The 71053-nt window shown below is 46.2% G+C and overlaps 4 protein-coding genes across 4 annotated transcripts in view; 1 reads left to right on the top strand and 3 right to left on the bottom strand.

Annotated features, from left to right (window-relative positions):
• The window catches only part of SLC8A2 (solute carrier family 8 member A2), a 135840-nt gene extending 133470 nt beyond the window's left edge, over positions 1-2370 (bottom strand). Inside the window, exon 1 of the mRNA XM_081200214.1 lies at positions 2065-2370. The gene's annotated coding sequence lies outside the window, so the exon portion shown is untranslated. The remainder of the gene's footprint in view (positions 1-2064) is intronic.
• A 12315-nt stretch (positions 2371-14685) lies between these two features.
• Positions 14686-34926, bottom strand: KPTN (kaptin, actin binding protein). Its single transcript, XM_081200441.1, has 12 exons — positions 34444-34926; positions 33174-33256; positions 32069-32153; positions 30787-30841; positions 30435-30510; positions 30274-30347; positions 29015-29124; positions 27173-27286; positions 25936-26008; positions 25274-25409; positions 18529-18726; positions 14686-15233 (listed from the first exon to the last, which is right to left on the bottom strand). Exons 1-12 carry the CDS (start codon positions 34841-34843, stop codon positions 15093-15095), a joined length of 1545 nt encoding a protein of 514 aa, XP_081056567.1. The 5' UTR covers positions 34844-34926; the 3' UTR covers positions 14686-15092.
• Positions 34927-40524: 5598 nt separating this feature from the next.
• Positions 40525-62635, bottom strand: NAPA (NSF attachment protein alpha). The gene is made up of 11 exons (XM_081200604.1): positions 62409-62635; positions 53537-53619; positions 52303-52419; positions 49229-49275; positions 48393-48470; positions 47974-48029; positions 47296-47380; positions 45653-45757; positions 44688-44756; positions 43328-43378; positions 40525-41839 (listed from the first exon to the last, which is right to left on the bottom strand). The coding sequence occupies exons 1-11, from the start codon at positions 62510-62512 to the stop codon at positions 41738-41740; spliced, it is 897 nt and encodes a 298-aa protein (XP_081056730.1). The 5' UTR covers positions 62513-62635; the 3' UTR covers positions 40525-41737.
• A 4176-nt stretch (positions 62636-66811) lies between these two features.
• LOC308590325 (E3 SUMO-protein ligase ZBED1-like) overlaps positions 66812-71053 on the top strand; it is a 14090-nt gene continuing 9848 nt past the window's right edge. The window contains exon 1 of the mRNA XM_081200277.1: positions 66812-66918. The gene's annotated coding sequence lies outside the window, so the exon portion shown is untranslated. The remainder of the gene's footprint in view (positions 66919-71053) is intronic.

The following is a 71053-nucleotide window of genomic DNA, read 5'->3' as shown; positions in this document are numbered from 1 at the left end:
CAGGGATGATGGGAGTTGTAGTCCAACAACATCTGGGGACCCACAGGTTGAGAACTGCTGTAAGTGCAAGCCACTCAGTCAGCCAACCCAGATCTTGCATCCGGCAACCGAAACCATGACACCACCAGACACAATAGTTACAAGCGCTATAATAAGAACAAGTTTGCGTCCAGGTCCTTTCAGCCCCCCCCCACCTCCCCCAGCGCTTGGTCTACCCTACAAGACAACTCATGAGGCTGGCAAAATGGCTGCGGGGCTGGAATTGGCATGCCAGGGCCATGAGACAAGCCAAGAGGTGCGCATTTTTGTTATTACTGTGTTATTATCATTATATATTATCCTCTCCATCTCAAACAAATATCTCCTAGGGAGACAGTCCTTGCCAGGGGACATCCCAGGGTGATGGACTCTGCCTCCAACAAGTTGCCTCCAAGTTGGGGATGGGAGACGGTGGGAAATGGAGCAGGCAAAAAAATTATGTCACATCTGGAGATGCACAGCACAGCACAGGAGAGCATCAAATCCATACCCGCTTTAAGGCACCTACACGTCTCACTTCTGTCATTTGGAAAGTGTCCCCCCCTTCTTAATGTGGGGAGGGAGTTGAGGAGGGAAAGTCCCCCTGATTTTGGGATCCGGGCAGTTGCGTATTTGATGTGAATTGTTTTCTGGGGAGGGGGAAATCTCCTCTCGTCTCCCAGGTTTGGAATCTGAAACATATAAACAACTGATGGTTTTTAGGGTGTGTTGAGACACTTATGGCTCAATATGGTTGCTGAACCAGAGGGGAAAGGGGCTTGCTCCCCTCGGAACTGCACTGACTACTTTTGGTCAGGCGAAAATTCAGTTTGTTTATGTGCAGGATCCAGCCTCCTCTCCCAACCCGGCGCTGGTTTCTCTTAGTCCAGGATGTGGCCATTGTGGAGTCCAAATAACTCAGACTGAACTAGACTGAACCGGGGAGTGGGGACGCACGCGCGCCTATTCCACTCTGTCAGAGTATATTGAACGGCAACCAGAAATAATTCTTATTTATCATAATTTTTTTTTTAATTAAAAAAAAGTTTGGGGGTGGAGGAGTGGGTAACGCAGGCATGTCTCTGCAAAAGCGAGGTGGTGGCAGCGGCGAATTATCTTCTGAGATCCTTCAAAACTGAAGGTGGTGTCTATAGCAACTGTCCTAGCTAGAAAGATATGTGAGATGGGGGACGTAAAGAAGGATGGAGGGAAAAAGTGTGGGATGGATATTTTTTTAAAAAATAATCATAATATTATTGAGAATTCAATTACAGAAAGGAATCTTGGTACAATATTTTTAATTGTTTTTTTAAAAAGGCGGGTAGGGACCTTGACACCATGGTACCAGGTTTTAATTTTTTTAAAGTGAGTAGGAATTTTGGAGCTGGATTTTCATTTCTTTTCATATATATTTTTCATAGCGGGTGGAGGAATTAATCACACCTCGACGCCGTATTTTAGCTAAGCACGGCTAAAACGGCACACGTTTCCAGGGCGAGGCAAAGAGGTCTCTCTCTCCATCTCTCTTTATCCCAATGGTGTCAGCACAACCGGATCTACAATTGGTAGGTGGTGGGGAATGCCCTCAGGAGGCCGGAGCCTCGCGGCCCCCACCCGCCCCCGAGGGTGCGATCATGTGGCGATCGCTGACCGGCACCAGGATGTGGCTCAAATTTGCAAGTGTCTGGCGCGCGGTGCCCGGAGAGGAAGGAACGCGAAGGGACCCGAGAGTCAGCGGCGATGAAGAACGACAGAGAGAGTAAGAAGTAAACGGGAGCAGGGAGGGAGGGAAGGCTCAAGACAGCCCGTGGTCCCGATCCTGATCGACAGCGGATCACCCAGAGACCCAGAAGCTCCCCAACACACACTACTCCCCCGCCATCGGATTAATCCAAGCAGGAAAAGGGGATTTGGGTAGGTGGGTGGCGGGGAGGAAATGAAGGAACAGGAACCCCTCTCTCTGTTACCCCGACACGCACACGCACGCACACACGATCCTCTGCCCCGCGAGCGGAAAAGGACCCCCCACGTCGCCCCAGCACCTACCTTCCTCTGCGCCTCCTCTCAGAGAGAACCCACAGCTGTGGCTGAGCCAAGCCGGTCACTTCCTCGCCATGGTCTTTCTCTCGCGCTCTCTGCCCGCCGCCCTCCTTCCCACGTTGTTCTTCAGCAGGGCTGGGCGCCGTGTGCGAGGGCTGGGAGCCGTGCCTAACACGAAGGGGGGCGGTGGAAGCCCGAGAGCCCCCAGATCCTGGTCGCTGCCCCCACCAGCCGGAGAGTGTCCCTTCCTCGGAGCCAGAGACAAGAGAGAGATGGAGAGCGAGCCCGCCTCTGGTGAAAGGAGGAGGAGGAGAGAAGGGGAGGGGCAGCGCTGGTGCGGGGTGGGGGGGGAGGTTGTGGGAAGAGAGAAATGAGCCCTCAGGACCCACAGAAAGAAGCTATGGGGCGGGAGGGGGGTGCAAGGAAACCCCCGCCGCCAGCGGGAAAGGGAAGCGATGCAACTCTGCCCAAGCTGGGTGGTGGTTAGCAGAGCCCACGTTGCCAGGGAGTGTGGCCGAGGCGTGAGAGCTGCGTGGAAGAACGCCAAGTCTGCTGCTTCGCCATGCCCGGATCGGGTCCAGGTTTCTGCTCAAGGCAGCCCCAGCCACCCACCCACTCGAGCAGCCGGGCAGCTCCCTTCGCCCCCAGCAAATCAGTACCACGGTGAGTCTGGACAGAGAATAGCCATTTCAGCACCAGGAAACGGTGGACAGCTCCCGCAGACCGGACAGCGCATCCAATGTATTTGGGGAAGGGGGCGTTGGAGAGAGAGGGCGCGACTCGCATTTTAACAGTGCAAAATTTGGTATCTCTGTATTATTGCTTCTAAAGTTGTGTTTAGAAAGGAAGGAACACGAGAGTCACATCCACTTCAAAATAAAAATAAAAAGATGGTTTGACGGTTGTGGGCAGCTGGGTATGAGGCTGAAAACCTTTGGTTTAAGCCCCAGCTCAGGCCCATGAACTAGCTAGCCTTGGGCAGCTATCTGCACAGGCACGAATACACAATTTTCTTATTCAGCCTCTGTTCTTCTATCTGTAAAATGGGAATAAGGTTCATTGGCCAAGGCCTTCGCAAAGGCAAGAATGAGCCTTGGGCAACAGAACCATCAGACAGAGTTTGTTGGTCCCTGGAGAAAAGGAAAAGTAAGGACTGAGGATTACTCTTACTAGCTCATTGTTTGTAAACGTGCAGTACCTTTTTTTATGAACTAGCTGCAATGTGTGACTTAAAGCCTTGCAAAGACAGTGCCTCTGTTTTATTTTTGCAGTTTATGTTAATGCACAGGTGGTTTTTTTTAATTGACTCGAGACGTCTTGTACTGAAAATCTGAAATCAATAAAAATTATTCAAAAATGGGGAGAACATGCAACTGGAGAAAATAATAATAATATTATAATAATTTATTATTTATACCCCGCCCATCTGGCTGGGTTTCCTCAGCCACTCTGGGTGGCTCCCAACAAAATATTAAAATACAGTAGTCCGTCAAACATTAAAAGCTTCCCTAAAAAGGTCTGCCTTCAGATGCCTTCTAAAAGTCTGGTAGTTGTTCTCTTTGACATCTGCTGGGAGGGCGTTCCACAGGGCGGGTGCCACCACCGAGAAGGCCCTCTGCCTGGTTCCCTGTAACTTGCCTTCTCGCAGTGAGGGAACAGCTAGAAGGCCCTCGGAGCTGGACCTCAGTGTCCGGGCTGAACAATGGGGGTGGAGACGCTCCTTCAGGTATACTGGACTGAGGCCGTTTAGGGCTTTCAAGGTCAGCACCAACACTTTGAATTGTGCTTGGAAACGTTCTTGGGGAGCCAATGTAGGTCTTTCAAGACCGGTGTTATTTGGTCTCGGCGGCCGCTCCCAGTCACCAGTCTAGCTGCCGAAAACAAGGCCATTTCCAGATAGCGTTGCTTCTTCTCTTAAAATACGTCCATCCATCCTGCAAGATCACAAGAAGGAGGCATTGCTCAGAGTTCCACATCTGTGCAGCTAGGGCCTGTTCTAGGGCCACCAAACACCTTAATCAGCTCTAGTCTCTGGCTTCTGGCTTGGGGCCAGGGGGCAGGTGGGGAGCAAAAATGAAGGAGGAGAGTAGTTGTCCCCATTTATTTAATTTGGGTGTTCCCGATGCTCAGAATCCACCTCCAAAGAACTGGTTTAACATTTTTATGCCTCCTCCCCAACAAGAAAACCGTGCAAACTGGCTAAGTCTGATGGGAACTGCTGTCCAAAACATATGGAGGTTGCCTTGTTAGGGAAGGGGCTGGCACATCTGAAAGTTACTTAAAAGACATTCCTAAAGATCTGCACCATTTCTTGGGTTGGAGAAAAAAGCATTTCATGTGTATCTTGTGCATGATATTTAACATGCTTTTGAATTCCGGTGCTGGAGGAGACTCTTGAGAGTCCCATGGACTGCAAGAAGATCAAACCTATCCATTCTGAAGGAAATCAGCCCTGAGTGCTCACTGGAAGGACAGATCCTGAAGCTGAGGCTCCAAGACTTTGGCCACCTCCTGAGAAGAGAAGACTCCCTGGAAAAGACCCTGATGTTGGGAAAGATGGAGGGCACAAGGAGAAGGGAACGACAGAGGACGAGATGGTGGGACAGTGTTCTTGAAGCTACCAGCATGAGTTTGACCAAACTGCGGGAGGCAGTGGAAGACAGGAGTGCCTGGCGTGCTCTGGTCCAGGGGGACATGAAGTGTCGGACACGACTAAATGACTAAACAACAACAATCAAGATTGTGAACACTCTCTGCTATATATCAATAATGGTATATATGTTTACACACGAACACACACTACATATATAGATATAGAACATGTAAATTGCCCAAGGCAATCACAATACGGTGCCCTGAAAAATAAGTTTTTGTTTCCTGGTATAGCTTATGCACATTGGAGCAAGTTTGCATAATTCATCTGCTTGCTCTCCTGAGATTTTATTCAACCATGCTCCCGGGCTTCTGAGCTGTCAGCCAGCTGTGTCCACATACATTCAGGCACAACTTCATTGGCATGTGGACTAGAAACTTGTTGGTTTTTTTAAAAAAGCAAAAGGCAAATAACAAAAAAAATGCATACACCAGCTTTTATTTCTTTTACCAAAATATCCTGCCATTTCCTCAAGACCTCTCTCCTCCTCCAGAGGGCTTACAATACAATTTTTGAAAAAATAGTGTTAAAAAACTAAAAATGGCCACAAGGGGAGGGGATTTAAGCAGCCAAAAGAAAATTCACAGCAGCAGCAAATAAAATTTAGTTGGGGGCCAAAAGATCTATTAGAAATCTATTATGTTGCTGAGCAACATAAGAAGCTGTAGGACCGCAGGTTTGGATTTTAGTTTAAATATTTAAATATATATTTTTGTATTGCTTCAGTAATTTAAAATTCTCATACTCTTACCTGTAAGTTTGAAACTGATACCTTGTTAGTCAGATGTAGAGGAGTATCTAACAGAACGGAAAAGGCATCATGTTTGATGACCCTATAGGACATATCTTGTATCATACAGTGGTTGACATTTAATTACTTTTCAGAATATGTTTTTAGGGTTTATTGTACTGCTACTCTCCCGACAGGAAGAAAAATCCCATCATAAAATGAGGGGTCTTTAGTGGCCATTTATATATAGTCTCTATTGGTTGAAAAAGTATGAAAATATATTTATCTTGGAAATTTCGTTCCATACTGCCTAAAGTATTTTTTGGTTCTCTATTTGTGGTGCAAATAAAAAACCAACCAACAGGGGTACCAAAACAAAAAACACAAAAAACCCCGCAACCCAGTTAAATCTGCAAGATTAAACTTTTATTAAAATGCCTGGATTATTTTTTTTTAAAAAAGTATTCAGAGTACAGTGGTACCTCGGGTTAAGTACTTAATTAGTCTGTTCTTAACCTGAAACTATTCTTAACCTGAAGCACCACTTTAGCTAATGGGGCCTCCCACTGCTGCCATGCTGCCAGAACACGATTTCTGTTCTCATCCTGAAGCAAAGTTCTTAACCCGAGGTACTATTTCTGGGTTAGCAGAGTCTGTAACCTGAAGCGTATGTAACCTGAAGCGTATGTAACCCGAGGTACCACTGTAATGTAACCCACTTAACAAGTTTAGTCTTAAGCTGCATATAAAGAGATGAAATAACTAAATAAGCAAATTTAACAAGGCTATAGCTGCACTGACAGAAATTGGTTCTAACATTGGTTGTTCAGAGGCATGCACTGTGGTATGAATTGACAGGAGGTTTTGCACAGCCATAGGGTGGGATAACCAGCCTCGTATAGCCAACATGCTTACGTGTCCAGAGGAGGGCAACCAAAATGGTCAAAGGCCTGGAAACGATGCCTTATGAGGAACGGCTAAGGGAGCTGGGCATGTTTAGCCTGGAGAAGAGGAGGTTAAGGGGTGATATGATAGCCATGTTCAAATATATAAAAGGATGTCACATAGAGGAGGGAGAAAAGTTGTTTTCTGCTGCTCCAGAGAAGCGGACACGGAGCAATGGATCCAAACTACAAGAAAGAAGATTCCACCTAAACATTAGGAAGAACTTCCTGACAGTAAGAGCTGTTCGACAGTGGAATTTGCTGCCAAGGAGTGTGGTGGAGTCTCCTACTTTGGAGGTCTTTAAGCAGAGGCTTGACAACCATATGTCAGGAGTGCTCTGATGGTGTTTCCTGCTTGGCAGGGGGTTGGACTCGATGGCCCTTGTGGTCTCTTCCAACTCTAGGATTCTATGATTCTATTCTAAGTCTAATTAAAGCATGAAAGGGTTAAGACCATAAAGTAAGCTGTCCTGCCTGGATTTGCTCAGCTTGGTAGGGACTAGATAATCAGTCCTATTGTTCTCCATCAGTCTATCTGAGAAGCTCAGCGTGTGAGGAGGTCTGAGCTGGTTGCTGCAGCTCAGACCACATGGCTCTTACAAGCCTCTCTTGAGTTTCTGTACACACAAAAAAGGGAACTTTCACCACTGCAACTAAGCCAAGTTTTACTGCCTGTGCAACTTTTTCTGAATGCTATATGGAAAAGTACATGAATCTGACCTTTGGGTAGTTTGTAAGTAAAGTATTTTTAACTTACCAAACGTGCGGTCTTTTTCTATGCTAGGGAAACTGGGAGGAACTTGGAAGAATCCTCTGAGAATCCTCCGGAAAAACAATCTCTCAAAGGACCTGTTGACGGCATTTTATCATTGCACTGTGGAGAGTGTATTAACTTATGGTCTGTGTGTGTGGTTTGGGAGCTGCACGGCCAGGGGGGAAAACGGTGCTATCCAGGGTTGTAAAAACTGCAGAGAGAATAATTGGGTGCACTCTTCCCACCTTAGATCAAATCTATGCTGTCAGGTGCCATAAAAAAGCGGCAGAGATAGTGCAGGATAGTATGCACCCCGGAAATGATCTCTTTCAACTTCTGCCTTCTGGAAGAAGGTATAGGGTTATAAAGACCAGGACTAGCCGCCTGAGAAACAGTTTCTACGCAAATGCAATTCTGGTTCTAAACGCAGCATAAGGGGTCTCTATAGTATAGTGTATGGGGTTTCAGAGTTTTTAGGGGTTTTTGAATGTTTTATGTAGTTTTTCAATTTCATTGTTCTGCATGGGACAATGACAATAAAGATATCGTATATCGAAGGGCATAATTCCTCCCAAACATCCTGTATTTCCCCGCTTTACTCTGCTGCATATTCTGTGATTATTAAATCTCTATTGGGGTTCTCTCACCTAAGAGTACCTGCCCCAAACTTGGGTCTTGGCATCCAAGAATTCATCTTTCTATATTATTATTATTATTATTATTATTATTATTATTATTATTATTATTATTATTATTATTATTTTCTTCTCCTGCATCACTTGATTCTCCCATATGCATGCAAAGAATTGGCCAGAAGGCACACTGATGATTGATTGATTGATTGATTGATTGATTGCATTTACATTCTGCCCTTTTCTCCAAGGAACTCATGGTTCGCCCCCTCCTCATTTAATCCCCACACAACAACCCTGTGAGGTAGGTTAGGCTGAAAGAGTGACTGGCTCAAGATTAAGGCTTCATGGCCTAGTGGGGATTCGAACCCTGGTCTCCCAGGTCCCCGTCCAACATTCTAACCATTATGCCACACTGGCTCTCACCATGGCTCAGCAGCCTTGCTGAAGCTAAGTAGGTGTGGGTCTGACCTGTTTCTGGATGGAAGGTTCTATGGAAGAAAGGAGGTGCATTTTTTATTTTAATTTTTTTAAGCAGCAGAAGGGAAAAGGGAAGCCATGCAAGGTAAATGGCCAGCTGAAGTAGGAGCTCCTGCCTTAAAAGGTTTCCCGTCCTGTTGAAACCATTAATACTTTAATAATTCTTTCAGTCCTCAGTCAGGAGTATATTCAGGCTGTCTGCTGGTGCCCAAACACTCCCTTAACTGCTTATTTTAAAGCAAAAAAAAAATTTCAGTCGTGCTGCAACCAAAGACAGCACAGGGATAAATCCTTAAAATGGCCACTAAGGCAGAAAAGGCAAAAAAGACTAAGGGGGGGAAGACCTGGTGTCCCATATTCAAAAGAGCAAACCACACACAACTTCTGGAAGAGAAAGGACTTGTCTGAGGAATGAGCACAGGCAGTGGCGTAGTGTGGGGGGTGCAGGGGGGGCCGGCCGCACCGGGCGCAACATCTGGGGGTTAGGGTTAGGGGGCGCAAATCCACGGGTTAGGGGGCGCAAATTACTTGCCTTGCCCCAGGTGCTGACAACCCACGCTACGCCACTGAGCACAGGGTCTACTTGTGTGGTTAGAATCTAAAATATATAAAAGGATGTCACATAGAGGAGGGAGAAAGGTTGTTTTCTGCTGCTCCAGAGAAGCGGACACGGAGCAATGGATCCAAACTACAAGAAAGAAGATTCCACCTAAACATTAGGAAGAACTTCCTGACAGTAAGAGCTGTTCGACAGTGGCATTTGCTGCCAAGGAGTGTGGTGGAGTCTCCTCCTTTGGAGGTCTTTAAGCAGAGGCTTGACAACCATATGTCAGGAGTGCTCTGATGGTGTTTCCTGCTTGGCAGGGGGTTGGACTCAATGGCCCTTGTGGTCTCTTCCAACTCTAGGATTCTATGATTCTAAAAGATGTGAAAACTACCATACAGTGGTACCTCGGGTTACATACGCTTCAGGTTACAGACTCCGCTAACCCAGAAATAATGCTTCAGGTTAAGAACTTTGCTTCAGGATGAGAACAGAAATCATGCTCCGGCGGCGCGGCAGCAGCAGGAGGCCCCATTAGCTAAAGTGGTGCTTCAGGTTAAGAACAGTTTCAGGTTAAGAACAGACCTCCGGAACGAATTAAGTACTTAACCCGAGGTACCACTGTACTTGAAAGCACTAGACCATGGGTAGGCATACTAAGGCCCGGGGACTGGATCCAACCCAATTGCCTTCTAAGTCTGGGCCACGGACGGTCCGGGAATCAGCGTGTTTTTACAGGAGCAGAATGTGTGCTTTTATTTAAAATGCATCTCTGGGTTATTTGTGGGCCATAGGAATTTGTTCATTCTTTTTTTTCAAAATATAGTCCGGCTCCCCACAAGGTCTGAGGAACAGTGGACCAGCCCCCTTCTGAAAAAGTTTGCTGACCCCTGGACTAGACTTAGGGATCCAGCAACCACTGTTGAAAATGTCCGCCCTTGATTTGCAAGACAAATAAATGGGCATGGAAGAAAGACCATGCCTGAGGAATCTCCACTTATGAGGGATCCTTGAACAATCAGAGAGGGGCAGCGCTCCGTGATGCTCTGATTCCCAGCCCCTGCCAAAACAATTGCTATAGTTGTATTGTTTCCAGTGCCCGAAGTAGACCCTGTGAAGTTTGTAGACACGCCTAATTGGGGCTCATGAATTTCAATGGACTACATCCAACATTTGAAGTCCACCCAGCAAGGGCTCTTGCATTAATGGACGGGCGAGCGTTAATGTTGCGCTTGCGGATGGAGCAATCGATTGCACAATGAAGTTACCAGCAGTCGGCTTACCTGTACTCTTGCACCATTCTGCTTGTGCAGAACATTTTACTGGGGGCTAAGTAACTTTAAGGGACGCTGGTGGCGCTGTGGGTCAAACCACAGAGCCTAGGACTTGCCAATCATAAGGTCGGCGGTTCGAATCCCCGCGGCAGGGTGAGCTCTCGTTGCTCTGTACCTGTTCTGCCAACCTAGCAATTCGAAAGCATGTCAAAGTGCAAGTAGATAAATAGGTACCACTCCGGCGGGAAGGTAAACGGTGTTTCCGTGCGCTGCTCTGGTTCGCCAGAAGCGGCTTAGTCATGCTGGCCACATGACCCAGAAGCTGTACACCGGCTCCCTCGGCCAATAAAGCGAGATGAGCACCGCAACCCCAGAGTCGGTCACGACTGGACCTGATGGTCAGGGGTTCCTTTACCTTTACCTTTAAGTAACTTTAACCTAGCACTACATTGGCTACAACACAGTGGGTCTACTCTGAATGAAATAATTATGTCCATGTATACCATGCACTTATCTCTTACAGTGGTGCCCCGCAAGACGAATGCCTCGCAAGACGGAAAACTCGCTAGACGAAAGAGTATTCCGTTTTGGAGGTGCTTCGCAAAACGAATCTCCTATGGGCTTGCTTCGCAAGACGACAATGTCTTGCGAGTTCCTGCTGGTTTTTTTTCCCTTCCCCCCCCTTTTTCTAAGCCGCTAAGTCGCTTATCAGCTGATCCGATCAGCAGATAAGCCGCTAAAAGCCGCTAAAAGCCGCTAATAGTGCTAATAGCGCTAATCCGCTAATCCTTCAATGGGCTTGCTTCGCAAGACGAAAAAACCGCTAGACGAAGAGAATCACAGAACGGATTCTTTTCGTCTTGCAAGGCACCACTGTATATATGTACGGACACAGGGATGAATTTTTTTTTTTTTTTAAGGTTATAGGAAAGATACAGGAGAAAAGAATACAGGGGCTTGCCCTACACAAGCCTTGCAGGCAGTCCCAGTTGAGAACAAATGGAACAAGCCCTCCCTCTTCTCTTCAAGAGGAACTCCAAAGAGAAACCCGTCTTTCTTCACTACAGAAAACCCAGCTAATATACCAGCAAATATCTGTTCCTCTTCTGGGAAATGAAAAAAAAAAACCAAAACAGTTCTCTTTTCTGAGCAATATGGCATCCTCTTGATTCCTGGATTCCGGCTTCCAAATGCCGGGTTTGGAAACACCTGAGAAAGCAGAATCTGAATGTCAGTTTATTTTTAAGCATGTGCTTCTCACTCAGCAGTAGACCTTGGAGAGTCAGAAAAAGAACTTAAAAGGAGATGGGAAATTAACCTTCTTTGGACAATGCTTTCCTCTTCCCTCCTTCTGAGTACTGAGCAGAACCGTCAGCAAGAGAACGAGTACCAACGAAATGATGAGCGCCGTCTACAAAAGACTCTTCTGAGCACATTTCAGAGGCTCTATATATATCTGCACAAAAGCAGTGCCAAAGAACCTCCTGTTGATTTGAGGAACTGGTGCCCAGAGCCTCTCTGCTTCAAGCTAGAAGGCTCTATATTTTACTAAACCACAGTTAGCAAGAAAATTGGGGTGGGGGAGGCAGCAGATCAAAGGCCCTTCAAAACAGCCTACCAAGCCCCCACCCCTTCTCTGTTGTCCTGGAGGAGCCCATGGGATACTTAGGATTGGAGCCAAGCAGTGGACATTCTCCTTGGATGGCCAGAGGATCATTCTGTTAGAATTCCTGCTCCATGACTGCAGTCATGGGATTGTTGTCTATCACATGACAGTGGATGTTTCGACTCCACAGAGTGGGAAGTGACGGAGACAGGATGTTTGTGTTCCTGTGTTCCGTGAAGTGGGACTATTGTCCTTTGTTCTTTTTCTCTTTGCTGTCCGATGCTAGAGAGGGAACCATGTTGCAGTGCTCCGTGTGTGTTTATATGTAAATAAAGTAGATTAGCCAAAATGCTGAGTTGCTGAGGTCTGTCACGCGAACTGCGAAGACTCTGCAGATCCCTAAGTGTGCCGGTGTCAGTTGGCATCGGTCGCTGTGATGTTCGGGCAGAAGAAAGCTTTTGAAGCTCCCGAACGATCGACCAGGAGGGAGAGAACATGCCAGTCGGGCATGTGTCTCTGCCAGGGTCCTACTCAAGTGTAGGCTGAGCTCCTGACACATTCCTGGCGGAGAGTGTGGTGTTGTTGTTTACCATGTCCAAATCTGTTTTTGTTTTGTTTTCTTCCACTGGAGGGAATTGTGTTTGGAGGAAGGTTGGCCATTTTTGAATTTGGCCATTGGGCCAACAAGAGCTTTCCCCATCCCTGTCGGACAAAACCCCACAGGGAAAGAGGCATGCCACGTCGCTTCCCGGACCGAGAGAAGCTGCTGTTTCTGCTTCCCCAGCTGTGCTAAGACTCTGCAAAAGACTTCCTAATTATTGCAATTCAAGCTTAATCCGGGCCTCTCTCCTGGGCCATCTGTTCGTCCTCACTAGCAGAACCTAGTCCCAGAAAAGATACAACACTCGACGTTTTTCTACATGACGAGAAGCACATTTCTCTGCTCAAGATGATGAGAAAGTTGCCGCAATGTATAGGACGCTTCTGCATACAGAACAGGGCCAGAGGATTAAGACATTTTAGAGGCCCCAAACACTGAGAAAATGGTTGTGCCCCCATATGCGATTCAAAGTTTTTTTAAAAAAAATACTAAACTGCAAAATAATTTTTTTAAATTAAAAAAAAACAACCTAGATTTATAGCAACAGATGACAGGATCCTATTTCCTCGAGTTATTTTGATACACATTAGTAGGGCGCCCCCCCCTTGGTTTCAGTAGGGGATTAAGTAATAGAGAACAGGGAAATGGGGAGTGTGCAGTAGCGTGTAACAAACTCCTGATTTTCCCCATGATAACTGATTTTTCCCAGAGAACCATAGAAGGAACGAGAGCCTTTTCCAAACTCCTGCAAAGCAGGAACCTTTTTGCTCAATGCAGGACTCGAACTCACAACCCTAGGATGAAGGGTTTCATACTGTACCAGCTGAACTCTCTCTCAGTGATGACTTACTTTTTGAAATATCAAATTCTTTTTTAACCAAACCTCGATTTCTTTGGGCTTTTGCTGAAGTCTGCCTACTGGGTAATCTGGCGGAGTCAGACCACTGGGTCCACCTCGTTCAGTCTTGTCAGCTCTGACTGGCACCAGCTTGCCAGGATTTTAAAAAGAGCTTGGACTACTGCAATGCGCTCTACGTGGAGCTACCTTTGAAGGTGACCTGGAAACTACAACTAATCCAGAATGCGGCAGCTAGACTGGTGACTGGGAGCGGCCGCCAAGACCATGTACCGTATTTTTTGCTCTATAGGACACACTTTTTCCCCTTCAAAAATGAAGGGGAAATGTGTGTGCGTCCTATGGAGCGAAGACGCCATAGCCCCGCGACCCTCTCCCGGCTGGAGAGGTGACACGCAGCTATGGCAGGAGCCTCTCCGCTGCGCTTTTCCGCTGCTCCCTGACCTGCTCTTTGGGGCTGGTGGTGGGCTTCCCCCCACCAGCCTCAAAGAGCAGGTCGAAAGGAACCTGAAGCCTGGAGAGCGAGAGGGGTCAGTGCACACCGACCCCTCTCGCTCTCCAGGCTTCCAAGGTAGCCGCCTGAACGGCACCTTGTTTTAGAGCGGGAAAACAAGAGGGGGAAAGTTCTCCCCCTCTCTGTGCAGCGCCTCCTGCCGCTTTACTGAAGGGGTGCTGGGCAGAGAGGGGGAGAATTTTTTTTTCTTGTTCTCCCCCCTCTAAAACAAAGAGCGTCCTATTGTCCGGTGCGTCCTATGGTGTGAAAAATACGATAACACCGGTCCTGAAATACCTACATTGGCTCCCATTATATTTCCAAGCACAATTCAAAGTGTTGGTGCTGACCTTGAAAGCCCTAAATGACCTCTGTCCTGTATACCTGAAGGAGCGTCTCCACTCCCATTGTTCAGTCCGGACGCTGAGGTCTAGCGCTGAGGGCTTTCTGGCAGTTCCCTCACTGTGAGAAGCCAAGTTACAGGGAACCAGGCAGAGGGCCTTCTCGGTGGTGGCTCCCGCCCTATGGACCTCCCACCAGATGTCAAAGAGAAGAACAACTACCAGACTTTTAGAAGACATCTGAAGGCAGCCCTCTTTAGGGAAGCTTTTAAGGTTTAACAGACTACTGTATTTTAATACTTTGCTGGAAGCTGCCCAGAGTGGCTGGGGAAACCCAGCCGGATGGGCGGGGTATAAATAATAAATCATGATCACTATTATTATTTCTAGCCATAACTGGAAATGCCAGAGGTGGAGACTGGAAACTTCTGCATGCAAAGCAGATGTTCTACCCCTTCCCGTCCACACAGCTTTCTCCTCCTCCAGTTTTGAACACCAGCTGAACTCTTCAGGCAGAACTCTTCAGGCAGTGTGGGCTAGTAGTTGGAATTCATAAGCAACGCAGCCTCTGGGATCCCAGCCCCAGCTCTAAGCCGCATTGCCAAGTCACAACCCAGAGATGTTGCGTTTGGAGTGCCAAAGACACAGGGCCCAAGCCAAATTACAAGAAAGGAGTTTCCGACCAAACTTTAGGAAGAACTTTCTGACAGCAAGAGCAGTTCAGCAGCGGAACAATTCTGTTATTCTTTGAATTAGGAACGCCCGCCTTCGCCACAAACACAGAGAGAAGATCCTGCTTAGTGTACAAAATTTATTCCCTATTTATAGAGTTCTTGGTCAGGCCAGCCTTTAAGAGAAGTGCCGGGGGAGAGAGATGGAATGACAACGAAGAGCCTCGTGCGAGAGGTTTCTTTCCTGGGGCCAAGACACAGCGAGAAACGTTGCTTGGGGGGTCGTGGGCGGACCCCGCATCTCTTTACTCCCGCGCACCATAACCAGTGATTTGGTCCTCGTTTCCTTCTGCGGTGCCATGGCAGAGCTCGGAAGGTCCTGTCCCCACGGGAGGCCACTAATCCCTGGTTTCTGGGCAAAACGAACAGGCAAGAGGGCGCAGCAGCTACACCCATCACTCCTTTGGTCCTCTCCCATCGCCATCCTCAGGCTTGGCATCTTGGTGATGCGCAGGAAGCGGCGGCTGGGCCGCCCGGCTGGCCACTTTCAACCGGAGCCGCTCTAAGAGGCACTCGGCCGTCTGCGTCAGGCTGTGCTGTTGGGGGCAAGGAAGATGGGGGTGGGGGGAGAAGCAAGAGGACAGGTTTTATTCTGAAGGAATTTGTTCCGTGCTCATCCCCAAGTTCATCAGGAGTTTCAAGAATGGTCCCTCGCAGCAAAGGCTCAGGACCGCAATACTTCAAGGACCGCCTCTTCCCATATGAACCTACCCAGACCCTGATATCAACAGTACGTTTCCAAGCACAATTCAAAGTGTTGGTGCTGACCTTTAAAGCCCTAAACGGCCTCAAAGGCCCAGGATACCTGAAGGAGTGTCTTCACCCCCATCGTTCTACCCGGACACTGAGGTCCAGCACCGAGGGCCTTCTGGCGGTTCCCTCGCTGCGAGAAGCCAAGCTACAGGGAACCAGACAGAGGGCCTTCTCGGTGGTGGCGCCCGCCCTATGCAACGCCCTCCCACCAGATGTCCAAGAGAAGAACAACTATCAGATTTTTAGAAGACATCTGAAGGCAGCCCTGTTTAGGGAAGCTTTTAATGTTTAATAGGTTATTGTATTTTAATATTCCGTTGGAAGCTGCCCAGAGTGGCTGGAGAAACCCAGCCAGATGGGTGGGGTATAAATAATAAATTATTATTATTATTATTCTGAGGCCCTCCTTTGTGTGACCCCTCATTGAGAGGTCCAGAGGGTGGCAACAGGAGAACGGGGCCTTCTCTGCAGTGGCTCCCCTCTGTGGAATGCTCTCCCCAGGGAAGTTCGCCAGGCGCCTTCATTATACACCTTTAGGCGCCAGGCAAAAACGTTCCTTTTTAACCAGGCCCTTGGTTGATCCGATTTACATCCTATGCCCTTTTAAAATGTGGGGTTTGGGGGGGCTATTGGGTTGTTGTTTGTATTTTTATTAGGTACTTGTGGTTTTATATCTTGATTTTATTCTGTGAACAGCCCTGAGACCGCTGTGTATAGGGCGGTATATAAATTCAATTAATAACAACAACAATAATAATAATAATTCCGTAACGTTTCAGGGGACACCAAAGGCAATAAATATGAATAGAGAAGGGAATCGTCGTTGCACAAGGCAATATGCGGGAAGGAGATGAGCAAAGCCTTGAAAGGGCTCCCCGCAATTTGCCAGCCACTCGGCAACAAAAAGGAGAAAGCTCCAAGAAGGAATCAGTGTGGTATAGTGCTTAGAGAGCTGGACTAGGAGCTGGGTTCGAATCTACACCCCAGCCATGAAGCTCAGTGGGTGGCCTTGGAGTCAGTCACTGAGCCTCTGAGCCTAACTTTCCACACAGGGGTGTTGTAAGAGTAAAACGAGGAGCAGGAGGAGAACTGTGTATATCCCCTTGAGCTCCTTGGAGGAGAAGTGGGATATAAATGTAAAAAATAAACAAGGATGGGCTGTGACACTTTGAGTCAGACCCAACCAGCATTTTAGGACTGGGAATTAAAAAAAATGGGTTTGTGATGTTAGGCTTTGCTGAATGGGGGGGGGGGGATATGTCAGTACATGAAGCTGAATTTTAAAATGGAAGGTTGGGGGGTGTCCCCCCCCAAAAAAAATGTGTCAGTAGCAAAAGTTGGCAGCTCTAAGCAGATTTGACACCTGTGGATCTGGGCTTCCTGCCAACTCATTGCATTTAAAGAATGCAAATCTGGCTGGAAGTTATTTGGGATAACTTCTCTTTAATTTATTAGGCACTTTCAGATGGTTGTTTATTCTCTCTGCTTAGTGGGCAAGGAAGAAGTCATTGCCAGGGGCAGGATGAGTCCTCAGGGATATGGCAGGCCTCTTCACTGAACGCTGCCCTTTAAAATATTTGAAGCACCCAACCCTCTGGCTTCTGGGAATACAAAGGGGGATACTGTGCAGTCCTTACTCTGCCACATGGGTAGCGAAAACCAGGCCTGGGTGCTTCTTGCAGCAATATGCGAAAACAGCAAAGTGTTTTGGAGAAAAAGGAAATGAAGTGAAGTCGAAAACGAGAAATGGATGTGGTACGGCAGCCTCTCTCGAACCTGGGTCTCCAGCCGTTGTTGGGACTACAATTCCCATCGTTCCTAGGTTCCTCCTGGGCAATGTTCAGAAAGTGGTGGGGGGGATGAGTGTTCAGACCCCTGGGCTCTCACTTATGGGGTGCCTCAGGGTTCCGTCCTCTCCCCCGTGCTTTTTAACATCTATATGAAGCCGCTGGGAGAGATCATCAGGGGGTTTGGACTGGGTGTCCATCAATATGCAGATGATACCCAGCTCTACCTCTCTTTCAAATCAGAACCAGTGAAGGCGGTGAAGGTCCTGTGTGAGTGTCTGGAGGCGGTTGGAGGATGGATGGTGGCTAATGGATTGAAGTTGAATCCTGACAAGACAGAAGTACTGTTTTTGGGGGACAGGGGGCGGGCTGGTGTGGAGGACTCCCTGGTCCTGAATAGGGTAACTGTGCCCCTGAAGGACCAGGTGCGCAGCCTGGGAGTCATTTTGTACTCACAGCTGTCCATGGAGGCGCAGGTCAATTCTGTGTCCAGGGCAGCTGTCTACCAACTCCACCTGGTACGCAGGCTGAGACCCTACCTGCCCGCGGACTGTCTCGCCAGAGTGGTACATGCTCTGGTTATCTCCCACTTGGACTACTGCAATGCGCTCTACGTGGGGCTACCTTTGAAGGTGACTCGGAAACTACAACTAATCCAGAATGCGGCAGCTAGACTGGTGACTGGGGGCGGCCGCCGAGACCACATAACACCGGTCTTGAAAAACCTACATTGGCTCCCAGTACGTTTCCGAGCACAATTCAAAGTGCTGGTATTGACCTTTAAAGCCCTAAATGGCCTCGGCCCAGTATACCTGAAGGAGCGTCTCCACCCCCCCATCGTTCTGCCCAGACGCTGAGGTCCAGCACCGAGGGCCTTCTGGCGGTTCCCTCATTGCGAGAAGCAAAGCTACAGGAAACCAGGCAGAGGGCCTTCTCGGTAGTGGCGCCCGCCCTGTGGAACGTCCTCCCACCAGATGTCAAAGCAATAAACAACTACCTGACATTCAGAAGACATCTTAAGGCAGCCCTGTTCAGGGAAGTTTTTAACGTGTGATATTTTAGTGTATATTTTTGGTTTCTATGGAAGCCGCCCAGAGTGGCTGGGGAAACGCAGCCAGATGGGTGGGGTACAAATAATAAATTATTATTTATTTATTATTATTATTATTATTATTATTATTATTATTATTATTATTATTATTACCAGGATCCACGGTCTGGGATGATGGGAGCTTTGGTTCTAGAACATCTGGGGACCCAAGATTGAGAAAGGCCGTGCCAATACACTCACCTGGAGGATATGCAGCCCTTTGAGACACACCACCGCCAGTTCGCAGAGGCCGTCACAGGTGAGGTCGACATACTCCATGCAGAGGAGGGGGCTGGGGAAAGTGCGCTGCCAGAGCAGGTGGAACTCCCCGTCGGACGGGCTGGAGGGCTGGACTCCTGCTGTAGCATCCGGGACCCGGTACTTGTAGCACAAAAGCTCCTAGAAGACCAAGGAACTCTAGTTATGTTGCCTGCAATCAACTGATGAGCATTGAAAGATACTGACAAACTGCTGCGTCCAGTTCTGGGTACCACAATTTAGGGAGGATGTTGATAAGCTGGAAGGTATGCAGAGGAGGGGGACCAAGATGATCAAGGGCAGGGGTAGGCAACATAAGGCCTGGGGGCCGGATCCGGCCCAATCGCCTTCTCAATCCAGCCCGCGGACGGTCCGGGAATCAGTGTGTTTGTACATGAGTAGAATGTGTCCTTTTATTTAAAATGCATCTCTGGGTTATTTGTGGGGCCTGCCTGGTGTTTTTACATGAGTAGAATGTGTAAAAGGTAAAGGGACCCCTGACCATTAGGTCCAGTCGTGGCCGACTCTGGGGTTGCAGCTGTTGATTTAAAGCAGAGTCCCGTGCCCAGCGGAAGGATGAGGTGTACGTGCTGCATACTCTATATTGCTTTTATTTACAGTTCAAAGCTGGTATATTACAGAAAGACATCTTGCCTCTGCCGGAGCAGAAAAATGCATCCTCTCTCCTCAACAGCTCGGAGAGAATCACACAGTGAAAAACAGGAAACCAGTGTACGTCACATCCAGCCTCCCTTTCCCGTGAGAAACTCCAACAGTACAGACTGTGGAATGTAAACACCTGTCTCGTGACAAGCCCTTTCGCTGCACAGTGAAGCAAAGCAGAAACCAACATCCTCCCCCTTTCTGTGAACATCACTGGGCAGCGTGTTCGTACAATATCAGTACAAACCCAACTTCTGCACATAGGTACAGTGTTGATCCCTTGATATAATCTTGGACAATACATCAGCAGGAATTTCATTACCTGGCATATAGGACACCGTTACGAGTCCCTTCTGAATACATTCCCTAGCATGCTGCAACTTTAATTGCAAGTGCTTTGTGCTTTGCTTACAACCTTCAGACTTCAGCAAAGCTAAACATGCTTTGTTGTCCTGGTAAACCTGGATTGGACATTTGACAGGAATTTTCATATCTTTGCACAATTGTACTAACCATTCACAATCCTTAAGTGAATAAGACAGTGCATTCAGTTCAGCTTCACAAGTACTTAAGCTAACTGTTGTTTGCTTCTTGCATGACCAATCAAACAGACCCTGATTGTACATGTAGCAAACTCCAGACGTACTTTTCCTGTCTGTAGTGTCACTTCCAAAACTTGCATCTGCAAATATCTCAAGACCACCAGACTTCTGATTGTTAAGTCTCAGTCTGTAATGCATAGTGCCTTTCAAATACCGCGCTATGCGTTTCAGAGCTTTCCAATCCTTGACACTAGGATTGTTGACTTGTCTGCTTAGCAAATTACAGCTAACAGCAATGTCTGGTCTTGAACATCTGGCAATGAAGTTTAGCTTGCCTAGCACACTTCTGTACAGTGTAGTGTCAGAAAATGCTTCTTCAGTGTCATCTACCTGAAAACCTGTTGTCATCGGTGTGTCTACAGGGTTAGCATCCATCAGGTTTAGTTTACTTAACACATCAGCAATTTTCCGTGACTGGTGTATTAGAATGTTACCATCTTGATCTTTCTCTATTTCCAGAGATAGGTAGTTGTTTACCTCACCAAGATCTTTCATGTCAAAGTGCTCTTTCAGTTGAGCTAGGGCGTTATTGTACATTGCGACATCTTTCCAAAAGAATAATAAATCATCAACATAAAACAAACAGTACAGTTTCTTTTGCCCCTCCTCTTTGACAAATACACATGGATCAGCTTTCCCTTGCTGAAAACCTAGAGAAAACAATACTTCAGTGAGTTTTGTGTGCCAACACCGTGCACTTTGTTTGAGACCATAAAGGGATTTCTTCAGAGCACAAACAAATCCCTGTTTTACCTGTACGCCATCAGGTGGAAGCATATAAAGTGATTCATCTAGAGATCCGTACAGAAAAGCTGTATTAATATCATGGTGACTAATGTGTAGATTTTCCTCTGCAGCTAGCTTGAGCATAAGCCTAATGCTCTCATATCTCACTGTGGGTGAGTAGGTCTCGTGATAGTCTTCACCTGGTACCTGTGCAAAACCTCTGGCTACCAATCTGGCTTTGTGTCTGACTATCTTGCCATTTTGATCTGTCTTCGCTTTGAAGACCCATTTGCTTCCAAGCAGTTTCATTCCTGGAACTACTGGAACTAGTTCCCATGTTTTGTTCCTTTCTAAGGAATCAAGCTCAGCCTTCATGGCATTTAACCATGGCTCAGCTTCCTTTGAATCCAAACCCTGGATTTCTTGGAAACTTGAAGGTTCAAATACCTTCTTGGAGCTTTTAACAGCTGTTACTGCTATCGTAGCAAACTCATCAGCAAATCTCTTTGGAGGTTTGCCTTTTGTGGCTCTCTGTGACCTACGAATTAGCCTTAAGTCTTCAACACTCTCCTCTTCCTTCTTAGGAGAAAAACGACCTATTGTGAACAATGGTTCCTCCAATTCTTGATCAGAGCTTTCAGAGGGTCGCATAGAGGCTTTCGCACTCTTGAAATCCTCTGAATCACCCGATTCAGTTTCAGATTCAGACTCAGAACCTTCATCAGTGGGTTGTTGTGGTTGCTTTTGACTATCCTCAGTCTCATCACCGTCATCAGGATAACATTGGAAAATTCCCACATTCTCCCCCCACTTTGCATTGTACTCAACACTTCTCGTGAGCTTAATTGTCTTAGAGTCAGTCATCATTATTCTGTAAGACCCTTTCTGATAACCTAGAAAGATACCATGCAATCCACGCTTGTCTAACTTGGAGTTTTGTGGTGAGCGAACCCACATGTCCGAACCAAAAATTTTCATGTGTTTGATGTATGGCTTCTTGCCAAACATCTTCTCATAGGGGGTACAACCAATCGCTGAAGATAACCTGCGATTGTAACTGTAAACAAAACACGAGAGAGATTCGGCCCAATAACTCTCTGGAAGATTGGCATCATGCAGCAAGGTTTTTAACCCTTGAAGCAATGTCTGATTTGCCCGTTCCGCAAGTCCATTCTGCCATGGTGAGCGAGGACTAGACAAATCGTGTTGAATTCCTTTCTCAGTCAGAAAAGCTTCAAACTGCTGAGAAGTGAATTCTCCCCCGCGATCACTGAAAAGAGTCTTTATCTTCTTACCATGCACATTTTCCAACCAAGCACAGAATTCCTTGAACCTAGGAAAAGCCTCTGATTTCTGCTTGAGATTGTACACAAAAATATATCTAGAAAATGCATCAATGAGAACCATGAAGTACCTATTTCCACCCAACGAGGGCGCTAGTGGTCCAACCAAATCAGCATGAACAACCTGGTATGGTTCTGTAGCTTGCCTACTAGACACCTTACCTTTCGCAGCCATTTTCACCTTGTTTGCTGCGCATGCTTTGCACTTCATGTGGTACCTGCAGGGTTTAATAGTCATACCTTCAACCAAGGCAGGCATTTTAGATACTGCCTCAAAATGCAAATGACCAAGTTTCCTGTGAAAATCATGAATACATCCTGCATGCAAACTTTTGTTAGAACCTGCAATGCAACAAGTGTCATCCTTTTCAACATCATCATAATACAAAACAAACAAACGATCAACATATTCAGCATGCAATACATAATCATTTTTCTTTGTGATGATGCACTTCTTGTTCTTGAAGGACACGTCAATGTTCCGCTCATTCAGCTGTCCAACGCTGAGCAGATTATGTTTGGCGTCTGGCACGTAAAGCACATTCTGTATCGATAAGTCCAAACTTTGAAGAACAACAGTTCCGTAGCCTTTACTGGGAATAGTGTGGTCATCCGCCTGGTGAATCGCACCTTCCTGCGGTGTAAAAGACACAAACAGTCTCTTATCGTTGCACATGTGGTGGGTTGCTGCTGAATCAACAACGAAGAAAGATCTAGACGTCTTCTGGATCTCTGCAACCTTTGGAGTGAAGCGTGAAACCATAGCCTTGTGCTGCGTTGTCCTAGACACCGGACCTTTGCCTTTGCCTCGGCCTTTTCCACGCGATGAGCTTTCGCTGCGCTGCTCTGTCTTGGCCCTGGGATATCTGCATTCCCTCTTCATATGGCCTAGACGTCCACAAGAGTATCATTTCACTGCCTTCATAGCTTTAGCGCCATCTGGTGGTTCCACTGCACTAAGGGATGACGTCTGTGAAGACTCCCCTTTGCCCATGCAGCTAGCACCCCGGCGATCCGCTTCATTTAATATCACGGCAGTTACATAGTCCACTGTCAGCTGAGCGGTTGGCTGCACAGCAATCTGGGTTGCAACAGACTCCCAACCTGAACCCAAAGATTGTAGTATCATGAAAGAATACACAGCCTCTGGAAAGTTGAGTCCTCTCTGTTGCAGCTCATGTCTCAGATTTTGCATCTCCATCAGATGTAAACGCACATCTCCACCTTCAGCAAGAGCCATATTATGCAGCTTGTTAAAGTAAAACATAGTAGATCCAGCTTCTGTCCTTAAGTGAGCCTCTCTCAAAGCGTCCCAAATTTCTCTGGCTGAGGTCTTATCACGCAATAGACAGAGCTCTTCTGGGGATACTATCAATGTAAGCGTTCCCCTAGCTTTCGAATCCTTAGCTTCCCATGCATCTGTAACTGGAACTGGGGGGGTTTCTGTAATAACATTAAACAGACCTTCTTTCCGCAGAACAGCCTCTGCATACTGCACCCAGTCCGTGTAATTTTTCTTGTTGAGCTTAGGAATCCCACAAGCATCCTGAAGGGCCATCATGACTCTGGCATTAGCCTTCAGCGTCATATATGCTGCTTTAAATCTTGCTGCGTCACTGCTGCAGCTGCTTTATTCCAAAAGCGCACTTAAAAGTTACTTTCGATTTCCCCAGCATAGTAACTTGAGCCTGGGAGTCTTTTGCCTATTCCCGGCAAAACGGCTTTAAAAGTTCAAAGCCCAGCCATAAAGCAATTAACTAGAAGCTGGCAGGCTGCCCGGAGCAGTAGCACATACCTCATCAATCACTTTTACGCGCAGAGCAGATGCCGTTCCGATCTGTCCCTCTGCATACCGATCCTTTGCCGGCACTCCGATTCGACTTCTGGAGCCCATAACCACGTGTTGATTTAAAGCAGAGTCCCGTGCCCAGCGGAAGGATGAGGTGTATGTGCTGCATACTCTATATTGCTTTTATTTACAGTTCAAAGCTGGTATATTACAGAAAGACATCTTGCCTCTGCCGGAGCAGAAAAATGCATCCTCTCTCCTCAACAGCTCGGAGAGAATCACACAGTGAAAAACAGGAAACCAGTGTACGTCACATCCAGCCTCCCTTTCCCGTGAGAAACTCCAACAGTACAGACTGTGGAATGTAAACACCTGTCTCGTGACAAGCCCTTTCGCTGCACAGTGAAGCAAAGCAGAAACCAACAGCAGCGCTCATCTCACTTTATTGGCCGAGGGAGCCGGCGTCCAGCTTCCGGGTCATGTGGCCAGCATGACTAAGCCGCTTCTGGCGAACCAGAGCAGCGCACGGAAACGCCGTTTACCTTCCCGCCGGAGCGGTACCTATTTATCTACTTGCACTAGCGTGCTTTCGAACTGCTGTGTTGGCAGGAGCAGGGACCAAGCAATGGGAGCTCACCCCGTTGCAGGGATTCGAACCGCCAACCTTCTGATCAGCAAGTCCTAGGCTCTGTGGTTTAACCCACAGCGCTACCTGCGTCCCAGTAGAATGTGTGCTTTTATTTTAAAATGCATCTATGGGTTATTTGTGGGGCACAGGAATTCGTTCATTTCTGCCCCCTGCAAAATACAGTCCGGCCCCCCACAAGATCTGAGGGACAGTGGACCGGCCCACGGCTGAAAAAGGTTGCTGACCCCTGATCAAGGGTCTGGAAACCAAGCCTGATGAGGAACGGTTGAAGGAGCTGGGTATGTCTAGCCTGGAAACTGAGAGGAGACTGAGAGGAGATAAGAGAGCCATCTTCAAATATCTGAAGGGCTGTCACATGGAAGAGGGAGCAAGTGGTAGGACTCGAATCAATGGCTTCAAGTTACAAGAAAGGAGATTCAAACTAAACACTCGGAATAATTTTCTGGTGGTAACTGCTGTTTGACAGTGAAACAGACGCCTTGAGTAGGTGGTGGAGTCTCCTTCACTAGAGGCTTTTTAACCAAGGTTGGAAGGCCAGCGGTCAGGGATTATTTAGTGGAGATTCCAACAGGGTTGGACTAGATGACATTTGGGCTCCCTTCCAACTTTACATTTCTTGATTCTATGATCTGCCTGTTTGTACAGGGTTTTTAAGGCTGTTGGAGTCTGGCCTGCAGGTGGCAGTCTGAGCTATCATTTGCAATTTTCATATTTTTTGTTTTCATGGGTTGCTTTGTGGTAGCAGCCCCTGGCGAGGAACGGTGGGGCACAGTTTAGGTTTAAAACACATAAATAAATATAAACAAAAACCTATGGAGGACGCCATATTGGAGAAGGCTGCCCAGTAAGAACACCCTACGACCCTCAACCCATCCAAGCCAAGATGGCAGGTGAAGGCAAATCTCTCACTGCTGACCTGCCCATAGGTGCCAAGGAGGATCTCTGGTTCACGGTCAAAATTGACGTCGGTCACGAGGGCACACAGGACGCTGTCGTACTGGTCACTCAAGGGAAGGACCAGCTGGTCGTCCAGCCCTCTCTGCAGCACATTCCTGGAAGGGGGGAAGGAATAAACAACAACATTGGGTGGTATTCAACCACATTTTACTTAGAGCAGACACGCTGAAATTCATGACCACAGCTAAGGCAGGTCCATTAACTTCAATAGGCCTATGCTGAGTAAAACATAGATGGATACCCCCCACTGCCATATGTGAATAACGAGGCAGCAGATGGCGATGACCCAGTCAAGGGAAGTAATAGTAATAGCACAATTCAAAGTGTTGGTGCTGGCCTAAACAGCCTTGGTCCTGAAGGAGCGTCTCCACCCCCATCATTCTGCCCGGACACTGAGGTCCAGCTCCAAGGGCCTTCTGGTGGTTCCCTCAATGCGGGAAGTGAGGTTACAGGGAACCAGACACAGGGCCTTCTCGGTAGTGGCGCCCGCCCTGTGGAACGCCCTCCCATCACATGTCAAGGAAATAAGCAGCTATCCTATTTTTAAAAAACATCTGAAGGCAGCTCTGTTTAGGGAAGTTTTTAATATTAATGCTGTATTGTTTTTAACACTCCACTCACCTGTAGACAACAGACAGTTCAAGAGTGCTGGTGACTAGGACACTGTAGCTCTGAGCCTGGGGGCAGGCATTACCTGCAGGAGAAGATACCAAGGTTTAAAACACACAGGCAGAAGAAACCCACACCAGAGAAAGAGCGGAGCTACCTGCACAGTTCCCAAATGCTGCTGAGAAGGGGTCAGCAACCTTTTTCAGCCGTGGGCCGGTCCACCGTCCCTCAGACCTTGTGGGGGGCCGGACGATATTTTTGGGGGAGAATGAACGAACTCCTATGCCCCACAAATAACCCAGAGATGCATTTTAAATCAAAGCACACATTCTACTCATTTAAAAACACCCTGATTCCCAGACCATCCGCGGGCCGGATTGAGAAGGCAATTGGGCCGGATCCAGCCCACGGGCCTTAGGTTGCCTACCCCTGCTGTTGAGCCTTGAGCGAAACAGCCTCTCATCCTACACATCAGCCATGTCATGGACTGTCTACATGCAGAAGAATGCTGGGCGTTACCAGCTGGGGAACCCCCAGGGGAAGAAGACTCAGAGCGCTGGTGGGACGACAATGAGTGGTCCGAGGGAAAAGATTGGGAGGAGGTGGTGGTATCGGAAGCTGAAGAGGCAACAGGGTTTAGTGAGCAGGAAGAGGCTGTGGCAGACAACAGTTCAGAGGCAGGAGAGGAGGAGGACCAGGAGACAGAGATGAGGCAGGCTGCTGAAGAAACCAGGGGGTCTCCCACCCCCGCTGCAACCAGATCCCGTGGGGCTCCCAGAACCAGAAGAGGTATGAAGAGGGCGGAACAGAGGCAGCCACGCCGACAGAGTTTCAGGTTGCCTGGGAAGAACCCGAGCAAGGAAGAAGCTTAGGCAACTGTGGGAAGACAGGGACCTTCAGTCCTCGCAACTGCCCCACTGGGACAAGATCTAACGGGAAGAGTTGCTGTGCTCCCTAGGCCTGGTTTCCTGAGCTGTTTGTTTCTTTGAATAAAGAGTTAACTTCACCAATGCTGTGTGAGTTATTACTGTCCTGCTCCTGGCACCCGCCCCTGACAGCCACCAACAAGCTGGTGCCCTCCAGATGCTGGCGGACTTCAACTCCCATCACCCCGATCCAGCAGAGGAAATGATCACGGATGGTGGGAGTTGGGACTCCACCATTTGCGCGGAGGGCACCAGCTTGGGAAAGGCTGCCTTATCTCCACCTGAGGTTGCAGGGAGGCCCAGGGCCCCCTCTTGTTTCTTACCATTTAAAGCCACGGTTCCTGAGGGGTCGCCTGGAGGGCAGGAAGCTGGCAGAGCAAACACCAGGACTTTGGAGATGGGACCGTCTTGCTGGATGTTCCAGCTCTGCAGCACCACTTGGGCAGAGGGGAAGAAGAAGAAGAAGAGTTTGGATTTGATATCCCGCTTTATCACTACCCGAAGGAGTCTCAAAGCAGCTAACGTTCTCCTTTCCTTCCTCCCCCACAACAAACACTCTGTGAGGTGAGTGGGGCTGAGAGACTTCACAGAAGTGTGACTGGCCCAAGGTCACCCAGCAGCTGCATGTGGAGGAGCAGGGAATCGAACCCGGTTCCCCAGATTACGAGTCCACTGCTCTTAACCACTACACCACACTGGTGTAGGGGCAGAGGGGACAGTCAGCCAACACCACAATGGCTGAGTTTTCAAGAAAGGTGCTGCTAGGAATATTTATATGCCACTTACCCGCCCCCCCCAAGATGGAGACTAAGCAGTTTACAAGTATAAAATCAATTATAATATATATATACATTTTATTTTTAAAGTTCCATAGAAACAGCTATAATTAAAATTTACAATAAAACAAACCAGTGACAAAGCACAGCACTTAAAGACAATGAAATAGGCGGTGAAGGTCCTGTGTGAGTGTCTGGAGGCGGTTGGAGGATGGAAGGCAGCTAACAGATTGAGGTTGAATACTGACAAGACAGAAGTACTGTTTAGGGGGGACAGGAGGCAGGCGGTTTTGGAGGACTCCCTGGTCCTGAATGGGGTAAGTGTGCCCCTGAAGGACCAGGTGCGCAGCCTGGGAGTCATTCTGGACTCACAGCTGTCCATGGAGACGTAGGTCAATTCTGTATCCAGGGCAGCTGTCTACCAGCTCCACCTGGTACGCAGAATGAGACCCTACCTGCCCGCAGACTGTCTTGCCAGAGTGGTGCATGCTCTAGTTATTTCTTGCTTGGACTACTGCAATGCGCTCAATGTGGGGCTACCTTTGAAGGTGACCCGGAAACTACAACTAATCCAGAATGCGGCAGCTAGACTGGTGACTGGGAGCAGCCGCCAAGACTATATAATACCGGTCTTGAAAAACCTACACTGGCTCCCAGTACGTTTCCGAACACAATTCAAAGTGTTGGTGCTGACCTTTAAAGCCCTAAACGGCCTCAAAGGCCCAGTATACCTGAAGGAGCGTCTCCACCCACATCGTTCTGCCCGGACACTGAGGTCCAGCTCCGAGAGCCTTCTGGCGGTTCCCTCCCTGCGAGAAGTGAAGTTACAGGGAACCAGGCAGAGGGCCTTCTCGGTAGTAGCACCCGCCCTGTGGAACACCCTCCCACCAGATGTCAAAGAGAAAAATAACTACCAAACTTTTAGAAGACATCCGAAGGCAGCCCTGTTTAGGGAAGCTTTTAATATTTAATAGGTTATTGTATTTTAGTGTTCTGTTGGAAGCCGCCCAGGTGGCTGGGGAAACCCAGCCAGATGGGCGGGGTATGAATAATAAATTATTATTATTATTATTATTATTATTATTATTATTATAAATAGATCAGGAAAGTTCACATTCAAGGGAATGCCTGCTTAAACAGACCTGGTGGAATGCCAATAGTGATAGGGGCTTCTCATACAGGGCCTTTCAATTTCACCCTTTGCCAGCCTGGAGCCCTCCAGCTGTTTCGGTCTACAACTCCCGTCAGCTCCTGCAGGCTGGCTGTCAAAGGCTGGTCTACCAAGTGCTGAAGCCCGGGTCATTTGCACAACCAGAGCCCTCCCTCCAAAAAGATTCCACAATGAGCAGAGAACCTCCTTTTAAAACATCACAAATAAAGGTAGCTTACCTCGACTGGCTGGTTCAACGTGGGCGACTCGGATGTAGCCGCTCTGGCAACCAAAAGCCGTGATCCGCTGCCCTGAGTTTGGAATGTTGTACACATCTAACCAGAGGACGCTGCAAGGAAGAGAGGAGGGCAATGATCAATGAAGTGGGTGGTTTCCTCGGCAAAACAGAGGTTGGAGAGAATGAAGGATGAATGGGGGATGCAGAGTCCGCCCCTTGAGGCGAGGAGTGCAACTGATCTCTACTGACGAGTAGCCCCACTGAAACTTACGTACTTAAGTTGGTCATGCCCGTGCATTTCTAAGGGTCTTCTCCAAGTATGACCAAGGTTGGATGCAAGCCTCAGTACCTAAAACCTAGTGCACAGTTTTGCTTTTCCCCTCATCCCTCCCCACCCCTTCTCCTTTTGTGCTGTTTTCTAGGTTACAACAACAACAATAATAATAACAATAATAAATAATTTTTTATTTATAGCCCGCCCTTCCCTGTTCAGAAAACCGGGCTCAGGGTGGCTAATAACAAATTTAAAACACTTAATTGGTGCAAGAAAAAAGAGCATAAAATACAATATAAAATGTGAATAATAAATTCAGAATTCAAAAATCAATTTAGGGGGAAATCCATCCAATAAACATTAGATGATCACCAGGGCTAGCTGGCTAAATTAGTCCTATTTGGGCCAGTGAGGAGACCAGGGGAGAATTAGCTGTGGGATCCCAGAGCGGGTGATCTTCATAAAAAGGGGAGGGGGAGGGAAGGAAGGGGAATAAAAGATCAGGCTGAGTTCAAATTGAAAGCCAGGCGGAATAGCTCTGTCTTACAGGCCCTGCGGAAAGATGTCAAGTCCAGCACAGCCCTAGTCTCTTGTGACACAGCGTTCCACCAAGTCGGGGCCAGTACTGAAAAGGCTCTGGCCCTAGTTGAGACCAATCCTGCAGGGCCCCGGTCTCGTGGGACAGAGCATTCCACCAGGTCAGAGCCACCACTGAGAAGGCCCTGGCCCTGGTGGAGGATAGTCTGACTTCCTTAGGGCCCGGGACCTCTAAACTATGATTATTCATGGAGCTTAAGGTCCTCTGCGGGGCAGACCAGGAGAGGGGGTCCCGTAAATACGAGGAGAGGCTGGGCCTTAGTCTCAGAGCTTCTGTAAGCCTCCTTCCTGCACACACACACACACATACAGTAGCACCAAAACTTGCTCTCCCCATACCAGCTCTCTCTCTCCCTCTCTTGTTTTTAATAGCAAACCCGTCTTCCTACTTGCTTGGCAGCTCCTTGAGTTCAGGAAAGAGGTTCTCCACTGGCTGCTCCTCAAACTGGTGCAGCTCTTCATTCTACAGAGGAGAGGAACAATGAAGTCACATCAGGGCGCCTCCAACGCAATGGCTAAACCAAACCTCGCCTTCATCTAGTGGCCTCACCTCTTTGTATAAGTGGATCGCAGGGTCATTGCCACTCAAAAGGAAGACTGTCTCCGGCTGGTCAGCAACCTGGACTCTGCGATGAGAGAAGAAGCATTTTCTTTTTAAAGAGTTTTGTATGAATGTGCCCGAAATATTTTTAATTTTTTAATTTATTTAGAGTGTTTGTATCCAGCCCTTCAGCCAAAAGGGCTCCCAGGGTGGCTTGCGCACAAACAGTTAGGATGGGGCAGTCTCTGGCCACAGGTTGGGGTGGGGTGGGGGTGGGAATGACACACAAGGAAAAAGGGACAAGCAAGGAAGAGGGATTTTGTTTTAGAGAGAGATGAGAAAGGGCGAGTGGCATACGTACTCTGCATGGTACAGCTGGAATGGGGTAAACTGCAGTTCCAGGTTCAAACAGCTCTCTGGATAGAAAGAAAAATACTCCCTGAAAACAAGAAAGTATATGCCCAGTTTCCATAGCTGGGAAGTGGGGGGGGGGGGGGAGAGATAATATACATCCAGTGCGTTTCAGTACGGCTCCCAGTACGTTTCCGAGCACAATTCAAAGTGTTGGTGCTGACCTTGAAAGCCCTAAATAGCCTCGGCCCAGTATACCTGAAGGAGCATCTCCACCCCCATCGTTCTACCCGGACACTGGGGTCCAGCTCTGAGGGCCTTCTGGTGGTTCCCTCCCTGCAAGAAGCCAAATTACAGGGAACCAGGCAGAGGGCCTTCTCAGTAGTGACGCCCTCCCACCAGATGTCAAAGAGAACAACAATTACCAGACTGTTAGAAGACATCTGAAGGCAGCCCTGTTTAGGGAAGTTTTAATGTTTGATGTATTACAGTATTTTAATATTTTTTGGGGAAGCCACCCAGAGTGGCTGGGGAAGCCCAGCCAGATGGACAGGGTATAAATAATAAATTAATTATTATTATTATTATTATTATTATTATTATTATTATTATTATTATTATTATTATTATTATATCAACCTTCTCTGGATCATGAACATGCCCCAGGGGAAGTACAGTCGTACCTTGGAAGCTGAACTCCTTGGCTCCCGAACAATCAAAATCCGGAGGTTCCGGTTTTCAAACGGTTTTCGGAAGCCAAACGTCTGCCTCAGCTTCCAATCAGAAGCCGTGCTTTAGTTTTCGAACACATTCTGTTCGAAAACCAAGGTACCACTGTATCATCACCAAAATCAAAAGGAAGTTGTAGCTCTCAAGGGTCTGATATTACCCAATTTGGAATTCTGAGCGATTGCATTTTTAAGAGCTTAAGGTGCTAGTCCACTGGGGGGTGGCTTCAGAAGTCTTCTCTGTTGAAAATGCGAACATGCCATGTATGCTGGGCTTCATACCTTGGCATAACTAACTAGAATACCTAATGGTTTTTAACTTCCAGCTCCCCACCCCCTGAATATGGTAGCAGATACTACTGCTTTGCTAGAAAATCCATGTTTCGCGCCAAATTCTGCACTTTGACTCCTACATCTGTGAAGGTTTTCTAAGTAGTTTTGATGTTATTTTGCTTTCAGCACATGGGTTTTCAAAGATTAACAGGGAAATAACAGAAGAGATTGGAGGGAACCTGGGGCACCGATTTCAGGGTTAGGTGGCAAAAACTGATACTGAAGGCTCACGTGCGATAGAATCTAAGTTGTATTCAGATCCTGGTTCATAGTCGCAGTAAATGTTAAGGAAGGGGCTGGCTTTGTCGCCAGAATCCTGTGGAGATGGGAAGAGAAACAGGCAAAGTTGCAAGTTCATTTCAACATCAAGAAGACTTTACAGTACACATAATCACTTAAAGATGAGTTCTACTGGATCAAACCAAAGTTCTATCTAGTCTAGCTTTTTCAGGCCAAGGAAGACTGTCATGGGGCTTAATCCAGTAATAAGCTATGTTATGTTCTCATTTCCCTACATACTGCTTTTTGCCCCAGATGCCCCGAAAGCAGTAAGCAGATACAAAAAAATATATAAAATGAAAGTACAATAAATACAGCTATTCCAAACAATATGAATTAACAAAATCACTAAATACCCGCCAATCACACCAGTACTGCTATAAAGTGGTTGTCGTGAGGACGAGAATTGTAAACCATTGTGTTAATTTAAGTTACAACCTGACTCAATGCATGTTTTCTTGGACGCAGGACCAGCCAAAATGGAACGGCACATCCTCTGAGACCCCAATACCTAAAGGACTATCTTTTCTTGTGAGGACCTAATCTGTATACCTGAAGGAGTGTCTCCACCACCATAGCTCAGCCTGGACACTGAGGTCCAGCTCTGAGGGTCTTCTGGCACTCCTCTCATTGAGAAAAGTGAAGCTACAGGGAACCAGGCAGAGAGCCTTCTCGGTAGTGGCGCCCGCCCTGTGGAACGCCCTCCTATCAAATATCAAAGAGATAAGCAATCCTATGACTTTCAATAGACATCAGAAGGCAGCCCTGTTTTAGGAAGCTTTTAATGTTTGATGCTTCGTTGGTTTCCTTTAGATTTTGTTGGAAGCAGCCCAGAGTGGCTGGGGCAACCCATTCAGTTGAGTGGCGTACTAGAAATTTTATTATTATTATTATTATTATTATTATTATTATTATTATTATTATTCCCTGATGTCAACGTCTGAGGTCTCTTTCCTGCATGCCATACAGTATTAGGTCTCCACCTTTCAAAAGCACTGCTTGTGAAGAACACGCCAAGCGACGCATCATTTTACAAAGGGATGAAAGCCACACCTACCTTAATAAAGGTGATCCCCACCACCAAACCCCTTTTGGGAGGTGACTTGTTGAAAGTGTCAATGGAGGCGATCTCGGCATCAACTGAGAAGCAAAGAGACACACAAGGAGACCGTGGGCTAAGGGAGATCAGCTGCCAGCAGTTAGCATCCGACAAAGATCATACAAGAGAGGGAAATGAATGAAATGCTGAACTGAGAGATTTCCTATCGTAGGTGGGTGGGTGGGGTTTTTTGGGGGGGGCAGCAGAGGAAGAGCAGGGGTACCTTTGAAGGTGACCCGGAAACTGCAATTAATCCAGAATGCTGCAGCTAGACTGGTGACTGGGAGTGGCCGCCGGGACCATATAACACTGGTCCTGAGAGATCTGGATTGGCTCCCAGCCCATTTCCGAGCACAATTCAAAGTGTTGGTGCTGACCTTTAAAGCCCTAAACGGCCTCAAAGGCCCAGTATACCTGAAGGAGCGTCTCCACCCCCATCGTTCTACCCGGACACTGAGGTCCAGCACCGAGGGGCTTCTGGCAGTTCCCTCACTGCGAGATGTGAGGTTACAGGGAGCCAGGCAGAGGGCCTTCTTGGTGGTGGCGCCCGCCCTGTGGAACACCCTCCCTTCAGGTGTGAAGGAAATAAGCAGCTATCCTATTTTTAACATCTGAAGGCAGCCCTGTTTAGGGAAGTTTTTAATATTTAAGGCTGTACTGTTTTTAACACTCAATTGGGAGCCGCCCGGAGCGGCTGGGGAAAGTCAGCCAGATGGGCGGGGTATAAATAATAAATTATTATTAATTATTATTATTGTTGTTGTTGTTGTTGTTGTTGCTGTTATTGTAAGGGATGCGGGTGGAGCTGTGGGTTAAACCACAGAGCCTAGGACTTTCCGATCAGAAGGTTGGCGGTTCGAATCCCCGTGACGGGGTGAGCTCCCGTTGCTCGGTCCCTGCTCCTGCCAACCGAGCAGTTCAAAAGCACGTCAAAGTGCAAGTAGATAAATAGGTACCGCTCCGGCGGGAAGGTAAACGGTGTTTCCATGCACTGCTCTGGTTCGCCAGAAGCGGCTTAGTCATGCTGGCCACATGACCTGGAAGCTGTACGCCGGCTCCCTCGGCCAGTAAAGCAAGATGAGCGCCGCAACCCCAGAGTCTGCCATGACTGGACCTAATGGTCAGGGGTCCCTTTACCTTTATTATTATTATTACCTGGGTCACCCGGTCCCTCATTCCAACCCACAGAGTGCCCCCCTCCGCCCACTGACCCCACCTGCCTCCTTACCTGGGATATAGGTGAACTGCAGCTCCCTGGCCACGGGGCGCAGCTTCTGCCTCAGGTCTTGGTAGCGGAAATAAATCACTTTCCCCTTCAGGGTGGCAGCCAGGAGCCCCCCAGGCCCGTCCCCGCACCCCCCGGGGGGCGCAGGGACCCCCAGGCTCGACCCAGGCCCACTTTCGGGGCGCCACGGAGCCTTGGAGACCCCCAAGGACTGCCCTGGCCCCTCGGAGACCCCCACCTCCTCCTGCCCCAGCCCCGCCCCCCTCGGGAAATCCTCCTGCCCCGGGCCCCTCCCGCCCCCGCGGGCCGCCCCGGGCAGCGCGGCCAGCCCGTAGATGTTGCTCTGGGAGGAGAAGCGGGTGAAGCTGTCCTCCGAAAACGGGCATTCCCGGGAGGGATCCATTCCGGCTCAGGCACCGCTAAGGGCAGCCCGGTCCTCCCTTCCCCACCATTATTGGAGAGCCAGCATCGGGCCGCAGGTAAAAAGGGGTAGGGGGCCTTCCGAAGGTGGCGTCGCGGACGTGTGACGCACGCCCGATTCCAAGATGGCCCCTTTAGGCTCCTTCCCGTTGCCCGGCCTCATCATCATTATCATTATCATTATCATTATCATTATTATTATTATCACCATCACAGGGCGGTTTGCAGCATAAAAAGGCAAATACTGTAATATCCCCATCGCCAACACATGGTCGTCGCAGTCTGCAACTTGCGGGGGCGACGTTCAAGGGTGGCATTTTAAAATAATAATAATATACAACACCTAAAAATTAAATCAAAAGCAAGGAAAAGAAGTGACTCCACCAAGCATAGCTTTAACAGATTATAAAGAATTTTAGGATCTTGTCTAGAGTCACCACGCCCCAAGTGAGAGAAAAAAAATATATGTGATAACCAATAAATAGATTTAAAATAAAATGGGTTGCAGAGGGTTAGATTAGATGACCCTTTGGGAATTTACACAGCCGGACATCTTCATGGGGTTATTGCTAGGGCTGTAATCTGCAAATGTTTAATTGGCAGAATTGCTTCATGCCTGTATTGAAGATTAAATGATTATTATTTATTGAAGTTATATACCGCCCTTTTACCTGGAGGTCTCAGGGCAGTTCACACAACAAAAGGTGCCCACTAATAGTCTAATAGTGGGGCCAAAGGGGGAATGTCCAGGCCCAGAGGGCACCAGAAAACAACAGAGATTGGAAATGACATCTCTCTTAATAATTCGCTCCAAATGCTTATCTATGGTAGTTTTTGAACAGGTGATAAACACATAGCAAGAAAGTAACGCACTTCCATGCGCCCCAGGCCTTAACCCAAGCTCTGGCGTTCCTCTTCTTAGCACCGCATGAAAAGGAGACCCTTTCTGTGAGTTTCTACGATTAACAAATGCAAACCTATCACCAGTTGCGTATTGATCCATACACTTAACACAATCTCTTTTTTGTTTTTCTCCTCATTGTCCATTAGAGGGCAGTTTTCTTCTTCTGAAGCCCCATCTCCACTATACATTGAAAGCAGTATTGTGCTACTGTCACTACTTCCTGGAAACTCATTGGTGAAGGGTGCTGAGAGTTGGCATGAGACCCCTATTGCCTCCCCAGAGCTACAATTCCGAGTAGAGAGATTGTTAAACCACTGTTTGAATTGTAGGCGCCTGAGGGGAATAGGAGGCTCAGAGCTACTCTAGGCACAAACAACAGTGCCTAGGATCCTTTTGGAGGAAAGCCACAACTGTTTAAAGTGGTATGATACTGCTTTAAATGTATAGAGACGGGGCACAATATTTTTGTAGCTTTTCTTCCAAAATATAAAATCCACAATGACAGTCAGCTGAAATGCATGTCCTTTAAACCTACAGTATTGCCAGGTCTGGGGCTCGTCTTTCTTTCTTTCTTTCTTTCTTTCTTTCTTTCTTTCTTTCTTTCTTTCTTTCTTTCTTTCTTTTTCTTTCTTTCTCTCTCTTTCTTTCTTTCTTTCTTTCTTTCTTTCCTCTCCCCCCGACCCCCACCCCCGTGATTTTATGCTGTGATCATAGAATCATAGAGTTGGAATAGACCACAAGGGCCATCGAGTCCAACCCCCTGCCAAGCAGGAAACACCATCAGAGCACTCCTGACATATGGTTGTCAAGCCTCTGCTTAAAGACCTCCAAAGCAGGAGACTCCACCACACTCCTTGGCAGCAAATTCCACTGTCGAACAGCTCTTACTGTCAGGAAGTTCTTCCTAATGTTTAGGTGGAATCTTCTTTCTTGTAGTTTGGATCCATTGCTCCGTGTCCGCTTCTCTGGAGCAGCAGAAAACAACCTTTCTCCCTCCTCTATGTGACATCCTTTTATATATTTGAACATGGCTATCATATCACCCCTTAACCTCCTCTTCTCCAGGCTAAACATGCCCAGCTCCCTTAGCCATTCCTCATAAGGCATTGTTTCCAGGCCTTTGACCATTTTGGTTGCCCTCCTCTGGACACGTTCCAGTTTGATGTGTTACAAGTGCTCCTTGTTGCAATATTCCCCATTCCCAGAAATATCCCCAATATTTAAAGAGATGGTCCATTCCTTCTAATAATTAGTCAGGTTTATTAAAGACTTAACACTTGGAAGAACTGCATTCTTTCGTCAGGCTACTGAAAACAGCACCTTGGATCTTTACAATGCATTATTTTTGCATTGTATTTCCCTCAAAAAGCCAGTTAAGCAAGTCATACTATGTATAGTTTAAGCTCATTGCCAGAGCCCTAGAAAATATGGGGCTTTGTAAAATTTTACACACACACACACACACACACACACACACAGGCTTCCAGTCACGTTACCCAGCTGGTATTGTACTCAAGTGGGATGGCAGCATAACAGCAGTAACATGAAAATATAAACTCTAGCCCAAGTGATCATGGAACGTTGCATCACTTAGAAGAGAATGAGATGATTTGCTGCAATCCACTGCACAAGTTATGGACCTAGAGGCTTCACCATCTCCAGTGGAAAGCAGATCAAGTCAACTCCCTAAGCGAGGGTTTGGGTACCTGTGTTTGCATTCCAATTCTTACTAGTTCCAACTCCCTTGAGTTCCAGCCAGCATGGTCAGTGATCAGGGATGTTGGTGAGGGTTGGCAGCCAAATCACAAATGCATGTTTTGCTAAACAAGCACAGGGCTGGCACACAAGAGTTCTTAAACTTTCTAGTAACTTTGAAGTATTTTTTCCTGCATACTACTTTGTTGTATTTGCTGTCAGCACTGAAATGTAAGTAAACCTTTTTGTTTGTTTCTCTTACTAAAAAAAAAGTGTGGTTCCTTCTCTGCAACGGGGGTGAGGAGGGGGAGGTCAGCAGAGCATAAATAAAAAGGAATTAAAAAGCACAACTGCCTAATTCCTAAGCTTTAGTAAACTGCAAAAACATTTAAATGTCTTACTTTCCTAAAAGACCTTAGTTACATAGGATAGGTGGTTAAAATTTAATCTTCAGATTTAACCCTCAGTCCCATCTCCCACATAGTCCAGTATCATCTGGAGGGCCAGAGGTTCCCAAACGCTGCCATAAGCAAATGTGCTTCATGTGAGGTTTTCTACCAGCTCTATCTGGTACGCTGGCTGAGACCCTACCTGCCTGCTGTCTCGCCAGAGTGATACATGCACTGGTTATCTCCCGCTTGGACTACTGCAATGCGCTCTACGTGGGGCTACCTTTGAATGTGACTCAGAAACTACAATTAATCCAGAATGTGGCAGCTAGACTGGTGCCTGGGAGCAGCCGCCGAGACCATATAACACCAGTCCTGAAAGACCTACACTGGCTCCCAGTACATTTTCAAGCACAATTAAATTTGATGGTGCTGACCTTTAAAGGCCAAAAAGGCCCCAGCCCTGTATACCTGAAGGAGCATCTCCACTCCCATTGTTCAGCCCTGACACTGAGGTCCAGCCGCGAGCGCCTTCTGGCAGTTCCCACACTGTGAGAAGTAAAGCTACAGGGAACAAGGCAGAGGACCTTCTCGGTGGTGGCGCCTACCCTGTGGAATGCCGTCCCATCAGATGTTAAGATGAGTAATTATATAACATTTGGGAAACATCTAAAGGCAGCCCTGTATAGGGAAGCTTTTTAAGGTTTAAGGTTTTACAGTGTTTTTATAGATGCTGGAAGCCACCTGGAGTGGCTGGGGCAACCCAGCCAGATGGGCGGGGTATAAACAATAAAAATAATTAGTTAATTAATTATAAAACTATGTTTTGTGTTTTTGTACCGCTATATCAAATGGCATGGGCAAAGGTAGCTGAATTTTCAAAGCACACCTGGTGCCCCAAGTAACAGTTTAGGCTGAGCAACAGGAATGTTGAACTCACAAAAAGTTGGATGAAGCCCAGCCAAATCTAGGTCTCAGAAAAGGATGTATGGTACCTTTTATAATAAAAAAAAAATCCTTCCAGTAGCACCTTAAAGACCAACTAAGTTAGTTCTTGGTATGAGCTTTCGTGTGCATGCACACTTCTTCAGATACACTGAAACAGAAGTTGCCAGACCCTTCTATATAGTGAGAAGGTGGGGAGGGGTATTACTCAGAAGGGTGGTGGGAATGGGAGATTGGCAGATAGCTGAGATGAGCCTGTTGACGACTGTAATAGGTCTTACAGGAAAAGGCAAGGGGTGAGAAGGAGAGAAATGGCTTAGTCATGTATAATGAGATAAGAATCCAATGTCTTTGTTCAGACCAGGTCTCTCCATGGTTTTAAGTTTGGTAATGAGTTGCAATTCAGCAGCTTCTCTTTCCAGTCTATTTCTGAAATTCCTTTGTAGTAAAACAGCTACTTTGAGATCTTGTATAGAATGTCCTGGGAGATTGAAGTGTTCTCCTACTGGTTTCTCTGTTTTGTGATTCTTGATGTCAGATTTATGTCCGTTTATTCTTTGGCGTAAGGTTTGGCCTGTTTGTCCAATATAGAGAGCTGAAGGACACTGTTGGCATTTGATGGCATACACAATGTTAGACGTTGAGCAATTAAATAGTCCCGAGATGGTATGTCCTTTTATAGTTAGCTTCAGATGACACACTATTTCTGAACCACTGATTTCTACTGTGGACTAATGAAGAATTGCTTTTGCTTTGGCACAAAAGACAAGAGCCACCCTAGGAAACTCTGCCTCTATAAAGTGATTGCCACTGACAACATGAGATAGGCAGGTACCTGAATGATAAACCTCCAAATTAAGCTGAGGGTTAGGTATATTCTGCCCATGCTGTCGGGGGTGGGGGGGGTGGTACTTGCAGCATTCAGAATGGGATTTGCTTTTTAAAAACAAGTTCGGGTCGAAGATAAACTTTGATGCATGTTGACAAGTCTAATGAATTTTTAGGGACAGTGCAGGGGAAATACTAGTTAGTAAGGTTCACTGTACTGCATTGAAAAAGGCAGAATTATGCAAGCTAACACAAATTAGCACAACTCTGCTTTTACGGGCACTATGTCTCCCCCTCCCCCATCTTTTAAAAGTGCAGAATACACACCACACTCAAACCTGCAAAGCAAGCACTGCTCAAAACAGGGTGAGAAGCTGCAGGTCAAGTTCACCCAAACATAGCTGCTCCGGTTCCAAATCCATCACAGGAAAAAAGTCTGAAGACTGAACACACATATGCACAGCCAGATTCAAGCATGTAATTGTGTTTTTTATAGACAGAATCACAGCCAGTGCTCAGAAATAGAAATCACAACTTAGAAGGGTTGACGGGAAAGTGGCAGAATTAGTCCTGGAACACTGATGGGAACAAACAACGTGGAGAGCCTAGGCCTGAAAACATGCATGTCACTTAAGAGAAGCAGCAGGAACTTTAGCTAGAGAGGCTATTGTTAGACAAAGATTACTATAGTTTGGTTTTCCACCCATGCAGATTTTTATTACTCGTTGTTTGCTGTGTGCAAGTTATTTTTCTATAATCAGAGTTACTTGCTGGTGGACATTGTAAAACATGCAGCAGCACTTAATTTCACCCTCCCCGCCCCACTTGAATAATAAAAAGTTCAACATGAGAATCCCTCATGAAGATATCAACCCTTTTGTCTCAACTACATGATAAAGTTAGGTATTTTTTGTTTTAAAGCCAACACAAGAGGAAATCCAGAGGTGGGAGGGAAGCTTTAGAACAATGAATACAGAACACAGAATACTTGGCAGAAGAATTGCTCCCTTCAAACTAAGCCTGAAGGAAAACCATGCAAGAGATGGTAGCTATCAAGACAGCCTGCACACACACAGAATTACTAGCATTAAATAGGTTTTTGGCTACCTGCAGCATGGCTCAGGAATTGTTTGCCTCTTGCTACACAGGCAACAGGAGAACGAACATCCTATATCCCCTAGTGACCGGCAAATGGATATGCATTACGACCCCATACTCGTGTAATGTTGTATGGGTGACTGGCACCAACTTCTACGGACAAAGGAAAGAGCAAGGGTAACTCTTTCCTACCTGAATTCAAGATGGTAAGCTGGGCTGCAAGAAATGCTTCTTGCAGCCTGGAAAAGAAGAGTCAGGATATACACCACGTAACATATCTAGAATTTCTAGTTCTCGTATGTCTGCCAGGACTTGAAATGGGGGTATGCGTGCCAGCTTCCAATTAAGAACCAGCTCAGGCAGCTTCATGTCAATCATTAGAATTAGAAAGCAATGCTACCCTTTTTGATAGGACAAGTATTAGATACAAGGAAAGGGGAGAAAGGGGCTGCCATCCAATCGCTGCCTGGGGGAGGGGGGCTGGAACTGCTCTGGAAGATGTGGTTTGAGGTGCGTAACGGGATGAGGCCACGAGGACGGGGGCATCTCCTCTGCTGTACAGAAGAGGCTCCTTTCCACCCCAGGGCGAGCTTCCAACAAGCTCTCTTCTGGGAGAGAGGAAGGAAGCTGGTGCCGTCATCTGAACCCACTAGAGAGACTTTCAAGCGTTAAGCCATACAAATTATTTTAAAGCCGTTGGAAGAAGGTAAAATGCTGGCTCAGAAAGCAACACGCTCAGATTCTGGGGAGGGGCAGCGAGGCAACGGAAATGAGAACTTCATGTTACAGCCTTCATGTCTCTCTCCAGCTGGAGTCAGTCCACGGGCGACACACTCCCTGGTCCTGTTTTCTGCAGTACTAAGAGGCGGCGGCAAGGAGAGAGGTGATGAGAAAGGGAGCAGTAATAAACCATTTGCCATTCAAGTCCAGTTCCTTTGGGCCAAAACCCCTCTCCTCCCCCAGAGCCGATCCACGCAGAGTTCTGCAGATGAGGGGCAGAGGGTTGGGGGGCAGTGGCTTAGCGTAGGTCCTCCTCTTCGCCCTGTATGGTTTTCTTGATGCGCAGGAGCATGGTGGTGAGCCACTGGTCCAAGCGAGAGATGGAGTCATACTCCTTCACCTGATGGGGGGCAGGAAAGAACAGAGATGCAGTAAATTGTGCCTGTATTAACCAACTAACATGGTGAGCTCCTGCCTATGAAACCACATTCACATATGGAACCACTGGCAATATTCTGTACAGCTTCTTTGCTGCCATTACTATTGTTATCTCAATTTTCTTACCCACACTTCACTGTAAGGTCCTGAGGCGGGTTAGTTTTAACAATTTTTAAAATTTTCGGTACTGTATTTCTTCTACGCTGCTTAGAGACAATTGTGGTTAGGCAGCATATACATTGTAAGTTGTTTTAAATTGTTTTTAATGCTGTAAGCTGCCCTAGGAAGAAATAATAATAATAATAATAATAATAATAATAATAATAATAATAATAATAATAATAGTTGCTTAAATATAATTAATAAATATATTTAAAATACAATATTAAAATCAGCTTAAAACATTAGCCAACCGATGGGGGGCTTGTCCTAAAAATATGTATCTCAGTCATCGGCGAAGTCAAAGTAAAGAGGTGTTGTCTTCAGCATATGACAGAAATTATATAATGAAGGTACCAGGCGCACTTCTGGGGGGGGGGGGGGTTCACAACCTAGGCGATGCCACAAAGAATGTCCTTTCCAGGGCTTTTACTACCAAAACCTTTGAGGATGTTGGAACCACCAAGAGGGCCCTCCGTTGATCTTAAAACCTAAGAACCTGTAAAGGTTGAGGTGTCCTTTCGGATATTTGGAGTCCGAGTCATTAAAAATCAACCTGCCTTCCTCTCATGCTAGATCTGCTTGATCTGAATGCTTAAAAATGCCTTCCCTTGGATAAACAAACGAGTCTCTGAATCTAGGATTTTAGCTTGGAAAGTATACATGTGATTTTAAGTGTATGAAATACATGTCAGCAGCTGGCTTTGCAGGAGCACTCGTCCTCCTTTCCACAGATACTAATGCTATCACCACCCCAGAAGTGGCTGTTAGCATCTGCCGCCAGAGATGCTATTTCCCCCACACCTCCTTTTCCGCCAGGCTGGCACTCAGGGGGACTAAATCTGGCCCAGAGGCATCTAACTGCTGATCCCCATGTACCACCTGTGTTCTGGTGCAGATCGCTGCCTGCCTGCCCCACTTTAGAGCTGGTTGCTCTAAATAAAAACCAATCTATTCTTACCACCTGAGGTCTGAAGGCAGGCACACAGAGAAGGTAAAAAGCTGGCAGCCCAGGAGAATGTGAGTCAAACTTACAGAAGAAACTAAAGCTTTCCCACCAGGCTAACCTGTCAGATTATAGCAGGGGTGGGGAACCTGTAGCCCTCTGGGGGCTGCTGAACTACAACTCCCATCATACCCAGCCATGCTCGCTGGGGCTGATGGGAGTTGTAGCTCAACCTGACTGAAAGGCCAGATGTTCCCCATCTTTACATTCTAGGTTAATGGAAACTAGGTGTCACAGCAACCCTCCCATGTTCACACTAGGCCCTTGAGGAAAACACAGCCTTACCGATTCGGTGTAGCTGTCAATGTTCTGTTCTTCATGAGCATCCAGCAATTTCTGTGAGGGAGACAGAATATTGGTGAACTTATGGATTAGTTCCCAATTACAAGATGGTGAATCAGTGTCCCATTGTGCCCTAACAACAAACAGAAGATTTTTTTAAAAAGATGCTTTGGGTATGGATTCTTGACAGGCTGAATGTTATTCTGATAACAAAAGTGTATGTAATCATGCAATCTAGGACAGATCCTATTTTAAACGAGTGATGGGATGGGACAAAAAAGCATGTTACAAGATCTGAATAGCTTTGCATCTCCAGTCTTTTCGGTTTGTTTGATCTTCATACTAAGGAGCACCTGTGTGCCTCATCGACATCCCTCCCATCCCAACCACCAACCTTTTGTTCGTCCATCCTTGCTGACTGCACAGAAAACCTCTCATTTCTTGCTCACTGGCATCTTATCCTTTGTACAAGAACACTGAAGAGCTCCACAAATTCAATCATAAAGTTTAAGTAATCCGAAGCTGGAGTTCCCAAACTGTGGTCCACAGACCGCCAGGGACTGCAAGCTTGAAGAACAGCAGGTGCAGCATATTATAAAGGTAAAGGTACCCCTGCCCGTACAGGCCAGTCGTGTCTGACTCTAGGGTGGTGCGCCCATCTCACTTAAGAGGCCGGGGGCCAGCGCTGTCCGCAGACACTTCCGGGTCACGTGGCCAGCGTGACAAGCTGCATCTGGCGAGCCAGCACAGCACACGGAAACGCCGTTTACCTTCCCGCTAGTAAGCGATCCCTATTTATCTACTTGCACCCGGGGGTGCTTTCGAACTGCTAGGTTGGCAGGCACTGGGACCGAACAACGGGAGCGCACCCTGCCGCGGGGATTCGAACCGCCGACCTGACGATCGGCAAGTCCTAGGCGCTGAGGTTTTACCCACAGCGCCACCCGCATCCCCGCAGCATATTATATATTCAAGTTTATTTTTAATTATATTTTCATTGCTTCTTTCAGTTCTCATATTGCAATTTATTATTTTTTAGTATACATTATTTTATATTGTATGGAACTCAGATTGGTATGCCATAAAATACACAAGAAGAAATAAAAGAGGCAATGAAAATACAATCTAAAATCATTTAGCATCTAGCACAATTGCTACAACAGGGTGAAAAATCATTAAGTGGTCTGGCAAGTTTTTCGGCATTTTTTGTTTGGGGGGGTATGGAAACCACTGAGCTAATCCACGGTTTCCTTGTGTAGTTTTAAGACTCACAAAACTTATTTTAACCGCCAAATGGATGCTTTCTGACAGTGACCAGGACAGCAGCTCCTACATCAGCCTTTGAAGGCTAAAAACTACTCACTTTAACCAGTTTGCACTCTCTGGAGTCCGAGAAAGCTGGGAACATTTCTTCATATTTCTGTATAGCCAACTGATTTTTTAAAAAGAAGATAAGATGAGAAATGCAAGAAGTTAGCTGTTGGTCATCCAAAGGCTTGTTAGCAGAGCTACTCAAATTTTAGAAACCAACACACTACAGAAGCCCCAGCTCCTTCCTCCAACATGCTGCAAAGCCCCCTATGACAGCGCTATTACACAAAGACATTATCAACCCAGATCCTTGCTCCTATATGGCTTCAGTCCTTGACCCATAAGTTAAACACTGGTGTTGCATGCTGTCAACATGCACAACGTCTGCCTCTCTCCTAGGAACAAGCTAAAAGAAGTCCTGCTTGTAGACTTTTGACTCAGGTTTGTGATGGAAGAAAGCTAGAGAGCTATAGTTGCACCCGCCACTGTCCATATTCTGCCTTTGCCCATTCTGAACACATCCAGAGGAAACCAGGCACATTAAATAAAGCAGGGGTTCCCAAACTGTGATTCCTAGACACCAGTAAACTACAGGCTTTACCAAGGTAGCCTGAGGCATGTCTGAATTTATGGTTGAAAACAGGAGCCAGCACATCCATTGCATTAAAAGTATTGATTTAGAATTGTACTTTTATTGCTTCTTTTATTTCTTATATTGCATGTCATTGCATTACAGTTCAAATTCTATTGAATTCAAATAGCAATACGATGAAATATATGTAAGAAATAAAAGCAGCAGTAAAAATGCAAGTAAAAATCTCACAGCATCTCAGCACAGCACATTAGGATTGCTGTAATAGTCGGAAAATTAATTAAGTGCCCCCACCAAGACCCTCATAAATTTTCAAGTGGTCTGTGGGGGGAAAGTTTGGAAACAGCCTAGACAGGCACTTGGGATGCTGGATCTTGGCAACACCAGACACAAAGCTTAGAAGACAAAAAAACTGTTGCCCAGACCTTGGCGTTGAGCATGTCAATGCAGAAGTGGCAGAGCGCTGCCTTGAAGAAGTACTCCTTGGCGCTGTACTTCAGCAGAGGGCTGTCCATGGCGCTGGTGCCCACCTGGAGATGCCAAAGAAGAGCAATTCAAGCAAAGCTGCAAGTTTAACTTGGGGCCCCTGGAGACTCTGGCATTTGGTTGCCTTGAAAGCAACAAGAGAGCGGGTCTTTTCTGTGGTGGCTCCCCATCTGCGGAAAGCTCTCCCCAGAAAGGCTTGCCTGGTGCCACCACTACATGCCTTTAGGCGCCAGGCAAAACAATTCCTCTTTACCCAGGCCTATGGCTATTAACTAATCTATGGCCTGTGAAAGTACGGGTGAGTGGACTGTTATTATGATGGTTATTTCACTATTAGGACATCTGTCATTATGTTTTTTATGATGTTTTATCATTGATGTTCTGCAATGTGTTTTTAATGTTGTACACCTGGGATCTTGTGATAAAGGGTGGTATGTAAATTGAAATAATAATAATAAAAATACTCACAACTCCTACTGCTCCTATGCCCTACTGGCACCCTTCTCTAAGTAGGAACAAAGCAGCAATATGGCCCTTCTGACCACATAGGTTCTGTGTAGATACAGTATGTTCATCCCTAACCACAAATGAATTGGAGGGGAGAATGAACAGGGGCAGGTTTCAAAAAGTGAGCCTCCCCTTCACATTCTTCTTTTTTTTTATGGAAGCATGCTATAAATTAGTGGCTGGATTCCTTTTTTCTCAGTTGAGGAATTCTGAAGATGCCACAGAATTTGAGTGAGAATTGCAGGTTTTCTTCAAGGTAAATTGCTTCATCTTATAGCTATGAAGTGGGGATGTCAAAGTACAGAAAGGGGTGCAGGTGGGAGAAGAGGCAGGCTAAGACAATAGCCCTGACTCCATTAGACAACCACTGGTAGCAATCTCCCTGCAAATGATCAACAGCGAAGTGTTCAAATAGTCTACACCTGGCAACACAAGATGCTAACTGTGCTGAACATGATCTTCAGGAGATGTTGTTTGTCTGATTGGCAAGAAAAATTGTTCTGGAAGTTGCAAACTTTTTGAGGGGGCAGCAGGAGGGAATAATAGTATATACAGAACAAGCAGTGATAAGTCTTTCAGCCAAGGTTAAGTCTCAGGAGAAGGTGGTATTTTATAGTTGTAAAGAATCAATTCAGCTTAAAAAATGCTATTCACTAGAACCATTATTTATTTTTCCTAGTTCCTGGTTTTCCTCCAGGTATCAGTATCTTGGGAGGTTTAGCTTTCATTTATGAGAAAAACCAAGCTTCTAGCCCTCATGCCCTGTAATCTCAATAATCAAGAGCTGAGTAAGCTTTCCAAAGTTTGGAAGGCACATCTTACACATACCTGCCCTACAGTCAGCAAAACAATGTTTATTCAGTTGACGGTATGCAGAAAGTATGGACACATCAATATTCAACTTTCCTTAGGTCAGAATTTGTATTGTCTAGATGTGCTATTTTAACTAAAAACATGGGATACACTGTCCTGGCAACGGTTTCATTTTCATATGTTGTACGTCTTTTACCTTAAGAATTTGATTTAAACAAAGATTTGTGCTGGGAGGGGGAGGGAAGACGAGTCATAAACATACCTGCTCGTAGATCTCAATAGCTTTCTGGTACTGCTCCAGCTGAGCTGCGTAGGTAGCCACTTTCAGCAAACACTTGTTCGCCGAGCTGCAGGAAGAGAGGAAAAAAGGAGCTGCAGGCACCTGGACAGGAGTAGCAACCCACCCATCTATCTGCCCTCCAGGCCGTATGACCCCAGGAAGGACCAGGTGAGAACAGCCAGATCAAATCACAGGTGTCTCCAGGGTCAAGGGTGGTGGTGTTTTTTAAAATAAAAAGGTTGCTTCCGCAGGGGAGAAATCAAACCCTGTCCCTTTACCATGCTCCTATTGCCTGGCAAGGTGTACATTCAAGGACAACACATTTTTTGACTAAGGTGTTGACCTCTTAGTGCTAACATGATGGAGGGAGGTGCCTTAACCCTCTACCAGGTGATCGGTTCTGCTTGCAAATGACTCTCCTGCCTTCCGCCCCCCTCAATACAAGAAAAATTTGGGGGACATTTACATAGGTTGTGGTGGGCATGTTTATTTAGGCAACTTATACGTTGCCCTCCATCAAGAAACATCCTAGGCTGCTTTACATAGAATTAAATGCTAAATTAAAAACCCAAACCTAAAAACAGAAGCCGTTCCAAAGCACCTACCCAACACAACCCTAGGGCAGAGAAGGGTACAAGAATACCAGAGTTCTTCAATTACCTATTAGATTCTTCACCTTTGTAGTAATCTGCAGCTTGCTCATAATGGGCTATTGCCTTGAAAGGAAGAAAATACAAAGAGAAACTGAATAAGAAATTAGACTGGACACATGAATTTGGGTTCAGACCAAAGGTGCAAACAGCCAAATATTCCGCCTCCAGTAGGCAGACAGATGCTCCACAGGGAGCTCACAAGCAGGACAGAATGGCAATTATCCATCCCATGTGTTAGGGGCGTTTGTTGAAATCTGGATGTTAGAAGCAGCAAAATCAAAGGACACTCTTCAAAATGTACCACGGTTCCTACGTCTACATTGCTCTGGGAAGGCAATACTAAGGGAGCAGAGCAAGGCATGCCAGAGCAAGACGTACCTCTCTAGCAATTTGTTAGGGCAAGGGGAAGTCCCTTTCTCATCATACCTTTTCAATGTCTACCAGCTCCGTCTCATAGATCTCTGCTATCGTTATATGGTGCTTGGCTGCAATGGTGAAACGGCCCTAAAGGACAAAAAGACAGGTGTGAAAAATGAACTGCCGTTTCAGGACGTCTGGGTACTTGCGCGCATCCCAATTTCAAGTGGTGAGTAGTCCTCAACCTTGTTAAAAATGGGCAATTCTCTTGAGACTCCAGACTTCCTGCAGTCTTCCGCTACATTTGCAAAACACACATTCATAGCCTTTAGGTACATGTTGGGTATATCAAAGCACACTCCCCACCTCACAAGTGTACAATTGTGAGGGATGGGCAGGTGTCATACACACAGACTTTGTGAAGGTTTACACACTAATTAACTTCTTTTAAGGATGTCTGTGCTAGAGATGACGCTTGCCAGCTTCAATGCATTTCTTGGTTTTGTTCGGCAGAGCAATCTGCTTTGTACTCTAAGTACTGTCCATACTAGGTTATTTTATCAATTCAAGGACGTGCCTCCACCTCTTAGAACAATCCTACAAAAGACGTGCTGCAAATCCCCTGACAAACAGCACAAGCATCTGGTTCAGCCAGCCGATGCGAGCTCAAGATACCTTTCAACAGAGCACTGCAAAAGCCCCATCCAAGATGCTAATATTTACTTGCACCATGGGAGGGTAATTCCCATACACAGGGAAAGTTTGCTGGACATCATGCCCCCCTCTTTGCAGTTTTAACATTTCCTCTTTAAATCAGACATACAAATATACATACACAAAACACTCTATTTTTTAAAACAAACTTGTTTTTGAATTGGACAATACATATATCAAAACAGGCTTACCATGTCTGTGTAGATCTCAATAGATCTGAGGAGACAGTTAATGGCCTCTGTAAAAACAGAAAGAGGTAGCAATTTTAAACATAGCAATCTAAGGAAATAAAACCATCTGGCAATGCTGCTCCTTTATCCTCCATGAAAGGGACAATGCTGTGAGTATATTTATAGCACACTTCCCACCCTGGGGATCAAAAGCCACTCAAGGAAAGCTGCTGAGGCCCATAGATCTTATGGGACTTGAAAGACAGTAGCAAGCTCATTTGGAGAATTGATGGGTGTTTATCATCACTGCTTGGAGTTCTGGTCTGTATTCTCCCTTCGGGTAGGAATGGATACAATTAGAATGTCACCACATTCTACTCAGAAGGAAGATACTACAACTGGTCATTCTGCAAAACACATGCATAGCCAGTGTCCCAGGATTTGCAGGGTGGATTCCAGTGCTGACCTTGTCCCCCACCCCACCCCCCAAAAAAAGAATAAATTGTTTACTGCTTTTCCAGAAACATTACAAACCAACAGCAAAACATCAAAGTTATCGCAGCTATGCTGCCCTTGTGTAGTCAGCTGAAGAACTTCGGTACTGAATATATTTAAACTAATATGTGTCCTGGTCACACACAGAATTGGATACTGTGAACTCCGACCATTTGCTAAATGGCAGCTTCTAATTTCATTGTTTTAAATTGGCAGTTGTTTCAAGCATAGCCACAAGCCACTCTTGAAAGCTCAGAAACAAGAAGAAAAGGATTTGGATGGAAATTTAAATGGTGAGCATAGGATTACTACAGAATTCCCTCCTGCCCCCTCAACACATTTTATTATGTTTGGTTTAACTTTGTGTTTGTATTTTGGACATTTATGTACACCACCCTAGCAGCCAGATCTGGATAAAAGCACCATTTTAATGTTTCCAAAATAAAATAAATGGGCAACCCGGTCTTTGGTGGCTGACAAATGAGAATGAGAATAAAAAAAAGCACAATCAGGCATAAAAGGGGCATTAAAAAGAAGCAAAGAATTTACATTAGAAATAGAACAAAGAGTCCCGGGAAAAGGAAATGTGTTTATTCAGTGTTGATATTTATTGAGTGTTAAAATGACATCAAAGTAGTTGCCAGGAGTGTCTGGGGAGTGTGTGTCAGGGTGCCAACCTTGAAAAAGTATTTCTCACTCAACTGTCGCACCTTATTACATGGGGCCACCCTAGTAGGCCCTCAGAAGACATTAAGGTCCAAGCAAGAGTGTGTGCAGACAAGCAATCCCTCGGGATGGATTTAAAGGGTCAAAACCTGCCCTTGTGAGCACAATCAGGCTGGTGAAGCCAAGAGGTGCAAATCTGCACCAGTTAATTTGGCAAATTTTGGAAGAGTGGGTGAGGACTACATTGTGTGTACAGAGCTCTCATCAAGACTGCATGTTATATCAGGAGCGCATGCCATGCCTCTCCTTTCGGCACTTCTGCCCTGAGAAATCAACTGTTCACGGAAAGCAGAAGATCCAGAGCAAGAGGATGTAGGTGCCAGGGTGGGATCCCTTTTCATCACATTAGCCACCCCACAGACTTGGTGCATCAGCTCAGGCATCCCATGTGCCCAGGCTGCTCCGCCTCCGCCAGGCGCAATGACAAGGACGAGGGTGGCTCTTTAGCTCTGCTACTGCAGCCGATAATCAGAATGCAAATCTCCAAAAGATTAAGCAAATCCCTGGGGAGGATTAAATTTGTTTTCTCCTCAGGTTACTTTATCATCTTTTATCCTGAAATTGCTGCCTGACCCTAGGCAGCTGCAGAAGAGGGCTCTCCCCTCCTCATTTGTCTGTCTTTTCTGCTAATTGTCGCCAGCAGACGTGCACATGAAATCCCAGAAGGGGGATCCTCTTCCCAAACAGGCCTTTGGCCTCAAGACTACAATGGAGCAAAGGTGCCATATAACCCAGTTGCTGCGCAGAGAAAGAAAAAATTAGCGAGAAGAACATGAAAACGCCCCTCCTCATAAGTGCTGCTTTCGAAGGAGGATTTAAAAAAAAGACATCTGGACTTGATTCTACCTTGAAGTCCTATACTAATGACAAACACACAGGTGGGTGAATTTGAGGAACAGGCACTCTATGCAAGGCTCAGAGGCACCTTGATACCAAAAGGGCTGTGCATATATGCAGGTGAAGGGAGACAAAAGATCTCCTGCAAAGGTGGAACCTGAACATTTAAGGCAGAATGTACTCATGGACTGATACGGCATGTTTAGTATCTGTGAGGCTTGCACAAGCCTGGCCAGGGGGAAGCCTGTCAACCTGAAGCTCTTATGCAATGCTGCAGGCGACTGAGGATTCAAGCTAAAGCAGGACATCTCAGTGTATAATGCAAGGAAGCCAGCTGGCACATTAGCTTTTCCCTTCAGCAACCTACGTGACTTGCAGCTTTAGAGAGAATGTACATATTAGCATTTGGCAGTTAAGCACCACAAGTCCAGAAGTCCAATACAATGGCTGTGTTCAGATGATTGTAGCTTGGCTTATTGAAAAGAGACACATGCAAATAAAGCAATTTTAACTCCTTCCTTGAAATGTTGTGGCTCTAATTGGCCGCAGTTTCCCATTTCATTTGAACTGGTAAACTATGGTTATGAGATTCAGAACAAACCAACTCCAAACCTTCACTGAGGTTCTCTACAAAGGAGAAGAGGGCTGCATGGGTGGGCAAGAGACTTGTGCGTATCTCATCTTATTAAACTGAGATATTAACATCTGAATGCAGCAGTTGTCTTCCCTTCTCATCAACCAGAGATATGTGCACATAAATATGAATAAGTATATGGATACACAGACTGTGCAATGCACCCAGTTCCACCCAAGGCTTGGTGTACTCTGCATGATAGTGACCCAAATTCTGCAATTTAAACACATTTCGCAGTCACGCAAACACAGTGCTTTCTGCATCAAATACACAAGTGTGTAGAATATTTCAGGAGGCATGAATAGGCCTTGTCTCACAGACTACCCTCCCAGCTCCAGCCCGAGGAGCAAGTCCCACTACAGTTTTGAGGCTGTATAACTTGCCTAATCCACTTTTTTCTTACCTTGAGGATCAGCTTTCTTGAAGGCATTGCCAGCATCCACAAAGCTCATGGCCGCATCATGCTTGTTCTGCAGCTGGAGATGCAACTGAGCAGCCTGGCAGAAAGCATTCCCTGCAGCTAGGTGGAGAGAGAAAGGGCCTATGAGTATGCAAGGCCTGGAATTTGTCCATGCACATAACATCGAAATTCTAAAACCAGAACTGTGAAGATACGGAAGAGGCCTCAAGTTAAAAGCAAGAGAAAGGTGGCAGAAGGGGTCAAGGCTTACTCCAGCAACCCTTGTGTTGCCAAATGTCCATACAAGTGAAACAAAGAGGACTTGACACGTACCTGCAGAGCTCTAATTTAATCTTACAGCACCCATTCAACCAGCACCTTATCAAACGGTGATGGTCTCGTGTCAAATCCAGGAAAAGAGGCAGAGATAATTTGCCTCTTACCTTACATAGGCAGTCCAACCCATCAGCTCAAGACCAGTGGTCTATACTGACTGACTGGCTGCTGCTGCTGCTGCTCTCCAGTGCATCAGAGAGAAGTCTTTTCCAGTCCTACATGGAGATGCCAAGGATTGAACCTAGGGTGCTTAAAATGCCAAGCATGTCCTCTACCACTGAGCTATGGCCCTCTCTACTAAGAGAGAATGCCATAAATCTTAGTCTAGGGTTTCACAAGAAACTGGGCCAAGACAGCAGGCTCTTCCCCCACACTTGCTGGGGGATATTACAGTGGTACCTCGGGGTTAAGAACTTAATTCGTTCTGGAGGTCTGTTCTTAACCTGAAACTGTTCTTAACCTGAGGTACCACTTTAGCTAATGGGGCCTCCTTCTGCTGCCGCCATGCTGCCACCGCACGATTTCTGTTCTCATCCTGAAGCAAAGTTCTTAACCTGAGGTACTATTTCTGGGTTAGCGGAGTCTGTAACCTGAAGTGTCTGTAACCCGAGGTACCACTGTATAGGTATATTATATTACAGGTCCATATTATTTTGAAGACCATGTGTTTCCTGCTTTTTAACCCAGGGACTATGCATTTCTATTACAATGAGAGAGCGACAGTTCATAAGCAAATGAGCAGTTCATAGAATCATAGATTCATAGAATCATAGAGTTGGAAGAGACCACAAGGGCCATCGAGTCCAACCCCCTGCCAAGCAGGAAACAGTTGGGGTATGCAGTTCTGAGGAATGCAAGGCAAGGTTAATAAAAGCAAAGGGTGAGAGATAATGTTACGTACCACTCCAGTTCTTGGCCATTTTAAACATATTGGCCGCTCTTGCATAGATATCACATGCTTCCTCGACCCTGGAGGAGCCACCCCTAGAGAGGAAAGAAAAGATACCACTGAATCACCTTGCTGCACAGGCAAACAGAACCATCTGCTTGGAAAGGAACATGCTCTCCGGGGGGGGGGGGGGAATGCCTTACCCACATTAAGAATGCTACACAGCTTTAGACTGGGTCTGCACCCACAAGTATAAAGACACGGAACAAGAGATATTGAGAGATGCATAATTCACTTCTCCCTTTTTTATGATTTCTATCACAGAGAAGCGCCGTAAAGTATACAATTCAAAGAAATAAAAACTAGTGACTTCCCAATGCAGCACGGGAATATTAATAATAGACCAGGTAAACACCTTGCATGCTAAAGAACCTATCTAAACAAGAAGGTCTTCACTGAGCACCTGAATGCCCCTAATACAAGGCAAGAAAGAAACCACACTCTTAAAGCCCATTTGAGCCCTACAATTTACACTGCACTTTCTTCTGATCCTAGGTATAGATGCTCTGTGGTATATTCCACAAAGAGGTAAGAGGCAAACAAAAATTTCCATACGTAAAAAATGCCAGATTTGCCCTAAACCTCCAACATTCTTCAAAACAAGATTCCCTGCCCACCACGACACCACATTCTTCTATTGAACAGACATATCCATGTCTTCACCGAATGCCAAGGATTTGGTTCTTCTGAAAATTTACTGCAGATGGCAAGTAGCTAAACCTTGCCAGATGTTTCAGCTTTGGCAAAATGAGTCCTGTGGTTAGAAAGAGAAGCATCATCAGGCCAAGGTTTCTTCTGCAATGAAAAGAGAAGAGGCCCAGAGTAAAGGGCAAGAGAGCACAGAAGAACAACGTAATACACATCTTAACAGATGTTCCAAACACACATAACAGTTAATCCGTCAGACACCTACAAAACAATGTAAAGAATCTGGTCTGGGTGATTTTCACACTATAGGGACTGGAAAAGCAGGCTTTGCTTACAGCCTCCAAGCAAAGGCAAGATGTCAATTATGGTTTAGTTCACTGGGACTGTGAGGTAGATTCCTAGTCTGGGAGGCATCTGGCCATTGCACAACAAACAGTGGAACAGTACAGTCCTCTGGACATCTCTCCCAGAAGTGGCTCCCAGAAGTCCAGCCATCACCAGAGCTACAGGATCCCACCCAGGAAAACTTGGGTTCAAAAACCAGAAAGCTTATTTGTACTAAGACACTGGTAACAATGAGACTGGATTACTATGATGCACTCTATGTGGGGCTGATCTTCATCCAAAAGCAACAGTGACTAGATTTTTGTGCTTGTAAGCTGTTTTAAAGTGTTTTTAATGTTGTTACCAACCCTGGGACCTTAAAGTGAAGGGCAGGTGTCTAATCACAATCGTAACTGGGGCAGATGACATGTGATACCTCTGCTAAAACATCTGTACTAGCTGCACATATTTTACTTGGTCAAGTTCATGGTTATTGTATTAACATACAAAGACTTGAACAACCTGGGTCCAGAGTACCTTAAGGACCACCTGCGCCCTTATATTCCAGCTTGAACACCAAGATCATTTGGAAAAACAGTGTTAGTTGTCCCCTCCCCTCTAGTTCAGAAGCCCGTCTGGCTCCAATGTGAACTTGAGCATTTAATGTCACTGGTTGCACGCTGTGTAATACATACTCATCCAGCAGAGGTTCAGCAGGCATCCTTGCAGCTAATTTTCAGGTAACTCTTGAAAGCTTTCATGACAGGAAGCCTATCTTTTTCTACATGACAGCCATTTTTTATGATTCCTTATTTTTATGGTGTTTTATGTTTTATTGAACTTGCATTATTTTGTTGTACACCTCCTTGATATTTTATACGAGGAGGTATTCTATAGTTTCATAAATAAAAATATTTTGGGTTCCTAGTGCCAAGCTCATTTCCTCAGTCTTGTGCAGCATAGTGTTTTATTAAGTGCCTAGCAATTTAATTTCCTAGATGAGGGGTATCAATTTCTAGCCAGGTATTACTTGCAGTCAATGTCATTCCTCTCTCTCCAAAGTCTTGTGGATCACCCAAACAGGATTTTCCCAGCATAAAGTGAGATGAGACACTTCTGTTTGTCCTTTCCAAAGCTCAGTACAAACTCCACTACAAAGGAAAACGACCCCTTGTGTTCTTCCAAGTCCTCTTTAACTCTTGGAAGAATTTAAGGGAAGGGATTTGTGTGTCAGGTACTGGAGGGGGACAATCATCACCGGTAACCCAGTTTATTAAAATCCATCCTAAATGTGCACTCTCTCTTTCACACACACAAAATATACAAAGAGAGAACACTACAGTATTGAAAGGAATTTTTAAAAAGCATCACCGGTGAACACTTTAAATCCACAGAATACCCTGGCTGAAATCTCCTCTGCTCAAAAGCGTTTAATGAGGTATGTATTCTTAAATCCTTTAAAAGCCAACACAGACATTCTCATATATTTGACCTCAATCTCAGCCTCTGGGGAAAAGCACACCCATAACTTGAGATCCATATTACAACAGGGCTCCATACACTTCACAAACCTCAAGCAGTTTAGCAATCATAGCCCTCAACTCAGGAATTGAAGGTTTGTCAAGACACTAACTAATATCTCACTCTCCTCTTTCTGAGAACTGCAATTCCCAGAACTTGAAAGACATATAAATGGCTTCTATGACACTTGAGGATTGACCAAGGCATGTTCTTTCAGAAGCAAAGCCCTTCTGAGTTCAATGAAGTTTATTTCTAGTCGCTGAGCCCTAATCTGACCTAAGAATCTATTCCATAACAGTGACAGTATTGATCCCCCAACACAAGCACACAAATACTTTTTACCTATGAATGTTAAATATCCATCAACAAGCTTGGCACCTTTGTGGCTTGCAAAGGAAGAATTCCAGGTGCAGAAACAAATTGCCTTTTCATTTTTAGCACCCTGTTTTGTCATCTCCCCTCTGTCTTCCCACTTCATCTCGCCAACCTTCCTAGAAGTGTTTTCCTCCCACGCCACGGAAAATCACCAGTCCCTGATACACCAAGGCTCTCTTTTTTTCATAGTCTCTGAGAATTCATTATCTACTTCAGTTCCTTGCATCTCAAGGCCCAGATGTGCATTATGTGCAAGAGGAAGCTGGCCTTGAGTCACCAGCTCTGTCATGTGCCCTCCCTTCCCTTGCCTGCCCCTGACTAGGCAGCGGTGGCGATGGCTGCTTCAATAACAGACATTGCCAGCAGGAAAAAAACAGATGCACAGCCGGAAGAACTGCAAGCGCAGACCAGTTCTCCTCCTTCTTAGCCCACAGGTTATAATGCAACAGCCACCAGCTACGTCAGCCTCCATCAAAGCATTATTTTCAAGAGGGAAGGAGCAAAAACATTCCCCACAAACACCATTATTGTCACCACAAATAACTGAAGGGCAACTAACCCTTCCATTACACACATCCATATCAAAGGAAAATGCACTCTTATTTGCCAGCTAGAAAATACAGAAGGTGCTACCCCAGACATTTAAGTAAACTTCCCATTTCTAAGAAAAAGCTGCATCTCTTGCTGCTGTACTTTTCCACTTCAAATAATCATTTAATTCATCCCAAACTACATATTATGCAATAAGGAAGCAGAAGGGTCCTCTTGAATTTGACAGTTAAAGAAAACAGATCCTTTTCTCTGAGGGAAGGCATATTCTATCAGGGACATGATACAGCCTGTTTTAAAGTGATGCTGGTTTTGCTGTTTTTAAGTATTACCAAATATTACTGACCTTTTAATCTTAATTGGAATGTTATATTTAATGGTGTTTTAGTTAATTGCAGTATATCAGTATCTTAAATAAACAAATAAAACAAAGCAAGGATTTACTTCACAAAATTCGACTGAAAGGCTTAGCAAAGTTTTTATTTTAGGCTAATACAAGATTCCTCAAGGTAGGTCTGTGCATCAGAAGCCAGCCTGTTAGACTCTTACTGCCTTATCATTTATGGGCCTCACCACTCCTGAGGGTTCATTCAGCCCAGGGACACCCAATCCCTCTTGTGAAATTCTGATGTCCTTCAGCTTTTTGGAGCATACAAGTTTGGAGGGAGGAGGTGGTTATTAGCTGTTTCTACCATTTCACTCCAATAAATATGGGACTGCAGATAGTGACGGACATATAAAAAAGGGCAGATTTTGTATCCTGTTGTGCCCCTAACTGCTAGCCTGCTGCCATGTATAGCTTATCCAAGATCTCCCTTTACCACCATTCCCCCTTTTTCTCAAGGCTTGACACTGTTATTAAAATTGTAGGTGTGTGACTAATGGGTATGCCTAACCAAGACAATGCTACTCGTCTGTGGGTGGTGGAAGACATCCATCACGTCACACGCTTCAGTCTCCCCAGTCAGCCTGGAACCAAGTCCCAGGCTTTAAAATTATTTTTTAGTTCATGCCAGTCTCAACAACTATTTTCAGCCAACTGCAGTGTTCCAAGTTAGGCAGACAGCCATGCTCTGTTCTTGTTCATGATCATATCCTCCCTCTTCCTATGGATAGAAGAGAAGGTCCAACTTTATGCAAACCATGCCTTACAACATTTTTGCTTCCACCTCCTAAAGCCTTTTACCCTTTCAAACAGCACTGTCTCCGAAATGCTGCTAGCAAAGTAGGTGTAGGCTGCTCTTATTGCAGGCTCATTCAGAAGCATCTCCATTTTGTTAAATAAGCACTGGTGTGTGCAAGAATATAATCTCGTCTACTTAGCAGTACTAGCACACATTCAGAAAAAGCACAGATAGAATCAGGGTGATTAGTCTCAGGGAAACTAACAAAGCTTCCCAGGATGACAAAAGCTCTGACAGACTTGCCAGTCACTATTCATTACCTGTACAGATCCTTAATCCCTGCACAACACTGCATTAGTCTTGCACAACCCCTCCTCTTAAGCATAAAGCAGCTTGCTGTCTTCTGAGAAATAAACTTGCACCTTAACCATTCTTCTGTCTTGCAGCCTGGAAAACTACAACAGTTAACAGAAACTAAGCCAAATCACAGGAGCTCAGGGGCTTCAATAAACTCATCTGCCTCCTGCAAAGGTAGCAGCTCCCACCAGCAGTGTTATCCCAAATCCCAGTTATCTCACCTGGGCTCAGCAAAAGAAGCTGTGAAGGCGGAAATTAGGAGAAATAAGAAAAGCTTGGGCCTGTTATTCCATATTCAAACTCACAGCAGTGGGGAGCGGGGGAAGCAGAAGAGAAAGTGAAAGTATTAGGATTTTTATTTTTATGGTGCAGCAGCATTTAGGCTACATTGCATCACACGTCAGACTATGGTTTAGGCAGTTTCTTCTAAGTTTCTATGCAGGTTATGCATACGAGCATCTTCTGTCATCAACCAGGTCTCCAGTTACCAAAGTATTGGGGGGAAACAACCACCCTCCTAATGTAATTAAAAGTGGGAAGTATACAGGATTAATGTCCACGAAAAAAGGAAGCAAGGCCCACATGATGAAAATCAGGTGAATGGAGTTGCCTTAATTCAGGTGCTTTCTAATGGGTGCTTTGTTTTACATTGTCTATTTTATTGTTCTTATTGTGGTCTGCACTCATCTCCTAAGGGAGGAAGGACAGAATATCAATGACTTCAAATATAAAAGTTTACAACTGTTTCAAATTCATAAGCAACACATGTACAGCACTGACAGGAACCCTGCAACGCACACACTGGTCTGGACCTTAAAACTATTCCACATGACTGAGCAGGCTTCCACAGATACAGTCAGTGGAGTTGGTCAGCCTTAATTCAGAGCGCTTTAACTCGCAAGACCATCACTTTTTGACTACTATTAGAATTTGGTCTGTCCCACCCAACCCACTCCCAAATAAAGCTGGACCTATAGCCTCTTCCATCACCACAATAACCTTCACTCAAAGAACAAACTCCAGAGGATTCCCACGGTTTCAACAGCATTCACTTAAGCTCACTGCAATGAAGTTACCCCTCCATAATATTAGAAAATCGCCTCCCATCAACTCAGCCAGTTCCTATTGCCCCCACTTCACCCAACAGCTGCTTCCTTAAAGCTCCCATGACATTGCCCTGAAACAGCTACTGGACCTTGCCTGCAATGCATCTCAACCAATCCTCAACACATTACTCCAATTAGCAGGATCTCCTGTCCCCAGACTGTCCTACAATAGCCTATTTTCTTCTCCCTTCTCTTCACCACCTTTCTGATCTTCCAACTCACACAGATGTCAGCTGCCCTTCCCCTATGCATTACTAGCACCTTCTCCCAATTTAATCTGCTTCCCAGAACGTTCCCTGCCCATTGCAACTTGAAGCCATTCAGTTTATCTCACCCAATCCCCTTTCTTTAAATATGCCCCTCCCACCAGCTAAGTTTCTACATTTCCAGCTACCTCCATCCTCATTTTTGTCTCCTTTAGCCAATGTTATTTTTCTGTAAATAAAGCTGTAGACAGTTTCGGAACTCCTCAGATTTTCTGCTGAGTGTTGGCTCACCTCTTCCCCTGGATATATTACCCTGAACAATGGCTTGTGAGGAGCCACACATTTGTGTGGTTTAAGGTCTACCTTCTTGAGTCAGAACTACAGCAGTGATCTGCTTCCAGGCGAGCCACACAGCTAGACCCATTGCTAACATCCATCCTAACCTACCTTCCAATATAAACTTTCCCAACTCACCATTATCCATACTTAGTGACACTCTCCCAGATTCCTGTTTATAGAGACTCCACCATGGAGCTCTTATTTCCTTCTCACCTTCGACCAAGTGCCCCCCTCATTACCAGTGGGAGCTAGTCCATTTTGGGCAAATGACAACCTAAGCAAAGCAGCTCCCACCTGGCTGCCTTCTTACTTTGAGTTAGTTAGGGGGTGGCACTGCCTGCCGCTGGCCGCAATTAGTGTTGATTCTCCTTTCTTCTGCCCTAGCAATCTCAATGGACACCAGCTACTAGTATATTATCTCCTGCTCACACACACAGGCAATTCATCACTCCCACCAAAGAGCTAGGATAGCTCAGTCAGTAGAACATGTGGGTTTGAGCCCCAAGTTGGGGAAATAACAAAAATATTATTTATATGCCGCCCATCTGACTGGGTTGCCCCAGCCACTTGGGGCAGCTTCCAGCAAAATATAAAAACACAATAAAACATCAAACGTTAAAAACTTCCTTATATAGCGCTGCCTTTAGAAGTCTTCTAAGGGCTAGATGACCCTTGGTGTCCCTCCCAACTTTACAGTCCTGTGATTTGTCAAGCCTGTCACTCATTCCCTCCCACTGTCTTTACACTTCATTGCCACTTTCCCACAGCGACACCTCTCACAATATATCCCCACACAACGATGTGTGCACTTCATGCATTTCCACATGACCCAATGCCCCAGAGTCTCCTTAGAGGTGGCTGGTTTTAGGGAGAGCAAAACACTGCCCCACCAACCATGCCCAGCTGGTGTCCGCCCACTTTGCAAATTGACCACTTGCAACTAAGTGAAGATGCCCATCTGTAGGTGCATGCCCAGGGATTTTTGGATCTTTACTGCTTTCGAACAGTAGCAACACATCCTGTAGAATTTTATCTGCACAATCAAAATGAATATCAAGAACCAAAAAGCCGTATTGAAAAACGTGACTTTCGAGCCATCTGGCCCAAAAATGGCAGTTAGGCATTCTGTTTTGGTGACAGTAACCCTAGTTTAAGGAGCCATTTGGTGCCTAGCTTATCTGAGTTTTTAACAATGCTCCGAATCAGCCCCCTCCCGGCTGCCTTCTTTCTTACAGTACATGGAGGTGGTTCTGCCTGCCATAGGCTCTGGCCCCACCTTCTGTTGGTCCTCCAGCCTTCCGCCCTACCAGTCCCAAAGGGCACCAGCCGCCAGAGTTTATTACCACAATGCCAATCCCCATAAACACAAGCACCTACACACCAGAGATTTATCAACCCCACCAGAAATCCATTAACCCGTCAAGCGAAGTTTTTTTAGTGTGCAATGTTGTACTGTGCTATCGCTACTTTTTGTTGGGAAACCGCCCAGAGTGGCTGGGACCAACCCGGTCACATAAATAGGGCTGCCATATTTTGAAGAGGGGGGGGGAGGAGGACGTTCTGACAGCTCTCACTTTAAATACCCCCCTACTATATGTAGGCTATAGAAGCTGCAATGGGGGGCAAGGAGAGATGGGGAAAAGTAAGTCTTTAGCCACCACTTATGTCTATATCCAGAAACTCCATAAAACATATTTTGTTGCACTGTGCAAAATATTAGCTAGTACATTTCCCGGGAAAATCAGAGGCTCACTATGTCAGGTTCCTATTGGAAGACCAGACAAACGCTAGAACATTAGCAGTGGCAAAGTTTTTATTGGTGGTTGCAAGAACCAATGATCCCTATAATATTTTGAACAAAATGCTTGTTTAACCTGGAGGCAGGCTGTATGAACTGTGTATTGCTTTGTATTGATTTGTAATAAAGATTGATGATGATATCCAGAAAGTAGAGCCAGAGACATTTTGGCCAGGGTTTTTTTTTTTTTAAATCCGACCGCGAGATAAATTTTACCCCTGAAAAAAGAAGATGTGTCCTGGGAAAAGAGGACACATGTCACCCCTTATTAATTATTACAATTATTATTATGACCCTGACTCTGCTCCCTCCCCCGCAGGGACACCCTTCAGAAATGACACCCCCCCACACACACCGCGCGCGCGCGCACTTCCCGCATTCCCACATGACCCAACGCCCCGCAGTTTCTCTCCTCCCCCCCCCCTCCACACCGGGCCCGCCTCTCCCTCGCCGCCTCGTCCTGCTCGAGGGCCTCACCCGAACAGCCCCGAGAAGAAGCCTTGGGAGCCGCGCACTTTCTTGTCCGCCTCGGCCAGCAGCTGCAGCGCCTCCTTCTCTTTGCCGCTCGTATCCATTGCCATGGCCGCCTGAGGGAAGGAGACGGAGACGACGACGGCGGAGGTTACAGTGACTCGCCTTCCGCCGACTTCTCCTCACACTGACGGGGAGACCAGACGCCGCCGCCGAGGAGGAGGAGCTGGCGCGAGAAGAGCGTGCGCGCCTACGTCACAGCGCACGGCCCAACCGCCGGCGTCGCCCCGCCTCCCTTCCTCCGCCGCCACGTGACCCGGTGAGCTAATGTTGTTGTTGTTGGAAGCCGAGGCTACGCCTGCAAACGCGCCTGCGCACGTCGCAGCCGCTGGCTCGCACCACCGCGCACCCTCCCCCGCCCCGCTTGCTCACGTGGCCCAGGCTGTGCTGACTCACTCGGAGTCATGTGACGAAAGCAGCCGCAAGGTTGTTCGTCGCGTTACAGGCGATTAGAACGGAGGTGGTAGAGTCCACTGAGTGGAGAGGAGGAGGGGTGTGTGGAGGTTGGCTCGGCTGTACCACTTCAGAGGAAGGGGGGTATAGATTTATTTACGGGTTTGTTTGTTTTTTAAATGACTCCTTTTTTTAAAAAAAGATAATTCTTAGTGAAATAGAAAACTAGCGGAGCGGGGATTTGTATATATAAAATGCTGTTTGTTTTGGTTTTGCAAACAGCCTAAATAATTATGCATTTAATACTACTACTTCAGCTAATAATAATAGAAGCTGTCCCGAATATTTAAAATATTTTGCATAAGGAATCTATAAATTACTACCAAGAAAAGCTCGGACCTGATACTGGAAAAATCCCCACCCTCAGAACTGATGTAAAAATATTTATTCTGTGTTTGAGACCTTATAATTCTTAAAGCAGTATGCAGAAAGGATATTAAAATGCTGATTTCTCAGGGGAAGATAACGGATGCATTTAATTTACAGTAACTATTTCGAAGTTTGCACGACACATATAAATTAAAATATGCATTTTTTCACTTTTTTATGCCTTTCCTCTCCCCCTCCAACCTCCTATTTAGTCATGAAATAAGAGAATTTTGTTCCCTGCTGCTGTGACCCATGGAGACCTCTAAAGAGCCCTGAGGAGAGAAAAAACCTTCCATCTTACATGTAGATGGAAATACTTTAAATGCTTAGATACTGAATTCAGCAGGACTGGTTCAGGATTGCACTATTAATGCTTCAACTCAACAAGCATCCTGTGGAAAGGAGCTCAGAATGTGGGGTTGCATTTGGAGCCTAACCATGTACCCTTTAATTCACACAGACTGCCACTCTTGCCCTAGAACAGCCAGCACCTTATTAGCACCATAACTCCATGAAAACAGAAAGCAGAGGTCAGGGAAACCTTGCCAGAGGAAGCCAGTGCCTGGGCAGGATATCATTTGTGACCAGGGAATCTAGAGAAAAAACTGAAAAGATTAACAGCTGCTCTGCATGCCCACACAACAGTATGTTGCAGACATGGGAGTGGATGCAAAATGATGTCACGGGCAGAGCATAAAACAACCAACTGCTGCATATTCTCCATTTGGTCTCGCCTTCTCCCAACAGTCAGCATTCCATCACTGCAGGGCATTGCTATTAATTTTTTTATATATTGGTAATTTGTACTAATGTAATGCTTTTATATGTAACTCTGCGTTTCTGTGACCTTTTGATTGCCTGTTCTTGCTTCAGTTTGTTGCACGCTGCTTAAAGATACTTTTAATACTCTAAGAGGTATAGAAGTGAAATAATCAATTCTCACTGCACTGGTTTTACCTTCACCTTTGTGAATTTATTTATGTACCATATTTTTCGCTCTATAAGACGCACCAGACCATAAGACGCACCAGACCATAAGACGCACCTAGTTTTTGGAGGAGGAAAACAAGAAAAAAAATATTTTGAATCTCAGAAGCCAGAACAACAAGAGGGATGGCTGTGCAGTGAAAGCAGCGATCCCTCTTGCTGTTCTGGCTTCTGGGATAGCTGCGCAGCCTGCATTCGCTCCATAAGAGGCACACACATTTCCCTTCACTTTTTAGGAGGGAAAAAGTGAGTCTTATAGAGCAAAAAATACGGTATTTTATACCCTTCCTTTCTCCCAGTGTAGAATCCAAGGCAGCTCGCAACTTGGAATGAAAAACGTGTGTTACAGTGAACCACTGATATTTACAAACTTTTACAGTGGTACCTCTGGTTACGTACTTAATTCGTTCTGGAGGTCCGTTCTTAACCTGAAACTGTTCTTAACCTGAAGCACCACTTTAGCTAATGGGGCCTCCCGCTGCCACCGCACGATTTCTGTTCTCATCCTGAAGCAAAGTTCTTAACCCAAGATACTATTTCTGGGTTAGCGGAGTCTGTAACCTGAAGCGTATGTGACCCAAGGTACCACTGTATATGCATCTGCATCTCTGTAATTTGTTTATTTATATATACACATACTGAATGTGTTCCCCGTATAGTTCCCTTATTGTCTGTATTGTTATGTGTTTGTATGTATGTTTATGATAATAAACATAATTTAAATAATAACAATACTGTGTGGGGATATTAATGTTTTTTGTTTGTTACTATGGTATGTATTTTTGTGTTTACAGTATAAAACCACCCCATGATCCTTGGATGAAGGGATGGTATAGAAATTTAATAAATAATAATAAATCAACAAACATTGGCTTTTTTTAAAAAAAGAAACCCAATAATAACTAAGCATCTAATTAAGCACCTAATAAGGCCCCAGGCAAGGGACGCGGGTGGCGCTGTGGGTTAAACCACAGGGCCTAGGACTTGCTGATCAGAAGGTCAGCGGTTCGAATCCCTGCAACGGGGTGAGCTTCCCGTTGCTCGGTCCCTGCTCCTGCCAACCTAGCAGTTCGAAAGCACGTCAAAGTGCAAGTAGAGAAATAGGTACCGCTCCGGCGGGAAGGTAAACGGCACTTCCGTGCGCTGCTCTGGTTCGCCAGAAGCGGCTTAGTCATGCTGGCCACATGACCTGGAAGCTGTACGCCGGCTCCTTCGGCCAATAAAGCGAGATGAGTGCTGCAACCCCAGAGTCGGCCACGACTGGACCTAATGGTCAGGGATCCCTTTACCTTTACGGCCTGAGGCAGGGAGGTGAGGCAAGGCAGGTGAGATGGCTTATCCTTGATGGTTCCAGTATTCCAGCCCCATCCGTTGGCCAGAAAAGGGGCAGCTATATATAGCAGCCTGCCCCCACCAAAATGCATCATTTCTAGTTTCCCTTAGGTTCTCATCCCATCAATCAGACGACTGTAAGGGCTGCAGGTTTGTGTGCACTGTGTACTGTGTACTTAGCAAGAGGCGCAGGTGAGTTGATACTGATGGCAAAAATAGCAATTTCATAAAAGCTGCATCATTTCGATGATTCCATTTTCCTCTGAGCCTACGGCCTAGGTGAAAAGCTCTGTGCTGGCCTACCTTTTATGGTACAAAATGAGTTTTAGGTACAGTATTGTATATAGCAAGAGAATGAACTGTCAAGAGTCCACGGTGACCACTGTATACATGAAAAGAGAATTGGCTAAGCGTGGCAATTTTGCTTAATCTTGAATTGTTTTGTAGATGGATGAAAGAGGGTGTTGAGAGACATTAAATGAATAGGTAAATTAGTCAAAGCCTTAAGAAAGGAAGATACTGAAAAATGAGTACTGTATATGTAATCACATGATACTACGAGGGCTGAGCTAAATGATTTTGATTGGTATAGTTTGGGTTGCAACAACTAAGATTGCTGTGATGCTTTGAGTGATCAATAGAAATCACATGTGTAATCTTGGAATGGATACAAAGCATTGCATTCACCACAATCGTCTGCTAACTTTTGAGGCTGCCCCTATGTGCATTTGTATTTTGATAAATGCCTATTTTTTCACTTGGAGCCTGCATCCTTTTGGGTTTCTGTGAGAGATACCTTCCATCTAGGAACTCCTTTTAACTTCCCCCAACAACAGTGCTGAGTTTTTGCAACTTAAAGAATCAACACCTGAAGTCTTCCTTGCTTTCCTCTTCCCTCCCCATCCCCGATTCCTTTAGTGAGGTTGCGGACAATGGCTGCATTGTCCTTTCGCCTCTCTGCAGTGCAGAGCAAATGTTAGGTACTCTATTAATAATAACAAAACAGGTGCAATCAGGTGCTTCTGTCCAGCTCCCTAAATAAATTTGCCATGTGGCTTTTTCCCCCCCTGGTTGCAGCCTTCCTAAAAAAAATGCAATATTTTGAAAGGCGTTGGCGGTGGTGCGCCCTTTTGCCTTTTGGGAATAAGGTTGCCCCAACTAGGGACGCTTTTCGCCCCGCTGTGAACTTTTCAGAGGAGCCCTAAAGGAATCGCTTCCAGATGAAAGGTTAGACTGTAATCCCATTTTGCTGCACCAGGAGCGGTGAGGCTGCAAAGAGCCGAAGAAGCTGCGCTATGCTCATGGTAACAAAGGGGTAAGTGCAGTGCGCATCTCCAGACATCTGTACACCCACGCGCGCATGCATGCGGAAATTCATTGTGCGCCTCCTCGCTCTTTTCCTCCTTTCCTTTCTGCCTTCGGCTTCTAGGAAACTTTCCTTCCACCTGTGCGCTCAAAGCAGACGCGCTTGGCTCTTTAATGTGGGGTTTGAAAGGGAAGGGAGGAAGCGGCTCTGAAGGGGAGAAATCCACCTGCAAAAAAGAGGAACGCGCCCTTCCCGGTCCCATCGGTTCTCCTTCGCAATGGGTGGCTGGCTGGGTGGGTGGCTGGCTGGGTTGCAACACGGACGAAGCTGAAAAAGCATTTTATTTCCAGGAGTAGCACAGCACTGCGCCTCTTCGCTTCCCACCCACGTTAAGCGTGCTTAACAGTATTTTACGCGCGTGTGCGCGCGCTTGGTCTTCGAGATGTCTGCTTGGGAAATTCTGCAAATTGAAATATTTGATGCAGTTGTGTAGAAATCAAGGAACGGGATGAATGAATCGGGGGCTCACGCGTTTCAAGCCGCAACATTTGTGTGTATTTATGCATTACAGGGTTTTCTTCTCGTGTGGCTGCCTTGGGGGCTCCGATGTGTCTATGGATGGATTTAAATTGGGGCGGGGGAGCTCCCGTCCTTGGTGCGTCTAAGGTAGACGATGGGACTTGCCTGTTATGCTACATGCAGACCTATTAAATATGAAATCTAAGGCTGCATGCTTTAAGCTGTGTGGTTTAATGGGTTAAATCTTCCAATTCGTTTAAAGGGGGAAAGCGGCTATGTCAGCTTAATTATAAATGTCACTAACGGTGTGAAACAGCCTTTCAGTATGTGTTGTTTTTTTAATGAGAACAGGGAATGTGGAGCACTGAGACAAATAAAAATCAATGTTTCAAGCCACACCGCCTCCTTGTTGCAAAAGAAGGGATGGAGCTGCTGATTTTGCAAAAGGAGGAATGCCCCCCAGCTTCACCTGGATTTAAAAGCTGGTGTGTTTAATCAGGAATACTGCCTGGCTTCCAAAACAAGTACCCCATAATACTGCTAGTTCCTGTTCTCTCAGCTGGTTAAGGTTGCGAAGATTAAGAGGACCTGGGCATTGGCAGAAGGCTCGATTTCATGAAAATTGGATACAGCGGTACCTCGGGTTACATACACTTCAGGTTACAGACTCCGCTAACCCAGAAACAGTGCTTCAGGTTAAGAACTTTGCTTCAGGATGAAAACAGAAATCGTGCTCTGGCAGCAGCAGGAGGCCCCATTAGCTAAAGTGGTGCTTCAGGTTAAGAACAGTTTCAGGTTAAGTACGGACCTCCGGAACGAATTAAGTACTTAACCCGAGGTACCACTGTATAGGCAGAATTGTCTTCTTCTGTACTGAGAGGGGGGCAAGAGTCTCCTTCGTTCCAGGATACTAAACACACACCTTGCAATATGAACATGTATTAATTGGTTAATCCAAGAACTAAATGCCATTCAGGTTATCTGCAAAAACATCCGTGCTTCATTGGCAGACCTTGTTTAGTACAGTGGTACCTCGGGTTAAGTACTTAATTCGTTCCCGAGGTCTGTACTTAACCTGAAACTGTTCTTAACCTGAAGCACCACTTTAGCTAATGGGGCCTCCTGCTGCTGCTGCGCCGCCGGAGCACGATTTCTGATCTCAACCAGAAGCAAAGTTCTTAACCTGAAGCACTATTTCTGGGTTAGCGGAGTCTGTAACCTGAAGTGTATGTAACCCAAGGTACCACTGTAATAGGAAGATCTTGTTACTCGGAAGCAACCAGATGGGTAGGCCGGCTAAAATGGGTACCAGCTTCATCCTGCAGGATGATAGCTCAGTTGGCTAGAGCATAGTGCTATTAATGCCCAGGTTGCAGGTTCAGTTCCGGTATGGAACAGCTGCATATTCCTGCTTTCAGCGGGTTGGACTGGATGACCCTCGGGGTCCCTTCCAAGTCCGCAGTTCTAAAACCTTGCAGGTGCAACAATGACCAGGCACAGCCTCCGGCAGACTTGTTGCAATGTTGGGGGCGGCTGTAGCTGTCCATCGAGTCGAGCCAGAATGCTTTCTGGTAAACAGGGAGCTTTGGACATGTGCCGAATTTCTGTGTTTGCATCTGGTCTCCCATAGGGCCTCCGGATCTGCTGTTCTGTGCACATATTGTAGAAATGACCTTCCTTTTCAGTTAGTGAAGCACAGCAGCTCAGCCGGGGTCAAAATAGGAGCTTACATTGCATGAGACAGACACTGCATGAAATCTCATGGGCAGGGAAGAGGTCTACAGTTAATAATAATAGTAATAATAAATAATAATAATAATTTTATTTATTCCCCGGTCAAAGCCGGGCTCAGGGCGGCTAACACCAGTAAAATTACAATAAAAACATAATGGGGGGGGGGAACCAATTTAAAATACAGGTTAAAATGCCATTTAAAATGCAGCCTCATTTTAAGAGTAGCCCATAGATCAAGACCATAAGGGGAGGGCAGCATAAGGGTCAGACTGTGCCTTGGCCAAAGGCCAGGCGGAACAGCTCTGTCTTTCAGGCCCTGCGGAAAGATGTCAGGTCTCACAGGGCCCTAGTCTCTTGTGACAGAGCGTTCCACCAAGTCGCGGCCAGTGCCGAAAAGGCCCTGGCCTTGGTTGAGACCAATCTAACCACCTTGCGACCTGGGACCTCCAAAATGTTGTCATTTGTGGACCTTAAGGTCCTCCGTGGGGCATACCAGAAGAGGTTTAGCTCTACACAGAGCAACCTTCCTATGCATTTTTCTTCAAAAGCCCTGGGTGTTCAGTCAGGCTTGCAGCCTAGCTAAGTGTGTCTGAGATCACATCCTTAATTCATTTGCCATTCTGCCCTCATCCCCCAAAATGAGTTGGTTTCTAATCCATTTGAAAAGGCAAAGGCATGCACTCTGACCTCCCTCCGCAATAGCAAGGCACCATGCAAAACCAAAACAATGCAAACGTAATTATCTTTGCTCACATCCACACCATATATTTTCAGTGTGCTCTTGTACCAATTGAACAATCTGGATAGTCTCTACCTCCAGAGAATCCTGGGAATCTTGGTTTGTTCAGGGTGCTAAGAGTTGTTTAACCGCTCAACTACAATTCCCAGAACCCTTAACAAACAATACTTGGTGCGGGTGGGGAGCCAGGACTGTTAATGTGGCGTAAGAGTTGTTTTAAATTCATGATGTGGGTGTTTGATGATGGTGCTTCCTTACACAGATATTGGCTCAGGGCAGTGGCATAGCGTGGTTTGCCGGTGCCCGGGGCGCACATTCTGGGGAGGGTACAGAGGGTGAATGGAGCCCGCAGCGCCACCACAGTCCTCACTTCTGATGCTGCTGAAGTAACTGCCCACCAGAGCTCTGTAAATCCCACTACCAGCCAGGTGGCTATTCAGCGAGGAGGCTGGGGACACAGCAGCAAGGCCAGACTGGGCTTTAGGGCCCGGGACCCCCAGAGGCAGACAGGGAAGGACAGGGAGCCAAAGATGGAACCTGGCAAGACAAGGATTTCCGCAGAAACCAGCACTTGCCTGGGGGGGCATGGGTTGTGCCCACTCAAAATTGTGTGCCTAGGGCCGCGACCCCCGCTAGCTCCCCCATGCTACACCTCCCTGGGTGGGTGGCATCGAAGGTACTAACCCCCTAGGTGAATGCATCCCTTCACTAAATGGTACTTTGGGATTCAAGCGCTGTTGTTGACATCCGTCTGCCTCAAGAGACAATGGACCCACATACCTACGGGACCGCCTCTCCTGGTATGCCACGTGGAGGACTTTAAGGTCCACAAATGACAACACTTTGGAGGTCCCAAGTTGCAAGGTGGTCTCAGCTAGGGCCAGGGCCTTTTCAGTACTGGCCCCAACTTGGTGGAACGCTCTGTCTCATGAGACTAGGGCCCTGCGGGACTTGACATTTTTCCACAGGGCCTGCAAGACAGAGCTATTCCACCTGGCCTTTGGTTTGGACACAGTCTGACCCTTATGTTTCCCTCCCCTTATGGTTTTAATCCATGGGCTACTTTTAAAATGAGGCTGCATTTTAACCTGTATTTTAACCTGTATTTTAAATTGTCTTGTTGTTGTTTTTTCCCCCTACTATGTTTTCATT

Source organism: Podarcis bocagei (genome assembly GCF_964188305.1).
Source record: "Podarcis bocagei genome assembly, chromosome: 7".
Lineage (NCBI taxonomy): Eukaryota > Metazoa > Chordata > Lepidosauria > Squamata > Lacertidae > Podarcis > Podarcis bocagei.
The sequence above is the reverse complement of the archived record's forward strand: the minus strand, read 5'-3'. Positions and strand labels throughout refer to the sequence as shown.

Coding starts and splice junctions, on each gene's coding strand:
- KPTN (XM_081200441.1), bottom strand. CDS start 34,843: ATGGATCCCTCCCGGGAATGCCCGTTTTCGGAGGACAGCTTCACCCGC. Junction 30,842..32,068: donor CAACTTAGATTCTATCGCAC/GTGAGCCTTCAG, acceptor CTTTCTATCCAG/AGAGCTGTTTGAACCTGGAA. Junction 15,234..18,528: donor AAGGGCTGCATATCCTCCAG/GTGAGTGTATTG, acceptor TGCCCCCAACAG/CACAGCCTGACGCAGACGGC.
- NAPA (XM_081200604.1), bottom strand. CDS start 62,512: ATGGCAATGGATACGAGCGGCAAAGAGAAGGAGGCGCTGCAGCTGCTG. Junction 48,030..48,392: donor AGCTGGTAGACATTGAAAAG/GTATGATGAGAA, acceptor CTTCCTTTCAAG/GCAATAGCCCATTATGAGCA. Junction 43,379..44,687: donor GAGAGTGCAAACTGGTTAAA/GTGAGTAGTTTT, acceptor TCTCCCTCACAG/AAATTGCTGGATGCTCATGA.